General features: G+C 45.6%; 1 protein-coding gene across 3 annotated transcripts; it reads left to right on the forward strand.

Moving 5' to 3' along the window:
• Nucleotides 1-13,114: 13,114 nt before the first annotated feature.
• ZBTB18 (zinc finger and BTB domain containing 18) lies at nt 13,115-22,289 on the forward strand. Of its 3 annotated transcripts, none has more exons than XM_069607964.1 (2): nt 13,115-13,634; nt 18,169-22,289. In XM_069607964.1, the coding sequence occupies exon 2, from the start codon at nt 18,183-18,185 to the stop codon at nt 19,749-19,751; it is 1,569 nt and encodes a 522-aa protein (XP_069464065.1). In that variant the 5' UTR covers nt 13,115-13,634; nt 18,169-18,182; the 3' UTR covers nt 19,752-22,289. The 3 variants fall into 3 exon arrangements, with proteins under 3 accessions (XP_069464065.1, XP_069464064.1, XP_069464066.1); XM_069607963.1 differs by lacking the exon at nt 13,115-13,634 and adding an exon at nt 15,792-16,062; XM_069607965.1 differs by lacking the exon at nt 13,115-13,634 and adding an exon at nt 16,828-17,067.
• The last annotated feature ends 49,800 nt before the right edge of the window (nt 22,290-72,089 follow it).

Consider the following 72,089-nt stretch of genomic DNA (forward strand, 5'->3'; position numbering starts at 1 on the left):
AGGAGTACCTCAAGAAGATGGTGATTGAGTGTTCAATTCAAGAATGACTCTCAGAACAAAGAGGAACATTGCCCCGCCCTGTAGGACCCTTCCGTGAGCTGCACATTGATTATGCATAGATGGGAGAAAGGTGCAACGGAGCTAGATACCCGATTGTAGTGGTTTGTCCGTTCTCGCGCTGGGTGGAGGCAGGTCCCTGCACCCACCCAGACGTGAAATGCGACACCAAGTTCCTTGTCAGGGAAGTGTTCCCACGTTGGGCGATATGTGATGTCATACGATCTGACAGTGGAACACACTTCGTATTTGTAGTTGTATTTATTGTGACAGCATTACTAGGAATAAAACACAAAATGTGTTTGATTTATCATCCACAAGCAAACAGGATTGTGCAGAAAATTAACGGACTCCTTAAAAGTAGATTGTGCCACTCCCGCAAAAAGAACAGGGTATATTGCCGTCCCTTGGCCCTTTTCCAGCTCCGCACCCAGCCCAGCAAGGACCACCACCTGTTCCCCCACGAGACAGTAACTGGCAGACACATGCAAACGCCCTTGTCACCAGTGAGAAGAGTATCTGATGCACACAGAACAGCAACAGTATTAGAAGAATTTAAAGAGTACTTGACCCAGCACAACCGTGCAGTAAGATATAGTGCCAAACAAATGGCCCCGCCTTTCACAAGAAACAGTGAGACAGATACAGCAACAGCAGCGTCCGACAGCCCAGCTCAGCCACTGATGCCCAGAGAGCTATTGCATGTACGAAGTTTTGTAAGAAAGTGGAACTCACTGAGATTCCATGGACCCTACGAGGTGATCTACTGTGCCCCCCCTACCTGTAAAAGTAAAGGGATTAAGGTAATGGATCCACCTCTCGGACGTCCGAATAGTGCATTTCAGTGTAGCACCAGAAACACTGAATAATGATGAGAGCAATGCCTCAATACCTTGAAAGAATTACTGGGTATATGAAACACAAGTCAGACTATGTAAATATAAAGAATAACATGAGGTGCTAAAATATGTATTGTACATATTGAATACTCCATCTTTCTCTCCCTCTCTCTCCTTCTCTTTATTTACCTCTACATCTCACTTTCTCCCACTTTTTATTGCATTTTACGCTTCCCTTTTCTCCCTTATATCTACCGTCTAATATTGTATTAATGCCTGTCCCGTTTTGTCCTTTCTCTATAGGTGCAACAATGTTGGTGCTCACTTCAATAAATAACAGAAATGACAAGCCAGATAGCAGTGGGAATAGTATTAGCGCCACTAGAGCATATAGTATGACTGTGGTATTAATTTCTTTGCAATTGTGTTTACAATAGTGATCATTGTTTTGGGTATATATGGGTCTGCTCCTTTTATCTGAGGGACCCATATAAAAGGGCAGGGGGGAGGGGAGAGGGTAAAACTAACATGGCATAACAAAACTCTCTCGAACATCACAATTCTGCACATAAATATAGTGAGAAGGACCCCAGAGCCTAAAGTATTTGTAAATAATGAAACTGAGAATATATCAAATGCACAAAATGTCATGTTGCCGCCCCCTACCATGTTTACAGTACTGCAAGCTACCTCACAGCTTAATGAAATGTATACCATGTTCCCTACTACCTCCCCTCATATAATACTGAGTTCTTCCCCCGCTAGAACATACTGGCAGCTGGATGTAAACACAGATGATGGCATTTTTTCAATGTACCGTGTAAAACCCATGAATGTTCAGAAACCATTCTGCACCTCAAGTAGGCTGTGTAAAAGGTCAATAGGGAAACGACAAGCTCTCTTGCATAACAGTAGAGGGAAAAGGCAGACACGGCAGTACAAACATGATGCCTATCATGGTTTGAGGTTCGACAAAGTAGAAGACCTCTGTCAGTCTAAAAGTGATACTCAGATATGAATGCCTCAGGGAAGGGAGAGAAACAAATCATAGTTGCTACGTGTGCTCCTTGATACCGCACGCGTCTGGTACGTCCAAGGTCCAAGTGCCCCAAGAAGCCCCTTTAGTAGAAACACAATGCCTCCTTCATCTCACACAATGTAGGGTAAAGAGCACCTTCCAGGCACACACAGTAAGAATTAAGCTACTCCCGCCAGATGAGAAAATTTGTAAAGAAGGATCACAATGTGCAAAATGTTTCAAAGAACCGTTCCTAGCTATAGAGGGAACGAACAACATTCGTGGAAAATAAATGGCGAGACTCGACATACATGTGCAAAGATCAAAGAATGCGTGACTTGCCGGATAAAAGACTAGAATGGATGGAAAGTACATGCACGAAGATATGGACTGAACACATCACAAGACTCACATGGGTCACTGCTCTTGAAAAACCTGTCAAGGTCCAACATGAAGAAAATTACGAACTTTGCTTCTATGAAGGAAAAGTGTCCATGAGTTCTAACACACAGTGCAACAGAACCCGTCTTCCCTGATCTACGAAAAGGCACTGCAACATTGATGGACTACTACTGGGTGTGCAGCAAACAGGCATACTTGTGCCTCCCACCATCCTGGAGGGGCTACTGTGTCTCTGGCAATGCTGCATTCTGCACTGCTAATAATACCGCAAGAGCATGTTAAGGGGGGGAATGATGCCTACAGGACAGCAGCTGGCATCACGGCCGACCGAACCATCACCCCCCATTTTTCGCATACTGTCTGAAGAAGGGCAACAAGATCAGGTATCCAGAAAGAAGCAAGCATCAAATTACCTGCCTCAAGAATCATCGAATGCAAAACTTTTCAACTCAGCAGACGTTTTTTGCATCACTTGTGCCCAGTATCCAGGCAAGAGAAATGCAAAATGGCACCAGATCGTCCGGTGGGAGCTAATCTAGTTGACTAACAACACTGAAACGGGTTTCAACGTCATCAAGGTAGAACTCTGAGCCCTTTGACTCATGACTATGCAGAATATGTGTCGGACCTTCTTACAGCTATGGAGGGCGGTGTTTGCAACAACAAAAAAAAAATCAGGAGTTCATGTTGCACGTTCGTACCTTCTTCTGATGCTGACAATGGGACATAACATCACACGTGATCGCATCAGTGCATGAACTTGGTGTGAAAATGAAAAGAAAAGGAGGTGTGGAAGACTGACTGGTTCAGTATGACAATCAGCTGGGTGCCGTTGTGGCTTGCCACAATAACGAAGATGCTGGTCCCCATCAACGTATTCTTCCTGCTGATCTTCTGTGTGCCAGTTATATGTTCAGTGCTGTGCAAAAGCTGTTCAGGGTTGTGCATTGATGAGGACCATTGGCAATAGAAATATTAACAAGGTGCCTCCTGGGTACAAACTAGCGAAAATGATGAGCCCAAATAACTGTCCTGAATGGAAGATTCCGCTAATTCCCGTTCCTCCCCACTCTCCTCACCTGATTCAAAATCCTCCAGTTGCAGTTGTCGGTGAGATAGATAATCCTTCTCCTTTTTATGTAGAACGTATCTGTCTCGAGAGGAAGCCACAGTGAACGCTAAAGTATAGCAAACCTGAGGCCCCCTTCCCGAGTCCAGACAAAGCGAAGGGAAAAAGCCAATTAAGGCAGAAAAAACCCTTCAAGGAGTGTGGCGGCTGGAGGGGATCCGGAGCCAGCAGTGGTAATGGCGTTCTTGTGGCAGGTAGCTGCTGAAAACAGGTGAAGACGGAGCTCCAACGTAGAGAAGAACCCAGAGTGGAAGGAAGGCACTGGAGAACCAGCCGGGAGAGAAACTCCAACTGTAAACTAAGGCCGCAGATAGAAAGTGCAGCCGAAGGTAAGGCAGAAAGGGCGGAATGGACGCGGAGGACGGCAATCCGAGAGAGAGAAACAAAACAAGAAGGTAGGGAGAGGAGGTAAGGAGAGGCAAGGCAGGGAAGTAGAGAGGCGGAAAGGCAGTCCAAGGCAGGCGGACCGAAGGTAGAGAGAAGAGACCGAATCGGTCGAGGCTGGAAAACTAGCGTGTTAACCCAAAGAAAGCGAGCTAGCGCAATGAAGCGGGGTTGCAACGCGGCGATCGCTGGGAGAGAAGGAAAGAAATACTCGCCAGCGGCGCCATGTTGAAAAACCACTAGACCGCAGGGTGCGTAACAGAAAATCACGTAGCGGAACCTCCGCTCGTCCTACCAGCGCGTAACCGCCAACGCGGATACAAACGCCAAACAGGACGGCGAGTGACAGTATGCCCCCTCCTAGAGCGTAGGACCCCCGGCTTAAAGGGGAAACGGGCATGAAATTGAGCCAACAACCGAGGGGCATGAATGTTGGAAGCTGGTTCCCACGAGTCCTCCGACCTAGGGTAACCCTTCCAGGACACCAAATACTCCAACCGACCACGGTAGTGGCGGGAGTCGCGTAAAGTAGATACTTCATATTCCATGGAGGAATCCACCTGAGGAAAGGGCTGATCGGGAACAGCTCTCTGGTGGACGTCCGGAATGAAAGGTTTGAGAAGAGAGGCATGGAAGACAGGATGAATGCGGTGGAGGTAAGAAGGTAGTTTAAGTCGAAAGGAAACAGGATTTATTTTGGAAAGTATGGGAAAAGGACCCAAAAAGCGAGGAGAGAGTTTGGAAGGGTGAACCCATCGCGGCAAGAACCTGGTGGACAACCAGACCTTGTCCCCTTCCTTCCATTCAGGGCAAGGCCTACGATGTTTGTCCGCTTGGGTTTTGTTGTATTGACGACTCTTTTCCAAACATCTTTTGGCAGTGACGTGTGCATCAGAAATAGACTGCAGTACCTCTTCAGCCGTCGGGGAATTGGTGGGCGACGGAATGTAGGGAAGAAGAGATCTTGGGTGTACTCCATAGGTGCAAAAGAAAGGAGAGAGTCCAATGGCTGTATGAAATGAGTTATTATAAGTAAACTCTGCCGTAGGGAGCAAAGATACCCAATTGTCCTGAAGACGATTGCTGTAGCACCTAAGGTACTGTTCCAATGTGGCGTTAAGACGCTCAGTTTGACCGTTGGTCTGAGGGTGGAACCCAGACGACAGAGCACGTTCCATACCAAGACGAGAACAAAGAGCCTTCCAAAACTTAGAAATGAATTGGCTGCCACGATCCGAGATGATCTTGTCAGGAAGACCATGGAGACGGAAGATATCCTGGGCGAAAACCTCAGCCATCTCGGTAGCGGTGGGAAGACCAGGCAATGGGGAAAAGTGAGCCAATTTAGTCATGGTGTCAACTGTAACCATAATACATGAGCAGGAGTTGGAAACAGGAAGTTCTACAATGAAATCCGTAGAAAGCAAGCACCAAGGGCGAGAGGGTACCTCAGGTTGGGTGAGAAGACCCAAGGGTTTGCCAGTAATGGACTTCGTCATGGCACAAACCGGACAACTGAGTATGTATTCCTCTACATCCTTTTTGAGTTCTGGCCAAAAAAAAGAACGAGCGATAGATTCTGTAGTATTAAGCTTCCCACGATGACCTGCAGTGAGTGAATCATGACACCAGTTTATGATCTTCAGACGTAGTGGACCGGAAGGTATGTATAAGCGGTGGTGGAGGAATAGCAGACCCTCCTTCTTGCTGTAGGATCTCTCTCCTCTGAGTAGTGGAACAGTCCCTTCCGAAGCAACACCAGCACGAACCTCTTCCAAAAAGGTTTTAGCAACTGTTAAGATCCTGTTCCTGTGGAACATCGGCTCTGGGGTATGTCTTTTTTCTTCGCCTATGGGACCCTTCCGAGAGAGAGCATCCGCAAGAGTATTGTTTGAACCAGGCAAGTAGGTAATTTGCAGATCGTATTGAGCAAAGAAATATGCCCAGCGAGCCTGCCTGGAGTTGACACATTCCATATTCTGAAGGACTTTGAGATTCTTATGGTCCGTTCTGATGATAACGGTCTGCCTTGCTCCCATCAATAGATGTCGCCAGGTCTCACAAGCTTGTTTTATAGCCAGCAATTCTTTTTCCAGTACGGAGTAGTTGAGTTGGCTGGGAGTCAACGTCTTGGATAGGTAGCAAATGGGGTGCTCTCGTTCCTCGAAAACTTGTAGCAGCACCGCTCCAATGGCCATGGCCGAGGCATCAGTTTCGACGAGGAACTGTCTATTCTGGTCGGGATGGCGCAAAATGGGAGCAGTACAAAAGAGGTTCTTGAGATTGTGAAAGCTCTGTTCTGCTTCCGAAGTCCAGCTAAAGGGATTGTTGGTCTTCTTGAGTAAAGAAGTAATAGGGAGAACAACTTCAGAAAAGTTTGAGATGAATGAGCGATAGAAATTAGAGAGCCCTAGAAACCTTTGGACCTCCTTGATCGAAGTAGGAGAAGGCCAGTCCAGAATAGCTGATACTTTGCTGGGATCCATAGCGATACCTCTTTCAGAAAGGTGATACCCTAAATAGGGCACTGAGGTAGCCGCAAAAATACACTTCTCTGGTTTGACAAGAAGTTGGTTGTCTTTAAGTCTTCCCAGAACACTTTGTACATGATTTTTGTGATCCTCTAGAGTGCCGGAAAATATCAGAATGTCGTCCAGGTATATGATCATGGAGACAGACAATAAGTCTGAAAACATCCGATCCATAAACCGTTGAAAAACAGCAGGAGCATTAACCAAACCAAAAGGCATGACGCGGTACTCAAATAAGCCAAAAGGAGTGCGAAAAGCGGTCTTCCATTCGTCTCCTTTGGCGATGCGTAACAGATGATAAGCATTTCTGAGGTCTAATTTAGTGAACCAACGTGCACCTTGAACAGCTTCGATGATCTCATGAATTAAAGGCATAGGATACCGATCCCGGATGGTAACTTTGTTGAGACCCCGGTAATCGATACAAGGACGCAAGTCAGTAGAGTCCCTCTTTTTAACAAAGAACAAAGAAGCTCCGGCAGGAGATTTGGAAGATTGAATGAGCCCATTCTGAACATTGGCATCAAGATAATCTCTTAGAACCTTTCTTTCTGCTTGAGTTAAAGAGAACATCCTACAGAAGGGAACCAATGCATTTGGTTCTAAGTCTATGGTACAATCTTCTGGTCTATGGGGAGGTAAAGTCGCTGGTCTTTTCTCGACAAACACCTCCAAGTATGGGGAACAGTACAGAGGTAGAGCATGAACCCCAGACAGCTGTGTGGTAGACCCCGTAACAACCTGAGGAAGACCGTCGTCAGAAAAACAGTTGAGTTTGCAATAGGAGGAACAAAACTGTAGTTGGTTATCCGCCCAATTGACATGGGGATTATGCTTCCTGAGCCATGTGATGCCAAGAATAACCGGAAAATGGGCAGCTCGAATAATGTCGAACCGGATAGTCTCGGTATGTTGAAAAATGGTCACCGATAGATCTTCAGTGGTGTGAGTTATGGGACCTGAAGAAAGAGGAGAACCATCGACCCCTTCAACTTTTTGATCTTCTTTACGAGGTAAGGTGCGAAGACCCATTCTTTTTGTCCAGATGACGTCGACAAAATTTCCGGCGGCCCCGCAGTCCAAAAGTGCAAGGCACTCAACCGCTCTGCCGTTGAACTTGATAGTAACGGGTAGAACCATAAGCCTGGAATCCTCGGGGATGTAAGGAGCCGAAATTGAGAGAGAAACATAGGGACTGGTGAATGAGTCCGAAGCCCCTCGGAACCAGGTCCCTACTGGCGCCGAGGGAAACCGTTTCCCTGTCGTTTCTGAGGAAGAACAGAACATTCCTTCAGGAGATGTTGATCCGACCCACAATAGGCACATAGACCCTTTTCCTTCCTTCTTCTTCTTTCTGCAGTGGAAAGAGGTCCTCTTGTAGATCCAATCTGCATGGGTTCATCTGAGGTATGGGAAGGAGAGGAGGAGATAGAGGATGGGGCGGAATCGGAAAAATGAACAGTAGTTCGTTGTTTACGGCGTTCTGACCGTCGCTCCTGCAGTCTATATTCAATCTGTAAGGCTGCGGAAAGTAAATCAGAAAAAGAAGGTTGTCTGGAAGATCTGGCGAGTTCGTCTTTGATTTCTTCCTTGAGGCCTCGCCGGAATATGGCAAATTGTGCCTGTTCAGACCACCCAGCACCCGAAGCCAATCTCTTGAATTCTGAAATGTACGATAGAACATCCGATGACACTTGACGGATATCCAGCAGGTCTTCGCAGGCAGTGTAAGTCAGTTCGGGTCTCTCAAAGGTTTGCTGTAACAGGGTCTGAAAACCCGCAAAATCATGTAGGATGGGATTAGATCCGGTAACCAGCGGAGTAACCCATGCCAGGGCATTGCCGGTCATGTTAGATATCATGAACCCGATCTTAGTCTGGTCGGTAGCAAAAAGCCGGGGCCTGAAAGTGAAATATACTAAACAGGCCTCCAAAAATTCTTTTAATTTTTTAGGAGTTCCATCGAACTTCCCAGCCGAAAGAGCCATAACAGGGAGTTCTGGGGATTGAGGTTCACGGGCAGTAATCATCTGTTTCAAGACCACATTCTCTGCCTTCACATTTTGTAACTCTTGGGATAATCCCTGGATAGCCTTCCATAGTTCTTGTATTTGATCTTCTGCCGACATTTCTTCTGGTTGGCGTTGCAATCTGTCCTGAATGGAAGATTCCGCTAATTCCCGTTCCTCCCCACTCTCCTCACCTGATTCAAAATCCTCCAGTTGCAGTTGTCGGTGAGATAGATAATCCTTCTCCTTTTTATGTAGAACGTATCTGTCTCGAGAGGAAGCCACAGTGAACGCTAAAGTATAGCAAACCTGAGGCCCCCTTCCCGAGTCCAGACAAAGCGAAGGGAAAAAGCCAATTAAGGCAGAAAAAACCCTTCAAGGAGTGTGGCGGCTGGAGGGGATCCGGAGCCAGCAGTGGTAATGGCGTTCTTGTGGCAGGTAGCTGCTGAAAACAGGTGAAGACGGAGCTCCAACGTAGAGAAGAACCCAGAGTGGAAGGAAGGCACTGGAGAACCAGCCGGGAGAGAAACTCCAACTGTAAACTAAGGCCGCAGATAGAAAGTGCAGCCGAAGGTAAGGCAGAAAGGGCGGAATGGACGCGGAGGACGGCAATCCGAGAGAGAGAAACAAAACAAGAAGGTAGGGAGAGGAGGTAAGGAGAGGCAAGGCAGGGAAGTAGAGAGGCGGAAAGGCAGTCCAAGGCAGGCGGACCGAAGGTAGAGAGAAGAGACCGAAGCGGTCGAGGCTGGAAAACTAGCGTGTTAACCCAAAGAAAGCGAGCTAGCGCAATGAAGCGGGGTTGCAACGCGGCGATCGCTGGGAGAGAAGGAAAGAAATACTCGCCAGCGGCGCCATGTTGAAAAACCACTAGACCGCAGGGTGCGTAACAGAAAATCACGTAGCGGAACCTCCGCTCGTCCTACCAGCGCGTAACCGCCAACGCGGATACAAACGCCAAACAGGACGGCGAGTGACAATAACGCATGGTCACTATATACCATACAGGGGATGAGGTAGATAACTATTACCACATGACTCAAACTGCCAAGATCTTGAAACTGTACAGAGAGATGTGGGTTGACCTGGCTGGGGATGGGGGATGTATTTACATGACATGTACTCCTGAAGAATACACACTCAGTGGGGGAAAGTCTTGAGAAGTGTGTGCAGAGCATGGATGCCCATAAAAGGTACCTCTGGCTGGGACAAAGCAGTAACGAGAGCTGAGGAAGGGAGACTCACTGGGGAAGGGTATTCATTACTTTAGGAGAAACGAAAGGGGGGAAATGTTGGGTCGGGGGGAGTGGCCCCTCACCACTCCCACTGTGAATAGATCACGTGTAGGCCAAGGGGTGTCAGGGGGGACATCCCACGGCACACTGTTTTATAACAGATTTACACACGTAATGCAGCCACAACCCCACTGATAGACACCATTTTGTGTTAAAACAGATGCCATCTTTTACTAGGCCCATAAACCATCCCTCTGCAAACTCAGTTCTCACCTCCCCAGCACCTCGCACAGAGCACCCTGGACATCGCCTCCCCCTGCCAGCTCCACGCGAGCCTTGTTCTCACGGAAGTCCAGCCATTTATTGTTGCAATTGTTTAGTATCATTTCCGCAGAATGTGCTCTCTGCTGAGCGTGAGACCAGGGCAGACCCCAATACAAGTGCCCATCCATCTCCACTAAACTGCCCGTGACCTCTCAACCCCCTCCCTGCCAAGGCCCACCAGTCCTCGACCCCTCAACCTCTTTCATGGCACTACCCATCTGACCCCCTTGCATTGACCATTCCAGAACATCCACCTTCAACTCAATCCCTTGCAGCAGTAGATTTGTCCCAATCACAACACTGTATCATGAGGCACAAGGGAACATAAATAGATCAAACCCCTAGGAGAGGACACCTGGAAGTGGGACCCTGGTAGCAATAAAGCTCTAAATGTAGCGGTTGGAATGCCAATATATTAACCCACCTTCTCTAAATACCCCCCTTGAAGCAATATTTGTATGTCGGCCATTATTCTCATTATCAGTTCCTGTTGTTTAGCTTAGACAGCTAGGAGTATGTTAGCTTGACCTAACCTTCACTGCTGAGATGAGCCCAGCTGACGCATGTGCCGCAAGATCGATTGGGAGGTGGCAGCCAATTGCAGCCTGGCATCCCCTATAGAGCAGGCTGGGCCATACGGGTCCACCAATCTGTGCTGTTAATTTGTACCATATAATATGACATCACTAATGACGATAACACGTGTTAAAATGTGCTGCCTTGTATTGTTTGGCAGAGCGCTCTCGGGCAGCAGAGTTCTTTGCTTGCTAACTTTATTTTACATAAAGTTTGTTGTCCTTGCAATTCATCTCTTGGTCTCATTCCCCGACGGGGTGTGTTATTATTTTGGTCTAACGTGGATTTATGTGTTTGGGTGCCCGCCTTCAGTATCCATTGTTAAACAGTGACCAGGAGCTAGTCCGTAGCTTTGAACAAGTCTAACTTAAGCATAAGATGCAGACATATCATTATGTCCATTCTTTATGAACTCTTATGCTTTAAATGTCGCATAGATGTGTCATAATGTGTACTTAAATAGTTGTAAAAGCACAAATTCCATTTGCATAGGCGTGTTTGTTAAGCATTGGTTGGCTTGGGGATCCCAAATGTAGCTCCTGCTAGCTGTTGGCATCAAGCGAACCAGGTTCTTCTAGGCTACAAACAGCTAAACGGCTCCCAGCTGCCCTTAATTTTTAACCCTGAACCATTTTATCACCGGATTCTAATGCGGAGGCTGCCCAAATCCGTATATATGGCTCAAAGTTACAAAACATTTTAATGTTGGGGTGACTGCTGGAGAAAATTAAATCATTACTAAGCCAAGTGCATTATGCACCTAGTTATTCAAGCATACAACCCTTTTATCCCACACCTAGTTGTCAAACAATAGATTTTGGTCGTTCTTACATTACCAAAACACTCCAATTAGACCCTCACTTGTGTTATTCGGCCCATTTCTCTTCATCAAAAGGAATATGCGAGACTGTCCATCTCAGAACGATAACCTATCAGAGACTAATTTACATGGTTACTTAGAAAACAAGTTCTTATTAGGACTAGGTGCAATTAAATAATGTACTTTTTTGTGGTGTTAGCCAACATGCACTGGACAAAGCAACTCTGAAAGAGACAGAGTTGTGTAGTAATGAAGACCTCAGGTGACCTCACACCCACTGCTACTCTGTAAGCCAGATTACTACAAATTGCTAAATTGGGAGTATATTAAATCAGGTAGAGCTAGCAAAGCGTACTGCACTATGCAGTTCTTTCTATGTACCCCTTGGCATAAATATCACACAATCCCAACTCAATTATATAACACATGCAGTGTTTGCATGTACTCCATTCCGTAAGTATACGGCGCAACCCCAATTCAGTTATGTGGCATTAAAAAAATATTTAAATACCAGGTTTTACATTTACCACCATATTCATGCGGCACTTAAAGTAATGGAAGGTGCAATTTTCATAACCCAGGAAGTGTTCCATTAATACTTTTACAGAGCAATAAAACGAGTAAGTAAATACGTTCACACTTTACTAACGTTACGCAGTTACTGCCTTATGTTTCTCATTGTTAGGAGCAAATTGTTGTAACCAGTCACATGCACTGTAAAAATAAAACTATGATTTACTTTGTTGTGACGTGGTGTGAGGACACGTGTGAAAATACCAATAACTTTACGTGCACGTTTCTCTTATCAATTAGGGGGCCGCTCTTCTGCTTTTGGGTAGAGATAAATACGGAAATACTTAAGCTTCAGTTTATTTGTATGGTGTGAATAATTGTCTGAAAGCCACGTAGTAAGAGTTATACGAATCCGTTACCCAAGTGTGCCCCTCAAAAGTTGTTACCCAGTTTGCGAACTGCAGAACCATGCACCAGGATAGCTCGCTTGCACCCCCTCCCTGGATTGAGTGGAATAAATGTTAACGGAGACCTGCAAGTCACGCGCGGATGTCGAACTATGGCAGCATTAACCCGCAACGTATTGTGAGCAAAAAGATTGAACGGGTTGAATGGGTGGGTTGTACGAGAAGTCTTCAACGACACTATTGACGATAAGGGGCAGCGCTTCTGACTCTAGGGCAGCTTTCATGAACACCCTCATGGAGAACCGCTGTGTTAGTCACACGTTTTGCCCAACAAAAGCTGCCAACACATTCATGAGTATGGCTCATTAGCGTAAGCTAAGTGTCTAAAAAACGATGGCCTGTGGTTCTATACTTTCTCTGCCGTGTCCTAAAAAGGGCACCGTAGCAACGAATAGGTTATGTCCTCAGCACGCAGTGCCATTGGAAAACATTCCCGGGCTGTGCCGGTAAAACCAGTAGCCATGCGCCAGATCAAGCAGGTGGAGAGGCGGGAAGACGACGCATTGCTCTCATCCATCTCATCCGCGTAGAACCGGTGGAAACGACCAACAATCCTCTACAACTTAGAAACACACGAAAGGAAACCAGCCACGCCACGCAGCCTATGTGCCCGAAGTCTATCTACCCGCTGAACAGTCGCTCCGCCCTCCTGGTCTCCCCATTGGACGATAGGGCGACTTGAATTTGCCCGTTGCGTCCCTGTCTATTCAAACCTGCTGATGATTGGGTCGCCCCTGCTGTCCTTCACACTCGTGGCTGGGCGCCTTCCGTGTTTGGGGGAGGCGGGAGGCCGGAGAGCGTGCGCTCTTGTTAAGCTTCCTGCTGCGGTTGTAACACTAGGGACGCCGGTAGGAAGGGAGCGAGGGAGGGGTGGGAAGGAGCGGCAGCCATGAGCCAGTCAGTTGGTCGGGTCCGGAGCCTTCCTGGAGACCAGGGGGAGGGGCCGCGATTGTGGGGGAGAAGTAAATAAACATCTGTCTGCCGCAGCCAACGGGCGTCTGACCCGCCCCTCCCCCGCTTGCCCTGAACCGGTCACTGGCGTCCCAGCCAGGCGCGTGCCCCAGTCAGCTGCTCTGCAGCGCGCGCGCGCTTGGGATGGCCCGTCTGTGTGGCGCGCGCCCCCCGTCGCTGGCGCCCGCCGCTGCCATGGAGAGCGGCAGGAGGGAAGGCGGGGTAGAGGGGGCAGAGGCTGGAGCAGTGCGGCCCTGACCCGCTCGGGTTTCCAGTGGCCGGGACCCCTGCACCACGGAGAAGAAGCAGTCGCCGGAGGGACGGCGGAGATTACCTTCTCTTTACCCCATGGGGTGACCGCACCCGAGTGACCCTATCCCAGGTGTGTACCGACGATTAACCCGTTTCCCCCCCCCATACAGGAAACGCCCGACCCGCAGCATGTATGTAACGAAGGGATTAATAGAAGTATCACTAGTTATCTGAACAAGAGCACCTTTACTGAAGGACTGTGAGTGGGTCAGTAATACTCTTCCAGCGCGGGACTGGCGCGCACCCTCGTGCCCCACTTCTCTTGCGTCGACTCTTGTTTGGTTTCTGTTTTGTTACACCGCGGCCTTCTTTGTGCCTTCTGTTCCACCTGCCCCAGCACGCGCAGGTGCTGCTCCGCCTGCACACACTGTGAAGTTGTCTGTTGTCGGGATAGTTGCATCTGTTCCTTTTCTGTAGGACAAACCCTGGACGCTCGTATGTCCGGGGCCCTCAGTTCTCAAGGTTTAAGAGCCCAGGATTTCACCCAAAGTGTAATATCGGCAGGTGTAAACAGCACTCTACAGTAAACGAATAGGCACTGCTCAAAAAAGTTGACGTGCCTCATCGCGGTGCTCGCTCTAGACCCAACCTGTAACTTTCAGGCATGATGCACGCACATTGTACAACAGAAAGCAGGTGTCTGTCATTGCGCTGTACTGAGTGTGCACACTCCAGCAGTTGGGAGGGCGGAGTATACACTTCCTACTGCATCGCAGCAGGCCTTTGCCTGTACTGCGAGTCTGGTGTACACCTATATCGTGAGCTTGCAGGGCTCTTTCGTCAGCCACCCAGAAGACAATCTGCACATGAAGATAGCATGCAAAGGTCTCCTGTCCCTGAGGAGTTCGCTGAGACCGGAGAGAGGCAGTTGCACCGTGCATGGGGGGTTTAGCACATACAGAGAACTCGAATCCAAGGGTGTGTACTGCGTTTAAACGGAAGATAAACATTCCATAGCACCAGCCACTAAAACATGACTTCATATGTTCCCCATAAAGGAAGTTATAGCCATGTAATTCCCATACGCCCTATGCATTAATTGGTATGCTGGAACGGTGGCTCAACATAATTGAGAAGGCTGGGCTTCAGGCCCGCACCCCAACAAGAGCAGTGGCAGGTCAGAACAGGACACATGTTAAACGTCGCCTTGGCCTTGCTGTGCACAAAGGTCCGGCAATTACTAACGTAAAGCATTTCATTGTTAGCCCCTGCATTCATATGCATCCTTTTTTTAGGCAATTGAAATTGCACTGTGGGTTTAGTAGATGCATGCCATGGTAGAGAGGGGGACAGGAGACTACTCGGTTTCACAGCAGTGTTTAAGTGGGTGCTTTCAGACTTAAGCAGAGAGGTAACTGCTTGTAACATTGAAGCTGCACTAGAATAGTCTCATTAGAATGCGTAAAGAAGTTGGATGCCCCCAACATAATTAAGTTTGCTCCTCCCCCACTGTCTCTGACCCATCATTTGAAGGTTAGCCCCTCCAAAAATGTAGGTTTCGTTGCACCCATGTGCAGGATCTGCACTCTGCAATCTTCATTTACCTTTGAATGTGCAAATGTGGGCATGGCACCAAAGGCTTTAAAAGGTCAGAAACCAGATTTATATATGTATGGAGGGTGAGCAGTACAATGCTTGCTGGTGCAACTCGCTCATTTCCAGCTCCTGCCCCGCATTTCATTTTCTGCAAATGCCCCACAGCAGCCTCCCGCTTGTAAAACATCTTCCTAAGCAGGGGCTAGCAGCAAAAGGCTAATGTTGTGGATTAGATACACCGTTCGCAGCTGGGTCACCATAAGTCAATTAGACAGACGGTTGTTTAAGAGAACAGTAGACGACCAGGAAGAAAATCGAGCTTTACGAGATAAACTCATGTCGTGGCTGCTGTAATTTGGGTCGCACCCACATAGATTGAGACGGGGTTGCCCGAGAAGCCCACGCTTGACCTGTCCACTTTAGTCTATGCTCATTGGCCGAGCGTTTCACTTGTGTCGTGCAGAGCAGATAACTCGACTCGGCCAGCACCGATCCATGTGACATTCTACGATCAGTTAACTGTTAAGATGCTTAGTTAAGAACACAACCTTTGTAATATGTTGAGATGGTTCCTAAAGAAAAAGTTTGAAATGGGGGGACACTTTGAAGAATTGTGTTTATACTGACAAAAGTTCTGCTAAGAAAGAACTGGTGGCAGGCGCGTCGAGAAGCAGCATATGGCAGTAAAAGGAGCACAGCTGGAGGTAGCATTTCCATCTGAACATGATGTCAGAGCAGCTGACAGCCTGCCATCCCTCAGCCTTTTATTCTAACGCACAGACAGGGAGTTAGTGTGTGCGGATCTGTGTGGGGAGAAGATATCTTATTCCCCTCGAACATCGTCTCCACTTTGCATCTGTCTCGCTTAGTCCGATTTTTTTTTTTTTTTTTTACCGATTTAACAGACCTGGAGCCAGCAAGACTCCGAGGAGAGGACTTAATCAGGTTTATGTATACTAAAGGTAGGACTAGCGGGAGATGCAGTTTATTCTTGTCTTGTTTGTTTATTGAATTCAGTTGCAATTGCATTACTTTTAATTCGGTTTAAATGGTAATCTTAATTTCTGACAACTAATGTAAATCGACAGATCTGTTTAAAGCAGTTGAACGGCAACTAATGTAGTTTACGTTTAGCAGTTTTGTACTAGTCAAATACTTTACAGCTTGAAACATTTCCCCGCACTCACAAATATATATATGAACTGAGATATTCAGTGAATAGAACATTGTTTTCATGTTTTTGATTATAAAAGCATTCGAATTCTGTTTATTGTGAAAATTATTCCCCCTTCGGTTAAAACGTTGGCTGACAATTGACAGGATTTTATCACTTTGCTGTTTGGGACTCTTGTTAGGACCCAAGCATGCATCTGTCGCTCTTTTAGAAAGCAGTTTGCTAGTTTTGTTGGGACCCACGGTTCTTTTTTTTTTTTTTTTTTTTTTTTTTTTTCCCTATCTCGCATTGAGTTATTTCGCTTTGGTATAACAAGTGATTATTTGAAGGAGTTTTTGTGTAAGTGACTAATTTAGGACTTGTAGCTTCGAGCTGCCTGAATTGGCCAGACAGCTGTAATCGCACTCCTCTATTCTTAATCTCTTTATCTGGGCAGCAGCTGCCATATGGCCACAGTCAGCTGGATCAGATGTTTATAAGCTTCCTTCTTCGTCCCTCTGTCCTTTCAGCCTCCTAATTTGATCACAGCTACCTTGCGAGCTGCCCTCCAATCTTTATTTTTAGCCCTCTTAGGGATTAGGATTGATGTGGGCTTTGGGGCACTTAAAGTGATTGTGTTGTAAATCTTACAGCTTTTATTTGAACAGTAGTTGCTTTTTTGTCGACTTTATTACGTGGGGCAGCAAAGTTTCAGCTTGGCCACAGAAAACCGCAGCTGAAATCTTATTTTAAGCAGCCACTGAAACATTCACGTTTTGCATTAATTGACTGGCAGGAGATGAACTTTTAGTCAGTGAGTATAATCTTGTTGAGTGATGTGAACCAATCGGTTTCCCGTTAACTTCTTTGCATCCTCTATGGTGGTGTCTGTATGTCATCCCTCGGTTGGGTGGGGTATTTTTTGCCAAACAAGGGGCTAGGATATGCACGTGCTTGTTTCAATTGCGATTGTTGGTGTCCGCGGTACGAACACTTTCTTCGTGGTTTCCAGAGTGCCTTTGTTTGACACATTAAAGACATTTCTGGGTAATTACTGCTTCAGGTTTCTGAAACTGCCGATTTACGCCTGCCTTGTTTTACGTTCAACTGTTGCTTTAGTTTCTATGCTCCATTTGTTGTAAAAATAGATATTTCAAAAGATCGCCAGGTAGTCCCTTTACCCAGTAGACTGACTTGTGCTAAACTAAATCTCCAGCTTACTCTTCCATTTACAGGCAGATTCTTTCTTTTTTTGCATATCGGACCATGATAGTCAGTAGTTGTGTTCATAATACAGATTTCACACTTATTTCCGAATACAGCTCTTTATGTTCATAGCACATTAGCTGTGCGTTCTAGGAGAGTACAGAATATATAAAGCGACTTTGACACCAATTTCTAACTTTCTTTTTGTTGGCTGGATTTGCTTGTGTGTCCTGTAAAGTGAAAATATATTTCTGCCAGACAATTCAATTGGACTCTAAACTCAACATGCATTAAATGGCAGGTGCATGTATTGCTTAAAAATTGCTTTCTTTAAGTGTGAAATCTTTTTCAAATATAGCTGTAGTGGTTTTAGGTTATTACAGTAAACCTAATTAAAGTCTTCGATTGTTTTTTGGTTTCACTCAAGAAGTAGGTATTTAATGACGACAAACATGCGATTGTACTTTTTTGGAAAAGAACGTTGTGAAACAACTACTTGGAAGTGGAGGTGTGTTTCTTTTTAACATTACTATTCTGGGGGTGAGATTGAAGTGTTTTGGGTTATATAGTGTTCTGGTGGTTTTTGTGCATGTAAACGTGATTAGAATCAGGAAAATGCACTCGGATGTCAGAGAAAATGTGTATTCTTCAGCAAAAGCTTGTAAAAAGTTTACTTTCAAATTTTAATAGTATACGTTTCTGTTTGCAGGTTATGAAGACAGCATGGAGTTTCCAGACCACAGCAGACATTTGCTACACTGTCTGAGTGAGCAAAGACTTCAGGGCTTTCTTTGTGACTCCACTGTTCTGGTAGGAGATGCCCATTTTCGAGCACACAGAGCTGTGCTTGCCTCATGCAGCATGTATTTTCATCTCTTTTATAAGGACCAACTAGACAAAAGGGACATTGTTCATCTGAACAGTGACATTGTTACAGCCCCAGCCTTTGCACTTCTCCTTGAATTCATGTATGCAGGAAAGCTCCACTTCAAAGACCTACCCATTGAGGACGTCCTAGCAGCTGCCAGTTATCTCCACATGTATGACATTGTCAAAGTCTGTAAAAAGAAGCTGAAGGAGAAAGCAACCACTGAGGCAGACAGCACAAAAAAGGAAGAAGACACCTCAAGTTGTTCCGACAAAGTGGAGAGCTTCTCAGATGGTAGTAGCCACATGGCAGGCGAGCTACCCAGTGATGAAGACGAAGTAGAGGATGAAAAATTGGTTACTCTTCCTATCAAAAGGGACTTGGCAGCAGAGGCTGGGAACATGTGGATGAGATTGCCTTTGGACTCAGCCAGCATTCCCCTGTCTAGTGGAGAGGTTGACGCGCACTCAACAGCAGCTGGAAAAACAGTAGCTAGTCCCTGCAGCTCAACAGGGTCTTTGTCCCACAGGTCTGTCACCTCTGCGCGGGATGCAGCAGATGTAGACTGTGTGCTAGACCTATCTGTCAAGTCCAGCCTTTCAGGGCACGAATCCCTGAACAGCTCTTACTTCTCTTCACAGGACATGGTGAGAAGCAACCTGCTGCATGTGAAGATGGAGAAAGAGAATTCTTGTGAAGGAAGTGAAATTGGTAGTAATGACTATGACATGGAACATAGTACTGTGAAAGAGAATGTGACTCTAAATAATCGAGTACTGTACGAAGCTGCCCATCTGGCTCCCATCAGGGAAGATTCAGTTTTAAGGGAGCTTGATCGGGAAGACAAAACAAGTGATGATGAAATGATCACGCCAGAAAATGAGAGAATTCAGGTTGACGGTGGTATGGACAGTGCTCTGCTACCTTATGTCTCGAACATCCTTAGTCCTGCTGGCCAAATTTTCATGTGTCCCCTTTGCAACAAAGTTTTTCCTAGCCCTCACATCCTGCAAATCCATTTAAGCACGCACTTCCGAGAGCAGGATGGGATCCGCAGCAAGCCCGCAAATGATGTCAATGTTCCGACCTGCTCTTTGTGTGGTAAGACTTTTTCTTGCATGTACACACTGAAACGCCATGAGCGGACTCATTCAGGTGAAAAACCCTACACGTGTACTCAATGCGGGAAGAGCTTCCAATACTCTCACAACCTGAGCCGCCATGCAGTGGTTCACACACGCGAGAAGCCTCATGCCTGTAAATGGTGCGAGCGCAGGTTCACACAGTCAGGAGACCTTTACAGGCACATCCGGAAGTTCCACTGTGAGTTGGTGAACTCTCTTTCTGTCAAAAGTGAAGCACTGAATTTACCCACTGTCAGAGACTGGGCCTTGGAAGATAGTTCTCAAGAACTTTGGAAATGAAACATTGTATATATGTATAAAATAATATCTATATATCTATACGTATATATAAATTATATGTATTTGTGGTATGGTCTAAAAGCAGTCCAGTTTCCTTGAACCGAAAGTTTGGGTATTTACTTTTTTGCACTTTAGGGCTGCATGATCATTTAATTTAATTAAAAGTGCTGAATCGGTGAAATTATGACAGCGGAAGGGAACAACGTGGATGAGCTGCTTTTGGACAAACCATGCATATGATTCACACAACACTTTACTTTAAACACATTTTTCCCCCAGACCCTTTGCATGGCTATTAGGTTTTGGCAATCGCATCCTTCTCCTTAAAGTTAACGCCCCGTGTCTGCACAAACCTTGTTTGCATTCTGAGCACTTCAAGTCGACCTAGTTCTTTAAAGAAGCATTCCCATGCAATTTGTAATACGTAGCTGGGATGCAAGGTTTTTCATGTGGGAAAACTGTGCACAAGCCAGTAACTGAAGGACCACAAGCAGAATAATTTCAGCAGGTTACAGTTGTGTGAACGGTAGCAAACATCGTATTTGTTTTTTTCTAAAATCTAGTGTTTTACGTCCTCGACAATGTAATGACCTGCTAAGACAGTACTTGAAATCAACCAGTTGGTCAAGATCAAAACTGAACGCTGCACCTCAACTGAAAATAGATTTGGGTTTGGGGAAAAATGAACAGGTTTTTTTTTCTTCTTCTTAAATAACACATGTGCAAGTCTGCGTCAGGAAGATGGTGGTGTCATAACATAACAAACCAAGCCTGAATATCCCCAACATTGTTCTGTTTGCCGTCTAATAGAAAACTAGCCTGGTGGTGGCTGACATTTTCTTTTGGCATTTTTCACAACTGTTTAAGTCCTTATTGGCTATTGGAAACCTGAATGCTTTTAGACCAAAACGAAAAAAAAAATGTTGGATCATCACTTTTTAACAAGCAGTTAATTTAAAATGAGTCCATGGCACTGGTAATACATGTCTGGAAGATTCCTACTGGAAAACCTCTGCACGCACACTGGGGTTCTTTGAGAGTTTGTCATGTGAAGGTCCTGCTTGGACAGGATAGCGCCACTCCAGCAGTGCTAAACTGTTTTTTTTTTCTTTTTTTTAAAATGTGAATCATTTTTCTTGTACACTGTAATTGGTTCTTTGGGGAGGGATGAGCAAGAAATTTATCTTGATGCTCTTAGTCGTACCTATCAACGCTACAGGCATGCACGAGTTATCAATATATTTTTTGTTATTGTTTGGATTGTATACATTTAAATACGTGAGTTGAAACTTATTTAATTTGCTGAACTAAAATCCTAAAAACACTGTTCGATATGGTGTTATGAAGAATGATCTAAATGCACTGCTTTTATTTAAGTTGTTTTTGGTTTTGATATGTTAATCTACTTTCCTGCTGTCCATAAATTCAAGCTGTTGTGTTTTTGTTTTGTTTGTTTAATTAGTTTGTTTTGCTGAACGAACATTTTTATATTTTAAGCTACACATTTTAATTGGTTGCACACGACAAGAGAAATGTAACTGTTTACACACTGGCTTAAAAATGTGCATTATGCATTTTTTTTTTTTTATTTAAGAAACTCGAAACAATAATTGTACAAAAAAGCACCCGCTTAAACTCTAGGCGTGCATTTGTACTTTGGCTGGACATTTTTGAGAAATGCTACTGCACCAGTTGACAATGGGTTGTTCCTCTTCTCTCCCCATTGAAAAGATTCTCTGAAGCGAATAAGCCCAGGGCGAATGGCTGGAAAACTTTGGGCATGGGGAGGGGCAGGGTGGAATAGAGGAGGGGGAAGGTTGGGAGTAGGTTTACTGCACTCCATGAATGGGAGGCTCACACAAGTGTGCTTCTCATAACCCGCGCACAGGGCAACGCAGTTCTGCAGTGTTTCATGTCCCCGCCTTGCACTTACAAATAAGGTCTACAAGAGTAGCATGGTCAATTTCAGCATGTATTGTTCTGTTCTACTCTTGTTTAAGATTTGATCGCCTTAACTACTGTAACCGCCACCTATTTCTGAGCTCAAGATACTGAATGGAAAATCCATTGTGTGCTGCTGGACCGTTTTTGGACTGATTGGTCAAATGCTGGGTGAATTTGGCTCTAATGGCATTCAAAACAATAAAAAGCTGTGAAACTGGCCTTTGGAGCTTTCTTTTAGTTACTTGAAGAGTTTTTCAATCGTTTTATTAAGATTTATGTTGAAATGTACCTTTTAAAAAAATAAAAAAAAGAATGAAAAAAATCTAGAAAAGACAATCCGTGTCAGAAAATAGCAAAACTTTTTTCAACTTGTTGTGGTCCCTGAGAGAAAATGCAAGGTATCTCATTAGTTTCACTTTCTTCCATTGTTTTAAGATTTAAACTGACATGTAGCTTTGACAATCATAGTATGTTTTATTTTCCCGAGGAGGGGAATAACTTATAATGCTGTTTAGTTTTGTACCTTTTTGGTGTGTTCTTGGTGAATTTAAAAACTGTGTGCTAACTGCAATAAATTATATGACCTGAAAATAACCACTGCCGTTTTTATTGCATTATTGTATATTACACATTGGGAATTATTTGGGGGTATGGAATTGAAATACAAATCGTGTTCCACGCATGTGATGTATGGCTAGTGGGCATCACCTTTGTTTGTGACCTCAAAGGTCAAACCATAATGATTTGCTCTTTATACATGTTTTGAGTTATCACATATCTTATATTAACAATACATTTCAAGCGTGAGTACTTTGCTGAAAGAATAAGGTAAGCCATTCGGACGAAATGAAGGCAAACTAATACAGTGCAGAATACATCTTTTTCTAGATTTCAATGCATTGTTGCCACATTTAGACTTGATGCATCCTCATTATTTGCTGTGATACGTTTTCAGTTGTAGAAGCGGGTGAATTGTCAATTGCTTGTAGTGGCACAGGAAATGTCTACTCGCATTGTTCAAGGCGAGTGTGAGTCTTAGACCAGATTGACTCAGAAACTCTGAATCAGCGTTTTGAATAATCTTTTTCTAACATTGATTCGCGTTTCTTGATCTGGTTTCCTGTTTCAATTTCACTTTACACAAGTTGATAATAGGTTATTTACAACGCGCTTAAACCCAGAGGTTTTTAAGTGCAGACCCGGGTTTCCAATCTGTGTTACTCCATGTCGTCTTGCTTCCAAGGCGAGCACGTTGCCATCGAGCTGCCCTCCCAAGACCAGTTCAGCATTGAATAGCTCCTTTAAACAAATAAGCCATATTTCTATGTATGTAGTGGAAGTAAGTATGTGCTTCTGTTTCCTGTTATACATTGACTTTCAGCTAAAACTTTATAATTCTTCTATTTTATTGGTCTAGGCACTATATTCACTTGCTGAATAAAGAATTTAAAATATACACATATCAAATGTCAACAAGGTAGTACATAGAAAGCAACATGTGCAAGGTTCATAACCCTTTCTCTTTACCTCTATGCACTTAAATCTGATGGAAAGTGGAGCATAAGCTAACCCTCCCATCTACTTCCTCCCCCACTGCACCTGTTGTGGAAGTTAAACATGTACTCCTCTTTAGGGGATATATAGCAGTCCCAGGTGCCAAAATCTATATGAACAGGTTTTGGTCTATATTGACAGGTTTTGGGACATCTTTTCTTAAGCTTTTGTCACAGTGACTGAGGTGATGTTTCACACAATGATGGGAGCATCGCTTACTTCACCTCCCATGACATTGAGTAATAAGCACAATAGCGTTTCTTGGGAAGGTGCTCACGTTGTACTTTCTTTTGCTCGTGCCCTCCTTTCTTAGTTGGTAGAACTAATGATTGTGAAACCATATATACAGCACACTTTTAACTAAGGATATGAGCATTTAATGAACACCAAATAGGATACTTTGCTACACTAGCCACCTTTCAATGACCCATGTGCATCCCCCATGGTGATCTGAAGTGCTCGTACCGCGTTGTACAATACTTAACCAAAAAGCAGCTTTTTCGTGACGTCCAGTAAAACAGCCAGACTTCATCTTCCTCCAGTGCCAGTTGTGTCGATATTGCATGTCCTGTGCAACCAACACTATAGCAATATCCCGGACTTAATAGTTTGAATAAATTACATTTAATTGTATACCCACAGCATTACTGTAGTGCACAGCTTTTAATGTTGCATTGACGTTTAAGCATTGAGGCACACTTGTATATTACAAAAGTAAGTACAGTGCATTATTAAAAATACTCCGAGCAAAAGTCGTCAAAGTATTAACCTTATTTTTCTATGTACTGTTATATTCGTAGTTGTGAAGTTCTGCAGTTTAGTTTTAACTAATGCAAGCCCAAGAGTTAAACTCCGTTTTTGTGAAGCAAACTTTTGTACAGTGAATGGACTGTGTTGTTGTGGCTCTGAAACCAATAAGAAGTACTGTTTCTATTAGAAACCAAGCATGCAGAGTACTTTAACTCTTGTTTACCTTAAATGATCAATATCCAATGTGTTGTTCAGGAAGATTTTGTGCACAATAATTCGCTTCCTTTATTTACAGTTAGTGCACTTTTGAACACATGGTTCATTCAAACCCCTAATAGTGGACCTTCCTGATATAGACATCTTTCTAATTTCTTGCTTGTGTTTGCAAAGTTAATTTGCGGATCCCTCAACAGGTTAATTGTTTTTGAGGTCCATACTTCAGCTCCTTAAAAAACGGATGGAACTAAAATCGAGAAACATTTATATTTATCTGGCATCCTCTCAATTCCAATGCCTTTTGTTTTCAGTTCAATCTAGTTAATTCATTTGAACTGTCCTTGCAGTATCTACTGCAGAGTTCCAGGCAAATGTTTGGCACAGGTAATAGTGCACACGATGGATACCTTTCCTTACATGCTCTTGTCCATCTCACCTTTGCTACAACAGAGGTGATGGCTGTAAGGTTTAGAATGAATCTTAAACCCCTGGCAATTGCTCTGGGCAACTCCCCAGACCATCTCACTGTTGCAGCCTTTTCAGAAGATCTTAGAAAAAGTTCAATAGTCCATTCTTTGGATACTTCACTGTACAATGCTCAGTTCAAATACACAGCATGTGGCGGTTATGTTCTTTTAAGGGGGCCGGGGTCACTACACAGCATGCAACATTCGCCTCTTGCAAAGGAGGGTGGTAAAGGGAAGTTTAAAAATGTCTTGCGCCAGCAGTGTTCTTAAATATTTGTTTGTTTTGCTTTGCCGTCCGAGCTAGCTTTAGAAACATTTTCAGAAATACCAAGAGATGCAGGGTGTTGGGCATGGGTGGGGCAGGACCTCCACCACCCATATCGGATGCAAGACACGTACTACACATTTGTAATATTGTCTTCATCTCCTCCAATTCCTTTCGACCATGGTTCTTTACTGAAACCTTTCAATGATAGTGCTTAATCGAATCTACTGAAATTGCAGCCCTTTTTTCTTTTGGCAGCCATTACTCACTAGTATTCATTCCTTTACAAAAAGTTATCGCTCCTTGACTTTCAGCGGCCCTTGGCTTTTTTTTTTGTGGTCACTAGTTTTTAATTGTCTCCCACTAATCCATTCATTTAGCATCAACAAATGTCTGTCATAGAGCGTTCTGGTTTACATGGGCTGCTTGTCTCTCCCTGTAGGGTGCTGCTGTTCTTTGGTTTTTTTTTTGGAGGGATTGGGGGTTTTTTACATAAATAATTCCAGCAAACTCGCTGCCATTTGAGCAATTACTTGTACGCTCCCAATACTGTATTAACTAGATGGCTCATAAGCCAATATTCTTTGAAGAGCCTTTTAAATGGTACATTTTCGGGGAAGGCTGCATGCTTAAAAAAGTATTTACAGCCGGTTTCAGCTGAGTAATTTTCTCTTGGATTCCAAGGCCTTTTTTAAAAACTCTTGCATCATATTACTTTTCTGTCTGCCAAACCTTTAACCAAACAGATCCCTATGCAGCAAGAATTGATGTTTATTATTTTTTGAACCATTAACCAGAATATGTGACTACAAACGTCCAGAAAACCTATGAATCAGTTTGCATGTTTTTTGGCAGTTCACGCCTTGCTTGTGAATAAGCTTATTGTTCTAGCTGGTACGAACACAGCTTGCACCAAAGCTGTTAATGCTTGATGGCATTGCTGCTTCTCGAGTTGTGGCAATACAGCCTTTATCTGTGTTTTGTTCAGATATTACTGAACCAATTGTTTCAAGGGTTAATCGAAAGTAATCGTTTATGGACAATTAATGAGACCAGTTGTTTTTTGCCTACATAGGATATCAAAGCAGCAGTGTGGCTGGGCTCTTGCTTCATGACAGCGCTGATAACAGGAAAATATCTGCTATGCAATTTCAGCAACTGTTGTCTCCTTCCAAGAGGACATGTATGCGCACAGTGCAAAACACACGAAATAGTGCAAATCCCACTAATATAAACATCTCAGAACAAGAATTGGCAGTTTTAAAAAAAGATCACATTTAGATTTACGTAATTTGATTTCTATACATGGCAACTGATGGCAGTGCTGTTTAAAACATTGAAATGTACCTATTTAGACCTGAGGGATTTGAGAATTCGTCCAACTATTGCTTTAGATTATGCATTGTTCACTTTAAAGGCGGCTGATGCTGTAGTCTGGATCACTTTGTATTTAACGTGTTGCAAATGTATAGCACACCTGCAGCAGCTGGCTGCTTATAGACAACCTAATTTTTATTTTTTATTTTTAACAATAAATTTCTCTGATGTCAGTCATTGTGTTCCGATGGTCGATCTGATTAAGGGTGCATTAAATAAGGGGCTATGTTTTTAAATGTATGCATCACTGCTTGGTATTCGAGTAAAAAGTCATCTTTATATCGTGTTGTAGTATATATGGCGCCTTTTTCCATTTGTATGGCCTCAAAGCGCTTGGTGGTTGGAACGCCCTCGGGAACCGAAGTCCAGGTATAGGAAGGTTCCCAGAGGAGGTTTAAGATGCATGTGTGCATTTGGCCAAGATTAGGACTTAGGAGGGCTGGCTTGGCTTCAGTAAGTATCCCAAGATGACAACGGGCATGTATACTGGTGCTGAGGAAGGTCACGACAGATGGCTAGTGCTAGTGCAGGAGACTCGCTATGTACCCAGCTAGACCGACATTTGTCATAGGTTGTCTCTGTATTCTAATGGCAGAGGTGTTGAGGCAAGTCTGGTGTTTCAGTGCAAAGCAGTTATGTGAGCAGCTAGACTGAAATGGCTCTAGTCGTAGCTGCATTCTAAAGTGCGTGGATGGATAGCTGTGCCTGCGAACGATGTCCACTAAAGGGGTGCGTCTATACATACCTTAAGTTCAGATGGAGCTTATCTTTGCTGGTCCAATAGTCTGTGGGCACACAAAGCTGTCTACCTTCGTAGACATTTCTAGGCACTATGGACCAACCATTCTCAAGTCTACCAAGTGCACTAGACTGGCTTTCCTAGGGTATCTTCTAGGCGGACAGGCAGGCTACCATAAACCCTAGGATAATGGGATTCCCTAAGCTTAATAGACAGGTTACCTTCTCACTACATATCTTCCAAGTTCTATAAACATTAACCAAAAGAGCCTACTAAGTGCAATATCAAGGATTCCTGCACATAACCACCGTGCTTTACAATGGCTAACTTAAGCATTTATAAGTGCAATGGAGGCTTATCAACATATATCTTTGAGCGTCATGGGTGGGCTACACATTCTAAGGTGTAAATGCTCCAAGTGTAACACAAGTGTTCACCTGCATGTGGTTTCTTCTGCCAGGTTGCCGGCATATGGAGGTACAACCCCACGGCTGTCCTTTACAGGTATTGTAAGTGTATAAGTGGACTAATATCAAGAAACTGTCGGGTCCAGTACCAAGACCATGCATATCTAGGTACAACTCCATGGCTGTCCTAACCCCCTTAAATCCATCCCTGCACATCACATTTCCTGACCCCCCAAAGCCATCTGTCATGTTTCCTGCCCCCAAATCCATCTGTGCGTCACGTTCCCTTCCCCCAATATCCATCTGTGCGTCACGTTTACTGCCCCCCAAATCCATCTTTGTGCGTCACATTTCCCTGAAACTTTACTTGGCTACCATCAGACTTGTCAGGTGTTGTATACCCTTAGCCTGAGCATGCCAGTCAGAGCCAAGGAGGCCCGGGGGCTGATGTGTGATTGTGTGCAAAGAGTGGTCTGGGGTTGTTAGCAGGGCAGGCTGCCCCAACTACAATTGGCATCTGCTGCAAACTTGAAATGTTGGTATTTTGATGAGTAAGGCTGGTGCTTGTGATCGAGGCCACAGTGATGGAAATAAGGTAGGGAAGGGGATTTCAGGTTCTAGTAGGGGAATAACCAAGTTTTGCGGGCCTTTCTGAAAGGCGGGTGGTTATCTATGCGGCGTATGTGGAGTGGAAGTGAGTTCCAGATGGCAGGGGCTTGGATGGTGAAAGAGGCCCCCCACCCAATCTGGTGGATTTGTAATGGGGCATAATGAGAAGAGCAGAGCCAGATCTGAGGTTCCCGGTGGGTTGATAGCATATTAGTTTATCCTGATGGAATTTGGATCCGATGTTGTGGAGGGCATGGTGAGTGATGCTCATATGGCTTTAAAGTTAGCCCATCGATGATGGAGAGCCAGTGTAGGATTCTGGGGTTAATATGTTCTCTAGGTGAAGGGCGAATGAGGAGTCGGGCAGCAGTGTTTTTTATTTTTTTTTTATTTTCCTGAGCTGGAATGCCGGGGTGCCTAGATACAGGCAGTGTGCATTATCTATGCGAGAGAGGGTGATTGCAAGGATAGCAGAGATTCGGTTTGGGTAGGTGAGGTACGAGAAGATATGCCAGAGGATGCATAGGTGGAAAAAGTAGGTGCTGGATACAGAGTTATTGTGTTGGGAGAGGGATCGATTAAAGTCCAGAGTGCCTCTGAGTTTTCTTTATAGAAGTGGATGTTTTGCCGGGGTTGAGGAAGAGGAGGAGGAGGTGGTTGATAGAATGTGATCACTGCGCCGCCAATAATGTTGACAATTGAATTTTCAACACCTTTTACGGCGCAGTGTTCACATGGATCACTGTGCCCTTCAACCGCATCCCCCTACCCACTTACCTTTTTGGTGGCACACCATGAAGTGTGCCGCCGTCTCTCCCCTTACCCTGCAGTGTCAGTTCTCTCCGGCCTAAACTGGTGTCGCAGGGTCCTTTTATTGTCCCCCGCAACCCTTGACACTCTCCCCCACCACATCGACAAAAGGGAGCAGTGGACACCCCCGCATCCCCAGTTCCCATTAGTCAGTGTAGTGGTAATGAAAAGGTTGCAATTTTGGGGCCGACATTTTGGTACTGTTCTGATTGATTGGCAGCCAGTGGCCGATACCAGTAAGGCAGGAGGAAAGGTCTGGGTGGGCGGAGGCTGGTTATTAGATCTTGAGGAGGATCTGGTTGTCATCTGTGTAGTTGTAACAGATGACATTATGAGATCGATGAGTGCAGGGAGAGGTCTAAGGTAGATATTGAAGAGGAGGGTAGACTGGGAAGCTCCCTGCGGAACACCTTTCGGCACTGGGCGAGAGTGGGAAGAGGAGCATGATTTGCGAGCGTTTCGAGATGGAGGAGATCCATGTTAGAGCAGAGTCATTTATTCCTAACGAGTTTACCCTGTCTGTGATGGTGTGGTCAATGGTATCGAATTTGGCAGATAGGTTGAGAAGGATGAATGCTGCACATCCTTCTGCGTCCGCTGTTCAAGTCATCCCAGACTGACACAAGGTAGGACACAGTGCCTCAGCGGTCTGAAGCCTGTTTGGGCTGGCTCAGGAAGGTTGTTGGATTCTGTGAAGAGGCATAGCTGTTTTTATGCTGTGTGGTCCAGGTGTTTGTCAACGGAGCAGGTGTTGGAAATCGGCCGAAAGTTCTGTGAAATTAGTGGGTTGAGCGCAGGTTTTTTGAGTAGAGGTTTGATCTATGAGGTTTTGAAGGCTTTCTTGAAGATTCGTGAGGAGAGGGACTGGTTGAGGATTGACTGTACAATGCTGCCTGCCCATGTTGGTAGGATGTCTTGAGAAGAGTGGAGGGGCAGGGGTCTTCCAGAGAGCCTGACCGACGGCTTTGGCTAGGAGGGTGAAGAACTCCTGGTGTGAGATCGAGGAGAAGACTGGCATAGTGAGGAAGGTGGGTCTGGTGGAGAGCGTGGACGGGGAAGGGGCAGCAGTGCTATTTTAGCAAGAATGGCACAGTGTCTATCAATAGCAATATTGTGAAAGTGTTTTCGGACAGGGCGTTAGAGATAGGGAGTTGGGGGAGTGAGCAAGCTGACATCTTGAATTCTGTGATGATTCTGTACGGTTCCTTGCTTTGGTTTCGGGAGTTGTGGATTCAGTTCTGTAGGAGATTTTGTTTTATTGGGGTAAATTCGGGATTTGGTGGTATTTTCTTACCGTAAAAATATTGGCGGTAATTTGGCAGTAAATTAGTCTTCAATTTAGAGTGGGCTTGGTATCACACTATTGTAGTGACCATACCTTGTTAGCTGGTATTGGTGGTAATTTTAGTGGTGTTTTGTTTTGTGGTATTTTATTCCTGTGGTATAGTGGTGAGCTTGGTTTCTTTCTTATACTATAACCCCATCATGAAATAAACCTTTACTTTCTATTAGAACACCTCCTAGTTGTCTGTAAAGAGCCCCAGACTGCTACACTTTAGTAGAACCCAATGATTTTATTCATAGCATCACCTACAGTTTGTGGCTGGTATTACTGGCTTATGTACATCCAGTAATCTTTGTGCCATTAGGCATTACTGGTTTATGTACATCCAGTAATCTATGTATCAGATTAGACACCTTCCCATCAGCATGCAAGGAAGGAAACATTCATCACACGGCACACAAACCTCTGCTTTATAGCTGTTTATTACTAGCTTTCTCTTGTTTGCTGTTTTACTCACAGTGGTAAATTGGTAAATGCACCATTGCACTGATATGAGCCTCCCATTTATACTTCACTTATGTAAATAATTCACAGATGCAAGAATGACACAAAGATCCCATTTGTTTTTATATACACTTTCTGTATTGTATATCATTTACAAGTCACAATATTTTACCATGTTATTATTTACAGCCTCATCTGCAATGTAAAATAAAAAAAACAGAACAAGCAAGTATTTTTGAAAACATGAATCAATGTTCCACATTTTAAATATAGAGAAAAATAAACATGCAATGATTTCCTAACTTCCCTACACTGCAATAAATCTTAGTCACACATACAACATTTTATTTGGTCCTCACTTGCACTTATTTTTCCAAGGTTGGTATTTCTTTAAAGTCCCCCGCATAACCTCGTTGTGTTTGCAGATGCAGACCCAGTGTCAGCGCGAAACTCTTCTGTAAGCTTGTGTGGGGGGAGCGCCAGCTGATTATATTCCAAAGCTAGCGCTCTACCCCTTGAAACCTCCATCTGTCTCCTCAGCCCAGCCTGAACTAACTGCTCTCCTCACTCCAATAAAACTTTTACCCATCCCTCTATTGACGTGGCTTGTCTGCCTTCATCTTTCTCCAAATCAGGTTAAAAAGAATGTTCTGTGCCACCCTTCGTTTTCAAACAATGACGGCTTCATGTCCAAAGTTACTGTTTCACTTTGCTTCCTGCAGCTTGAGTTTTTTTCTGTTCTCCACAAGCTGAAGAAAAACACCAGTGTGCATTTAAAAATGAATCTCAGCCGTGCCACCAAAACATGGATTTCACCTCATTTTGCATAGAAGACTGCGTTTTAATGTTAGAGAAGTTCTAATTAGTATTTTAGTAATGTTAGTCGGTTGTGTATTATAATGTACTCTCCATACATGAAGCATCCAAAATACATGGTGCACTTCATTATTTGAAGCTGGCAGCACACTAAGTTTTTTTCTGTGTGCTCTGAATATCTGCAATTTCAAGTTGGGCTTGGCTGTGTTTTAAATCCTGTACTTTTTATGCCACCAACAACGCTACATATCACACTGGTAAAAATGCCATATTACATACTGGCAAAAAATAAATGTCATATTTTGGCAAAATGCTATACATGCCCTTACAGTTCCCATAGATGTTTCTTTTTTTGGCTTTCTTAATTTCTGACCTTTAGGCCCTTGTGAATCTTGCAAGAGAGGATTGGTTAGGGAGAGTGGGGTTGATTCTCCAAGTCTCCTCCAGTTGCTGCTTGAGAGTTTTGATAGATTTCAGGTGGATTGTGTACTGTTTGGGGGCAGGGGCCTGGTCTCTGAGAGCTAAGTTTCCTTGGAGTGAGGGTGATGAGGGTAATGATCAAAGAGTTCAATGTGGAGAGGACCCTTCTGGAGTGAGTGAGTTGGCTAGATCTGGGTTAATGGTGACTTATTCCAGAGAGGGTGTGTGGGAGGGAGTGGCTGGTGAGCTGGGAGATCGGGCGGAAGAAGATTGCAGTGTGATCTGTCCAGGTTAGGGGATGGTGGAGGTTTGTGATGCGGAATACCGCAACAAGGATGTGACCTGTGGTGTGGGTGGGAAGGGATATGAGTTGCAAAGTTGAGGGCTTCTAGGTTATCTGTGAGAGAGCGGGTCATGGGGTTAGAAGGTGTACCAGACCAGATGTTGGAAGTATCCTAGTATGGTGAGAGAAGGATACTGATTTAAGGTAGTCGATAGTGCGTCGCTGAGGAAGTCTGCAAAATTTGAGTTGTGGCTGGGGTATCTGTATTGGAGGAGAAAGCTATGGGAGATATCAGAGGAGAGTTGGAATTTTAAAAGCAACGATTCACACTAAGTGCTGCAGGCTGGGGTACCTTAAGTAGGACTGAGATCTAGTGTTTATGTAGGATTGCCAGCCCTCCTCCTCTTCTGGGTCTTCTGTGAGCAATCTGGTTGTACCCAGGGAGGTGAGCAGGGCTTGTGTGCAATAGGTTTGTACGTAATCGTCTGCAAACCAGACCTCTGGTGTCCAGGTTTTGTCTGAGATAGTCAAAGATGTTCACTTTGTTTTGGGGACAGACTTGGCGTTGTTGAGAAGGCAAGAGTGCTGGTTTAATTTCTGGGGAGCGGGGTAGGGAAAAGGGGGGTGTATTACTGGTAAAGGCAGGGGTTTGATCGTGCGAGTGTTGCAGGAGCGGGGAGGTGGCAGAGGAATAGATGTGTTCAGAGGAGGGCATGGGAGTGGTAGGTGGGCAAATGGGGTTTGGGGAGGAGAATAGAGCTAGGACAGGGTTGGGAGATTTGGGTGAATTAGAGAGGGGGCAAGGATTGGGATCTAGGATGGTGCTGCGGAGAAGAGTGGGGGCCATGAGGTGGATGAGACCATAGCTCTTTTGTGGTGTATGTGCGGCCAGAGTGGTGTGGATGGGGCTGCTGTTATTGGTGTGTTGGCCTGGGCGCCCCTTGCTGCATTTAGTGATTGGAAGTGCAAGTGGGTGGGGTGAGGGGAAGTAAAATAGTAGGGTATGTGTGTGTAGGGATGAGTGGTTGGGTGTGAGGGGCTGGAGAGGTGGGAGTGAGGCTAGGAGGGGTTGATGTTTTTCTTTCTAGCTCGACAGCATACATCTCTGATTTGAGAGAGATCTGCATCGAGGTTGGAAGGGTGGGTAGTGGGGGTGGTTGGTTTTGGGGGTAGGGTACTGTTTACTGTGTGTGGTGAAGGGGGTAGAAGGGTGGGCTGGTCGCCGAAGAGGGGGCGGTTGGCTGAGTAGGTCATTGGTGACGTTTCTGGAGTGCCAGCATTCTACTCTGATCTGGGCGGTGTGAGGCATGGTGTCTAGAGTTGGAAAAGATGCACCCAGATTCAAAACTCATGGTAGTGATGAACATGCACCTAGATCTGAAAATGCACAGCAGTGTTAAGATGCACCTAGATTTAAAACTTTGAAATGAACGCAATGCAAATGCTTACACAAAGCCCATCTCTAAGTGCAGTGATAAACTAGTTAGAGTGCAACTTTGGCAAAGCAATGAGAATCACATGGATTCAACTTTGGCAGTATAATGAAAAACCACTCTGACCTTTTCCTCTTTCTATTGCATATCGGGATTTCTCTGTCGGGCTTGGATTCCCCTTTTTGTACAATGTTTGCAGCATATTTTTATTGGGTAACTCACAGTCCACCCTGGATCCCCCTCAGCTCGCCCCGTATACCTTTTTAATACACAAGTGATCTCCAACAGTAGGGCTCAGATCTTAAATCAACCTCAGCCAGGCTCAGGTCAGGGATCCCCCTCAGTTGGGCTCAGATCACAGATCTCACTCAGTCGGGCTCAGATACAGATTCTTCTCTCCTGTTCCCACAAGTTCCCCTCATTCGGGCTCAAACTTGTTCACCTCTCGCTCAAGTGGGGAAGTCCCTTCCCCTATGATTCTTCTAGCTTTCTTTGGGGTATCAATAAGTTCAAAGACTTTCGACTGTGCAAAGGGATTTTACTGTGACCTTTGCATGACCACTTCAAACTCTTTTCTCTTTTGCTTTTCTCAGAGATGCCTTCTTTTTACACAATTGAAAAGTCCATCTCACACTCTGGCATTTACTTATGTTTCTCAATTAGAAAGTTCAAATGAATTTTTCACTTTGCAACACTCTTGCCGCTCACAGCCTTCACTTCCAACGCAAACCGGTGTCTCACAGTGGTTTTCAACTCACCAGTTGCGTGAAGTTTTTCATCAGCGGTTTTTGTTCTTGGAGCCAAAGACGATGCTTCAGCGGCCACAGCTCTTCCCTGCTTTGTTCAGACATGCAGGAGAGCTTTGACCAGGTTTAACCTGCCGGCCAGCTGTTCGCCGTCACTCTCACTGGGACTCACGTCTGGCTCCCCGCCTTGTTCAAAGGGTCTCCCTCTGCCGGGCATGGACCCTTCTTCAAGTACTTCTTATCTTCAATTGGTAAAATAAAATGTCTTTGGATTTCGAGTCCCAGAATGCACCTTGTTATTTTTTCTCCCACTTCACAACTCTCTGGCTTTTAGTACTGCAGGAGTTAAAAGGGGATGTTGAAGTGAGGTCATGGTCTCGCCAACCTACCCCTCAAAGAACTGGGCTCGCCTGCGTGTCCCAGGGAAGGAGCTCTGCTGTGGCACCGACAGGAGACCCCAGCTGCTCCTGATTTTGCATCCTGGGGGTACAGGTTCCTCTCCACGCTGCAGCCTCTCCTGTATTCAAAGCTCCAGTGTCTCTGTTGTTTCCTCCTCTTCCAGGTCTCCCAGTGTCTCTGCAGCTCACTTGGTCTACCTCTGGCTTCTCGGCACCTTCGAACATCCCCAGGTTGCTCATGGTGTGCTCTTCTGCTCCGCCTTTTAACAGAGTCATGTATTCACTATTGTCAATTTAGGCCCCACTTTTGGCAAAAATGTCAGTCATAATTCTTTTCACTTGTACAAGGCGCAAAAATATTTCTAATATACCACAAATGCAAAACACACCATCACCTCAACACATCACATTGCTCTCTTTCAGGCTACCCTCGAATCCCATCTCCTCCTTGCTCATCCCTGACTGTCTATCCGTAATTCAGGCATGGTGTGCCTCAACGATCTCTGCCTTAACGCCAGTAAGACTGAGAGCCTTCTGTTTAGGAACCCTGCTCCCGCTTTTCCTCTCTCACACTGCCTGCCATACTTTGGCCCTCTGCCCTCATACTCTTGTGTGGCAAAAAACCTTGGGTCATCTTTGACTCCACTCTTCTTTTTTCCACACATCACAGACCGTGCCAAGAAGGCCCATTTCCAGTCCTCGTCCTCAGAGGTATTGTCCCCTTTCTCACCTTCCCCCAGAACCCAATTGTCTCCAGAGCCCTCGTTCTCTCTAGGCTGGACTACTGCAACAGCCTCTTTCCCAATCAGCCTATCTCTACTCTTTGCTCTCTTCAACTCATCCAGAACAGGACCGCAAAACTTATCGTTGGCCTCAAGCCCAGGGACTGCATCTCTCTGACCCTGAAATCTCCCCGATGGCTTCTGGTGGCTGCAAGGATCAAGTTTAAGACCCTCTGCATTGTCCACAAGGCTTTCTGTGGCTGTGGCCCGCACTACCTTCAACTCTCTCTTCCAAGTACCTTCCTCCTAGAGCCCTTCGCTCATTTACTTCTAACTCTCTGTGGGTGAGTCACTTCTCCAAGCAGAGCATGATCTCTCTCCTCTTCAGGTGCCTCCCTCTGGAATGGCCTCCCTGCCTCTCTCCGCCTTGAGCTGGATCTCCTTCAGTTCCGGTAGCTCGTCAAGAAATACATTTTCTCCTCTTGCTCCCTCTCCCCTGCTAACATTCCCTTGCTCTGGCTCTCTGTGCTGACTGGCTGCTCAGTGTCCTCTGAGTCTTACAGGATACCAGCATGCCCCTAACCCCCAGACCAGTCCCCCTGGCCCAACTTGTACTGCCGCCTGGCTAACCCTGCACTACCAAGCTGGGATTACCCCTCTCCCCCCTGTAGTCCCAGCTTTCCTTGCACTTAACTCCGGCAACTACTGCTCTGGGCCCTGCTGCTCCGGGCGCACTTCTCCTAGTACTCTCCCCGCTGTACTTCTTGTTGTGCACTTGCATGATCTCAATGACACAAGGCCTAGTAAGATCGTTGTCTTGTCCTCCGTTTGGTCCCCCTCCATTGCCTTGTTGCACCTTGAAACACTAATGTGTCATTGCATAATAAATATCAAAATCAATCAATTTCTTACTCTCCCATCTCCACACCTCTCAACTAATCCATACCATCCTCTCATACACAACCCTATATCCACACGTTTAACCACAATATGCTCCTTCTGCAAATGCTACTCACATACACTTCAATACTATATACAGGTTTTGGCCCGCACTCATCGGGCCGACACAATATCTCTACATCTATGCAGCTCTCTCCTTCCTCTACCGAGGAGATCCCTTTTGACTTCTACACAGCATACAGCCTTTTCTCTCTCTTGAAGATTCCACAACACTTGAACTACAAATGACATACCTTTCCTCAATCAAAAAAAGCAAGACTAAGAGATCCTTTGCTACTATCATGTTCATATCACTAATACAAATAAAAAATAATTAAAGCAATGCCACCTTTGCCTATGTGGAGATCCCTTGCAACACTACTATGGCATCAGGTCTTCTAATAAATCCAAAATTCCATCAACCTCAATACAACAACATATCATTTAAATAAACGCGAACACGCCGTCAAGGTATTCATGCACTCTAGGACATCCGAATACTCTCAGCGCTGAGTCTCTCCTCACCGGTCTGCACTTCCTTCAGTCGCAGCAGGCTCCCTGGGATCAGGCAGACAATTCGTGAACTCTCGTCTGCTGGACCTCCTCGTGAGCACACTTTATCTGGTCTTGACGGGTTGCACCGCCCCTCCACAGAGTGCGGCAGAGAGCACTCAGCCCTACGGTGAAGACCTGTTATCTCACTGGGGACACCAAATGTAGACCAGGGGTCTTCAGGGGCAATCCAAGGAAAGAATACAAAAAGTAATTGAAAAGCAGTATACTCTGTGCAAGAAAAAACCCAGCTTTATTGAACGGTCGACTGGAAGAACAAACAGCAATATGGACCTGAACTGTAATACATTCTCAACTCCACCCAGAAGCACTAAAGTATTTATACACTCAAATCAGCATCCTTTGTCAATCATTACAATTTTGGGGATGTGCTAAAATATAATTGGTGGGTTATCACAGAACCCCTGTACATTCTTATACATTACATGCTTTGATTGGATAAAAAAAAATCATGGAACACCACCCTGAAACACCTCTTCATAATGTCAAGACCCTCAAGAGTTACCTCAATTACATCTTTATCTGCTGACCTGCATAAACTCTGGCTTGTCGTTGGTTGACAAATTCGTCAATGAGGATTGGACCCCTTTGGTGGAGAAAGCAAGAAAGCATGAGCCACATCATCCCACCAAACCTATCCAATAGAGAGTGAACAGCACCAAGGTCAGGGGCATTGTTACAGCTTCTGAAACACCATATTCCAGGTCTCTGACTGATTCCCCTCTTCCCTCACCCCACCTGCACCTGTTTGGTCCCTGTCTCCTCTCTTGGATCGTGCCAGCTCTTAGGTAAAATAAACAGTGCAGGACACGGTTGGAGAAACCCCATTTCTCCTATCTCTTTTGTTTTATGATTGTGTTATAGCTTACAAAAATAAGCCTTTCACAACAAAATCATGCACAAGACAATGACATGAAAATGTCACTTACTTAAAGCTGTCTGCTAAATACATTTGATTTGAATACAAAAAAAGATTTCTTTTCACATTAGAATTCATCTAACTTCTTTAAAAATACACATAAAAAAACATGGAAAGCCAGGATCACTTTCACCGTGTTGCCCCACATCAGCCTAACCCAAAATATTTCAGACAAAGTTGATGCATCAGGGTAGCGATCTCTTTCCTCCCCAAAGGCCGTACAATGCAGAACAATATGTTTTAGCGTTTCCTCTGACTTCTCCAAACATAACCAGCAATCGCTACTCTTCACTGACTCATCCCATTTGCTCTTCCGCTCAAGAGTTGCGAATTGATCTCGGCAAACGCGTAGACAAACCCCCACACATTTTTGGGCAGGGAAACGTACATCAGAATGTCCACTCTTCTTCTCCTAAATTTTGCATATTCTCTATAGAGAGAAAGAGTAGATAGCAAATCCAGGTTTTCGGTCCAATCAGCTGTAAACAATTTCCTCTTAACCACCGCAGGAGTGACTTTTAGTTAATCTTCTGATGAGCCTATCCAGTGCAGAATTCTGCATATGTTAGCCTTAAATTCATTTAGTGTGGTCGCTGTCTGTAGGCTTGACAGGTCACCCAGACATTGGTAAAGAGAGTTGTGAGGGGGATTTAGGAACTCAGCATATTCGGCAAGCTTCAACAGCCCTTGCTGCCAAAGAGATAAGACCCAACTCGTGTCTCACCACCGAGTTAGGTACAGAATTGTTCAGGCCCAAAGTTATTTTCTAAAGCCGACTCTGGATTATGTTAAGGGATGTCCCCATATCAAACAGTACAATGTTGAGGCCATTTTAAAGTGTTGGTTCGACCTTCTGTGTATAAAGTTTGATCAAGGAGTACTGGCATAACTGAGAGTACATTTCATTTTTGCTAAGCTAAGAGGGGCAGAAAACCTCCCATGAAGAGAGCATTCCAAGCCCCCACAGACAGTCATATTATAGCCTAGATATCACATAGACATTACCTCTTCAGGGGGTTGTTCCCCCACTTTCCACACAAAGGATTTGGGCCGTTTCTAGTCGAAAAGAAAACCACTTTGGATTTTTACCCATTAATATTTAGGCTGTTTTGGGCAGGATAGTGATGTAAAAGGGGTAGCTTTGGATGGAGTCCATTCGGGGTCTTATCGAAAAGGATAATGTCATCTGCAAAGGCTAGCCAGTCCAGAATCAGTGTCCCCATTTTTACAGGGTTTGTAACTCCCGTCTCCCATACCAAGGCCAGATCCGACCATAGAGGTTGAAAAGGGTGCGGACCGCTACACATCCCTAAGTCCCACAAAGTTGGGGACAGGTGCCAAGATGGCCCCCTCCCTGATCAACCTAACCCTCAAAGAGGAGTTGCTATGCAACAAGGTAACAATCTGCACCTTTCTCACAGGGACATTTCCTCTCAGAAGTTTCTTCCATAAGGTAGCCCGTCTCACTGTGTCAAAGGCATTAGACATATCTATAGATGCCCATCACTCCTCTTTTTACTGCTGCCGATATGTCGGAAATTATTGTGGCATTTAGGGAAGTCCCCATTCCCGAATGAAACCCCACCTGATACCTAAAGAGTAGATTCAATGATTTTATCTTCTGTGAGAGATCTCTAAGTAGCAAAAAAGCAAACATTTTGCTTGGTGCGTCCAGAAGAGCAATTGGCCTAAAATTCTTTGGGTCAGCTTTGTCGCCCTGTTTATAGATTGGTATAATAACTGATTGCTGCCAGGTGCTGGGGACCCTACCAGTTTGGTAAATGCTCTCAAATTAGGTCAGTAGAGGCTTCAACCCTACCTCCAGATCTTGCTTTAGGAGCATCTGGGGAATTCCATCAGTGCCTGGAGCTCTGGAGGATTTGGCTTTCCCTATGGCTCACAGTATATCTTCTCCCCCCCAAGGACACGCGCCACAGTCCCTCTGACCCATTTCAAGAGAAGGGCACTCAACATCCCCCACAGGCAAAGCAAATTTCTCACTCAGGTATGCCAGCCATGGTATTTGGTATCTCACAACCCATGTGACTAGGGGAGCCATCCACGGTTTCCCTAACGGTCGTCCAAATGTTTGCGTGATTGTTTCCCACCAGTGTTTGGAGTATCGCTAGGTTAGAAGCAATATGAGCCTCTCGCTTGATTGATCTAACAAATTCCTTGTAGCAGGCTTGAATTTTGGTTTTTCCTGTGATATACTCGGGGGATGTTTGCATGATCGATCTCAGTTTTTTCAAGTCCTGCCTTTTTTGTGTTTTGGCCCAAGCTCCTATTTAATTCTCTTTTGCTGTTGTACTTGCTGCCGGGGGCCTTGGTTCCCAGTCTGATGTCCTTCAAATGATCGTGTGGGTCTGCATCTGGCATTCGGCAGCAGTTCTCTTCCCATGAGAAACCTTTCCTTATGCAACAATTAATTAGATACTGTGGGCTTTTTGGTGTCTCACCCTTGGTGAGATGATCTAGCATTTCTGTGAGTGCCAGCAGAACTTCAATTCTAATGTGAGCTGTGGCCTTTCAAACAACTAAAAAATTACGTCTGTCTAGTCTGCCCTGGGCCTACTAAACTATGGCCAAACTGTTATTCATTAATATACCTAACCCTAAAACTAATTACACTTCTAAGTTATGTTTAAAAAGATATACAAATAGAGGGCGCTAGAGGGCCAACCAAGATGGCCGCTTCCTAGTGAGCTCCCACACAGCCTAAAATTAACCCAGCTCAATCATCCGTAAATTTCGGTTAAACCTACTCGGACTGTCGACCAACCGTGCCATCAGACCCTGCTCTACCACCCCGTGTGGTTTGGGGCAAAAAAGGAGGTCCGGAGGAACAAAACTCAGCCTCCCCCCTGCACCCGTACCCGGAAGAAACACACAGGCCTGCGGGGAACCCCCTGCGAGCACAGACCACCAGGACCACGGCTGCAGCTGAGTGAGGGAGACCTGCCTATCCCTCGCATGAACCGCGGGAGACAGAGTTGAGAAGAACACCTGCAAACTCCGGGCTGAGGTCGGAGTGGACCTCCCCTCTCCCCCGACCACTCTAACCTGCCTGCCGAGGCAACAGCGGCCCAGACCGGGGGCGAACATCCAGGGCCCGCGCAGACCCATAAGAGAGCCCAGTGATCGTCTGCTCACCCGTGCAGGGAAGCCTCGAGACAAGGAGCTGATCCACGCCGCCTCCCGGCTCCCCCTCCCCTTTCGCCGGCTCTGGCCGATGCAGCGCGGGGCACCTGGGAGCCGGACCAAAGACCACAGAACAGGAGCAGAGTACGGAGGTTCCGTTCCCCTCCCCTCTCCTCTCCCCTCCCCGCACAGCGAAGACCCGGCACAGCGAGAACGAAGCGGATTTGAATGAGAAAGTGTGCCCAGCAGACACACGCTGGCAACAGGTACGGAGCGCGCTGGGGGGAAAGCCTGTTGTACTCTCTGCAGCCCTGCACAAGCTCCCCCCAGCGCAATCAAGCCTGGCCTGGCCCAGCCCTAAACCAAGGCACTAAGAAACATATCCCCCCTCTGTGGCCCTACCTCCCCCAAAGCCTGTGGCCAGCACATATGCTGCATTAAACCCGGCGGAGACAACCACGCAGACCCAGAGACCGCTGATGAGCTTCAGAGAGCCGCACCTATCCTAGCTCCACTCCAGGCGGCGGCTGGGGCAGAGGAAACAAACATAGCTACCCACTCATCCATGCCACCCACCCAGCCCTGCACAGCGCAGAAATTACGGCAAGTGCCTTAGGGCAGCAGAGCACCAGAGAGGATCCAGTGAGGCAGAGAGAGAGAGCAGAAACTGACGCCCTGCGGCCCACCTCAACCCTAAGGTGGGGAGCAGACTGAAGGAGACCACCCTAAATCCCCATATTCCCTCAAGGAATCCTCTCCTCATCTGCGCCACTCTTCCCCCCCCCCTTTCTGTATAGCCACCTCTACCAGCTGGACTATTATATCCATCCAAACCCTCTACGCTGAACATACCCCCCTCCAGAGGGCACCCACGACCCAGTGCCTTTGGCCCGAATCTCCTGGCGACTCTCCACCACCAGAGAGACGCGTATCTACATCACCCCCACCAGACTCCTACCCGGCAGGGATACCAAAATCGAGGAGCACAACTGAGGACAAAGGCTCAGATCTCCTCTCCTAGCCCTCCAAGCACGAGTGTCTCTGCGAGCCACTTCAGCCTGCTGCAGTGGCGCTTCAAACCTGGATCCCTACAAGACCAAGTGTTTACATCCGTACTCCGTGAGGAAATATCAACCTTTTTAGACATAAACCTGGGCACGGGAATGTCTCCAAGCACAATCTGGGAAACGCTGAAATGTTTTGTGAGAGGAGTTTGCCTTGCCAAGGAGAACGGTATCATTAAGCTGATCCGGCAGGTACTCACCACTAGTGAAGAAAAATTGAAACAACTTGAACTCAAACTCTCCAACAAGAGTGACCCATGCACCCAAGCAGCACTCGAGGAAGAGCTACAAATCTTCAAGACCACCACGGAACGAGAACTGAAATTTTTAGGTCGTAACAGCCAAGTCCGCCAATACGGCGAAGGCCAGAGGCCTGGAGCGCTCCTCGCAAGATTGATTAGAGCCGACAGGAAACCAACGATGGTCGAGAGGATACACTCTAAACATGGCACAATGGTGCACACAGATGAAGAAACTGCTGAGGAATTCCAAACCTTCTATCAAGACCTATACTCCTCTAAATACACCTCAGATTCAGACGTACTACATAGGTACCTCGAAGACGCTGAACTTTATTGGGTAGAAAGAGAGCTGCGGGAACCCCTTAATGAACTCATTACACCAGAGGAAATCGTAGAAGTCATTAAAACCCTCCCAAACACCAAAGCCCCAGGACCCGATGGTCTAACCGGGGAATTTTATAAAGCCTTTGTGGAAACTATAGCCCCTTTACTCGCAGAGGTATACTCCGAAGCGCTAGAAACAGGCTCCTTGCCACAATCATCCCGCGAGGCCAACATCATCCTTTTACATAAGGCAGGCAAACCCCCAGAAGAGTGCGCATCCTATAGACCCATCTCCCCATGCTCGCGGACCAGGCAGGATTTGTGCCCGGGCGCTGCACGACGTTCGGCATCAGGAGGCTGTTTGGTATCACCAAGGCCCTTGACCCCACCTGCCAGGCTGTTGCGGTCCTACTTGATGCCGAAAAGGCATTCGACTCTGTAGAATGGCCCTTCCTGTTCGCCATACTTACTCAGATGGGCCGGGGCGCCCGATTCATTAAACTCGTTTCCCTACTATACAGCGACCCCCAGGCTACCATACTGGTGGGATCGGCAAGATCCTCCCCCATTAAGTTACAACGAGGCACTAGACAAGGTTGCCTGCTCTCTGCATTAATTTTTGCCTTAATAATGGACCCACTAGCGTCAAATCTTCAATCCCAACAACTGCACAAGGGCCTCACCGTTGGCCCACACATGCTGATTATTTCTTTATATGCTGATGATGTGGCGCTATTTGTACGAGATCCCGAAGAGAATCCTAACCCAATTATGAGTGAAGTAATCAAGTTTGGAGCAATATCGGGTTTAAAAATTAACCATACAAAATCAATTATATTCCCACTCACTCCAAGTACCAAACCATTCACTGACGATTACAACTTTGCATGGGAGACATCAAAGGTGCGATACCTGTGAATACTGATGTCGCTAAACTACCACAAGGTTTTCCAAGACAACTATGAAGCGGTAGCAAAAACTGCAAGAAACAATAAAACACTGGAAATCACTCCCACTGACATGGGGGAGAGCCTCCCTAGTCAAGATGGTGATATTGCCAAAATGACTATACCTATTCTCCAATATCCCAATTTTGATCCCACAATCCTTTCTAAAAAAAATTCAAAGCCTAGTTCTCGACCTACTATGGGCGGGCAAACCAGCCAGAGTCACCCACTCAACGCTGATTCTCCCAGTGTCTAGTGGTGGACTGGCTCTCCCTGATTTAGGAAAATATTTCTGGGCGGCCGAGGCGTAATTCCTCAGCTTTTGGTATGCCACACAGTTTATCAGACCACACATGCAGATAGAACGGGCATTGGCAATGCCCAATCTATTAAGGGCCGTGATCATTAGTCAGCTCCCAGTGCCTATTAACACGATGAACGTGGCTCTAGCGACATACGGGGTATGGAAAAAACTTGCATGCAAATACAATGTTCAGGTGAGATATTCTCCCCTCCTTCCAATCAAATTTATTCCAGGGATTCCCTTAACTTCTGAAAAGGTCTTCCATCAATGGGTTGAAAAGCTACAGATAAAATCACTTGGTGACCTGTTCAGTGAAGGCTCCTTTATCACACCCCAAAAAGCAACTGAAAGAGGAGGGAACACACCCCTAGATACGTTCATCTACATTAGAACCAGATATACTGTACAGGCCTTATTTCCTACATTCCCGCAACAACCTCGAACTTGGCAGTTGCTACACAACATGATCAAGGCTCAGGGTGAGGGCAGACTAGTGTCACAGATCTATAAATCCATCATATCAGACACGGTTTCCATCGATACTCGCACAAAAACGAGATGGGAGAGGTCCCTACAGCTAACAATACCAGACGAGGAATGGACATACATATTAAAACAAACCCAAAAAATAGCCGTTCATTCTCGCCTAAAGCAAATACACTTTAACTATCTACATCAGATGTATTTCACCCCCCCCAAAAAAGAACAAAAAACAATCAGACCAATCAGCAAAATGTGAAAAGTGCGGATATGCATCTGCAGACTTGGTCCACCTTGCCTGGGACTGCCCCACACTTACCCCATTCTGGACACAAATCCTCCAGACCACATCAGAAATAATAGGAGAGGAAGTATAACCCATCCCAATGGTGGCCTTGCTCGGGATGACGAAACAACTCTCACCTGGAATAAGGAAACTGGCAGGGCTACTACTGACCCTGGCGCGGAGGAGAGTAGCCATGTTGTGGGGCAGAGGATGTTAAGTGACTCCAATCAAGCACTCCCACTAAGTCAGTGCCTTGTCTGGGATTGCTCAAGGGAAGCCCTTATTTATATATTTTTATAGCAAGTTATACCCTGGATGATAAACCCTTGTATAACACCCCTATCTATGAATCCCCCTGATCTCACTGAGCCAAGAAGTAGGTTTGTTTTGCAATTTAAAAGGTTTATTGAGAAAGTAAACAAGATATATATATCACACTTTTATGAATAAATTAATAATTGATAGCACACTTATGAATATAATGTTGATCAACAATAGATATTCTGACACTAGCACACTTCTTTGCAATCAATGAGGAGTTAGTATAGGAATGATAAGGTAGCAGAAAATACTTTTATGGATTCAAGGAAAAGCAATGAGGGAAAAAATGCAGCACAGAAATAAACTTGATATGATTTCAACAAAAGATAATATGATCACTTTTTCTTTGACTATTCCCTGCCCCCCTATGCAAGATAAGGAGATGGAAGGAGAGCACACAATTCTCAGGAATACAAAATGCAATACAAATTTCCAGTTCCCCCCCAGCAAGCTTAGAGGAAAACAGGTATGATTTTAAAGCAGGCAAGATCCTTTTAAATGTGGTGGCAATGAAGTGAAAAATATGCTGAAAATGCTTTTAATTCCCTCTAGAGGTTCAGGGTGAGTGAGAGATACTTTAAATCAGTTCAGGTCAGCCCTACCAATGATTCAGGGATGGTTATCAGGTTGAAAACGGGATTCAGTAATGGAAGCAAAAGACAGATATTTTTACATGTGGTTGAAATGAAGCAAACTGTCAATTCGCGGCACTTTTTTCCGAGTGCGTCAATCGCGATTATGGAGGAACTATAAAGAGTAGCAAGTCGGTTTCAGGCTTGTTGGAAAGCTTAGAATCTTAGATTTAAGATGAAAGTTAAACCTCGTTCCTAGCACATGCGGTCCAAAAGATACGGACAATTTAATGGAGGTAGAATCTCAAAATAAAAGTAAAGCTCAAAATGACAGATGACAGTTTTGCAGAATGGACACACGATTTCTTACGATGCAGTTCTAAATAGGTTAAATAGTTTGAATTAGATTATTTTAAACTAAGAGATTGGTTTTGCACAGTTCTGGCTGAGTACTCACACTATAAATTTGAAATAGGCCGTCAGGGTCTGGTCAGCAGGTTTGGACTGGACTCTGGGCGGGTGGTTCTGAAGTCACAGCTCTCTGGGTCAGCTCTGCTCTGCACTTCACAGCGGTCTGGTCTGGGTCTCTCTGGTTCTGGTCTCTCTGGATACAGCACCGCTTTCTGGGTCTGCTACTGGTTCTGGCAAAAGTTCTTGGCAAAGAATCCAACAGCTCGCCCGGCTGTAGAATAGTTTGGTTGGATTGCTGGATTCTGAAGGCCTGCTGAGAAGAGTTCTCAGCTTGTGGGTTAGGCCTTTGCTTTAAGTTCTGTAGTCTATCTGGAGTCTAAGTTCTGAATGTTCCTTCTAGATGTTGTGTGGTCCGGCAAAATGCTCCGCAAGAAAATGGAAAATGAATGTCTTGCCTGCCCAAGCAGTCTCTTTTTATGTGTTTTGAAAATGGGTGTGTGCGTGAGCATAACTAAGCCTGCCCCTCACAACTTATCATTGGCCAAGCTCTCCTCTCTCCCTTTATTGGGGGAAGGAATGGTGTGTCATCAGGCATTAATTTTATTGCATACAGAAAGAACACTCCCCTTGTCAATTTGTACCCAAATCTATTTTTGATCCAAATACATATTTATCTATGTACCATTTTTCTAATATTATATGTCTAGTTAACATATTTTCTTTAGCACCAAACCATCCAATCCCTGTCTTTGTAAGATGTCGTGTCTACTTATGACAGAATTCTGCCCTTTTCATCAAGAACACAACCTCTAAACTTTTCCAGAATTTACACAAACATGCACAAGGAATATGGGCATCAGATGATAAAGTGTTAGATTTTTAACGTACAGACATTCGGAGCAATACCTTATTTTCCGCTACTACCCCCCAGAACATACCACAGAGTCCTAACACTTCTTAAAATGTGCACAGAAAAATCACAAGAATAATGATATTAATTATATAATTTTGACAAGTCCGTACTATGAATTATCCATCTTTTTAAAATTATGCTCTGGCCCAGAGGGGTGTGGTTTCCCAAAGCACATGGTGGAATTTCTGGTTTGTCCACTTCCTCCAACTCAAGTTGCTCACAGAGGCACTGCCCCTCCCAGTTTCTCTCAAGAGGACGCCATTTACGACCCCCCCTAATGTAACATTTGCCTGAGCCAAGGAAGGCTCATTGTTCTCTTTCCCTGCTCCCAGGTGCTCCTCCCCTGATTCAATCAGGGAGGTGTCATCTCCTTTTGGTGGGAACAGCAGAAGGCAGCCAGGCCTGGAATGCAGTTGCAGGGCAAGTTTCAACTCCTGTCGGGGGTAGTTGCCAGGCAGAATTCAATCTCTTCACTCCCGGCTTCAGCTAAATGTCACTTTTGTTCCAGTTTTCTTCATTCAAATCAAACTTACAATTTTTACACATGCAGTTAGAACGCTGATTCTAACTTCAAAACTATGACCTTTAAACAGTTGGAACCTATATGACACTCAAAAGTAGGTCACTCATTTATTTTAAACATTTCAATTTTAGTGGTTTTAAATCCAATTTCAGTTAAGCTGCTGACATCCACAGCTCAGCCAGTTTTGTTATAAACATTGTTTTGGGCTCTTTATTTATTTATTTATTTAATTAATGTGATACAGTCTATTTAATAAACTTTACACATATTGATAACTAAACACATATATAAACTAAGCTTCAAATGAGCAGAATAATAACAATATAGCAATATGATAAATAATAAGCCATATACACATATAAAAACAATCTAAAAGGTCAAGTAGCATGTAAAAAGAAAAAAAAAGTAGAAAGAAAGAGACAGTACAAATTTACACAATAACACCCACAATGTCCACTATGATATTTTATGGTTTTGGGCTCTTCATCTTTCCAGATTTTGTATGCACACAAGACTACATTCTGCCAAATGTCTGCTGGTGTTCAGTGAGATTTTTGAATATCTTGCAATGTTTAAAATAGGCATTTGTAGCTTGCATTTCAGAGAAACAAAGGTGATTTCAAAGCGCTTTTTGAGCTAACCGGCACTGCTGTTTTTCATTTGGCACCACGTTTCACGCATGGCGCTTCAGGCCCACCACGCTCGCACTGGTAGGTGGCAGGTTAGGCGACCATTTTGGTGTGCGCAAACTGCGCGGTTTTCCTGGATTCTGGCGCAAATGTGGGCTTTTCCGCCATCTTGGATTTTCTGAGCCCACAGCACCAAATGTTGCAGCATAATAACTCGAACGTGGGTCAATAGACCCGACAAAGCCCCCCCGCCCGACTGCGCTTTTATTTTGAGTCGAGGGGGAGTCGGGTGCAAAGGATGTTTTGATCCACGAGCTGGGATGTCCGCATCATCTTCTTCCGATTCCGCAGATGACAAAGTTCAGCATCTTTTCCTCCATCAGGGTGGATCGATCGGTTCTCCTCGCCGGTCCTGATGGGAGTATTGGGCGGTACCCCGGGCCCCTCGGATCTTTGCTCCCGGTCCCCGGGTCATCCTCCTTGGTCAGTCTCCATGGTTTCATCTCTCCTAGGATGACAAAGCAAAGCGGCAATACCTATTCGTAGACATTTCTCCCCCACTATTGATATAGTGGGGCGGCATATAGATTTTATAAATCAAAAGACATGAACATATACATTTTTTTTTAAATCAGGAGACAAGAACATATACATTTTTTTAATCAGGAGACAATTTGCATTCAAGAATCATAGAATTGTATAGGCTATATGTGGAATATTTTAGGGTTGGAACTGAATTACTCTGGAGCGGCCGCCTCTGGTATTGCAGAGGACTCCTCCAGTTGCTGCAGAGTGTGCCTGGGATGGCTACACTTTAGCTGATTAATATGGACCCACTTCTCTTCCCCTTCCGCCAAACTACCTTTAGGGATGCGGATCTTGTAAGCGACTGGGGAGATCTTGTCTACAATTTCAAACGGTCCCTTCCAGGTAGGCAACATTTTTTGCTGTTTGGCCTGGTTCCTTTGGAAATTGTATAGATAGACCCGGTCTCCCACATTATATACTTTCCTGGAAGTTTTCAAATCGTAATGGGTCTTCATGCTATCAGCTGATCTTTCTAGATTTCGCTGAGCATAGGCAAAAGCATGTTGGAGGTGTTTCCTTAAATTCTCCACATACTCAGGAGTTGTGGAAGCATTTATCAACGTTTGCTCTTGGGTTCTGTAGAGCATATGCTGGGGAAGCACTATCTTGCGTCCAGTCATCAGCTCAAATGGTGACATTTTAGTTGCAGATGAAGGGGTAGATCTGATGGCCATTAGGACAAGAGGTAATCGGATATCCCAACTTGGCCCAGAATCTGCCACAAACTTTTTTATATGCTCACAATGGTCCGGTTGTAGCGTTCTACTGCCCCAGAAGAAGCTGGCCGGTAAGCAATATGTAGCTTCCTTTTGACCCCCAGTATCTCCCATATCTTTGTCATTACCTCGCTGGTGAAATGGCTACCTCTGTCTGACTCAATCCTTTGAGGCAGACCAAAACGGGAAAAGATGTGGTTAATCATCAGGGCAGCTGCTGTTTCTGCCTTGCAGTATGGGCCGGGAGACATTCCACCCACCTGGTAAACAAGCATGTCACCGTTAACATGTACTTATTCCCCCTAGCGGAGCGAATTACGGGGCCTATAATGTCGGCTTGTAAATCTGACCATGGCAGTGTCATTCCCCTCTTCTGGAGAGGCGCACGATGTGTGAGGGATGTTGGCTGAAATTGTGCACACACAAGACACCCCTTCAAGTATTGGTCGAGGTCCTGCCCCATGTGTGGCCAGTATGCAACCTCTCTTAAGATTTCAAGTGTTGTATGAAACCCCCTATGCCCGGCGGTGCCCGCATCATGTGCGTGACTTAAGATCAGGCTTCGGAATGAGGTAGGAACCACCCACTGATCATGGCCAGCTTGGGATTTCCTTACCAAAAAACCGTCTTGGATTCGGAACATCTTTGGACATTTCATCAACACTCTAAGGTCCTTTTTCCCAATGTAATCGGTATCCGTCAGGGGAAAGTTCTCAGGGTCCTGAATGTGTTGGTAAAACTTACCAATTATTGGATCCCCCTTTTGAGCCGTAATCAAATCAGCATCTGGGGTCTCCTTACTCCATTGTGCAGTTGAAAGATCATTGTGAGCATTTGTCTGGGACCTAGTGATAGCAGTGACCTGGATTTCCCCCAACAGGAACTCAATCTCTATTAGATTTCCTTGGATGGCCCCGGTTCTGGCCAGCTGATCAACTAAGTCATTTCCAGTTTTGTCTGGTCCCTCTACTTTGGAATGACCCTTGATCTTCTTCCAATAGATGGTCATCCCATGATCCCAGATCATCAATATTTTGGATTAACTTCCCATGTTTCAAGGGTTTGTTATTAGCACATAACATGCCTCTGGTTTTCCAGTTAACCAGGTGCTCCACAAACCCGTTCCGTACATAATCTGAATCTGTGATTATGACCAGTTTGTGGAGTTGATGTTGGAGAGCAGTGAGGATGGCCTGATGCACAGCCATCAATTCTGCCACCTGACTACTTCGGGGACCAATTTTGTACCCAGCGGTGGGTTCTGGGGACTCATTCACCCATGCATTCCCTACGCCGGCCACCAGTTCTTTCTCCTCATTGTTGTCAGCATGGTAAGAGCATCCATCCACATAGATAGTGGGCATTCCCTCACACTTGTCTTCTTCAAATACTTTGTGTGGGGAATTAAGGTATGCCTCCATGTTGTCCTTGATTTTCAGACTTTCGTCCTCGAGACAGTTTTCTCTGGCACAATCATGCAAGTCAGCCAGACCTTGCGCGAGGAGACTCTTCTTGTTTTGGCCATATCTGACCTCCACAGGAAAGCCTTGCATTGGCAGAATCCAGGAAGTAATTCAGGAATTACGCACATTTCCAGCTCAGATTCTGTCACTTTGGAGATATTGCAGAGGCTGGTGTGGAGTCTCCACTATGATGTGTTCCCCCTGGATGAACGGGTGGTAATTCTTAAATGCCCACACCGTTGCCAGGAGTGCTTTCTCACAATCGTTGAATTTTTCCTCCACAGAGGGTAAAAGTTTGCTCGCATAAGAGATTATTTTATTGACCTTGTCATGCTTTTGGTATAATACTGCCATCAAGCACATATTAGAGAACCCTGTCTCCAGGAAAAACTCCTTGTTTCTGACAGGGTAAGCTAGGCAGGGCGCTTGTGAGAGGCTTCTTTTGTGCTGCCTTACTGCCTTGGCTTGTTCTGGACCCCATTCCCACTTGACCCCCCCTTCAAGAGATGAATCAGGGGTCTGGTGATCTCTGCATAGCCTTCAATGAACTTTCTGCTGTAATTAGTCAGTCCAAGGAGGCTCCTTAGTTCCCGCAGAGTTGTGGGATCCTTCAATTTTTGGAGTGCTTCCACTTTCTTTTCCTGGGGACAGAGACCCTGAGGAGTAATCTTGTGCCCCAAGAAATTAACACGGGTTCTACACCACTGTGCTTTCTGAAATGAAAATTTTGCTCCGGCGACCCTCAACTGTGTCAGAACAGGACGGATCTCCGCTATGTGTTCCTCCACAGATGAACTTTTGATGAGGACATCATCTACATAAGCCAAGTTACCCTTCGCACCCAGGTCGGGCATGGCCTTGTGTAGGAAAATGTTGAACTCATTGCCAGAGTTGAGGTATCCGAAGGGAGTCCAGGTCCATGTGTACTGCTGGCCCCCAAAGGTAAAAGCCAGTTTGTATTGGTCCTCCCTACTGACAGGAACGGTCCAGTATCCATTGGTCAGGTCTATTGCAGTGAATACCTGTGACCCCTGAATCTGGGCCAGCCCTTGGTCAATGTAGGGCAGAGGCCATCGGGAAGTATGGACCCATTTGTTGAGCTCCCTAAGGTCGGCGCAGAGTCTCCACTGGCCGTTTGGCTTCAATATACCCAGCACCGGATTATTGAAGGTGCTGTGGACTGGACGGATTATTCCCCGGGACTCAAGGTTCTTAATTATTTCAGTAAGGGACTCCATGGATGCGAGAGGCAAGCGATATTGCTTCACAAACACTGGAGTCATACCAGGGTCCGTGGGAATTGTTGTTGTGTGGATGTCGGTGCGACCACAGTCATATGAGTCTACCGCAAAGAGATCTTGGAAATCCAAGAAAACTTGTTTCAACTTTTGCTTCTGTTCCAGAGTCACACAGGCATCAGCTAGGTTGACTCTCTCTTCCACCATCTGCCTGAAGCCTGGGAAGACTTCTGGTTTTGCTATCTCAACGGCCTCCTCCAGCTGGGTGGAGAAGTCCCTGCTCAGAGTTCTGATTTGGACTGGAGGCTTCAGGTGGGAAAGGCAGCCCTCATGGACCTGGAAAATCACCTCTTCCCTCCTAAAGTCACAAGTCACATCTTCCTTACCATAAGGGCAGGAAGTGTACACCAGGAAGTCGTCCCCCCCATGCCAGGTAAAGACCCTGTCTGGTGTTGTATTGTCATCGCTGTCACTGTCAAAAAAGTCCCTGGGGATTGGTCCTAACAGTTCATTTCCTAAATCAATGGAAAAATGTCAGTCATCAACCGCCATTCCAATAATGGTGCCTGCGGCTAGAGTGATACTCTTTAAGTGGCTGTTATCCTCCTCTATTGGAATGGTGTCATGTTCTATGTTGACTAATGGTGTTGGGTTTACCCCCAACCCTTGCTGTTGGAGAGAAGCATTTAGATGAATTTAAGCATCAGGGTTTTTCAATGTTTGTCCTCTTTTAACTTTCACTTCCAGGGAGAATTGTCGGGTCCTTTCTGGGATGGTGACTTCCTCTTTAACCTGAATTGCAACTGCATAAGGTAGCAATTGAGCTGACCTAAATGCTTTTTCTGGATCATCAAAGCCCATGGGATTATCCGCTAATCGGGACCAAGCTTTGAAGTTTATTAGGTCCAAACTAATGGCAAAGCGATTGAGAATATCACTGCCTAAGTAAAAGGCGGCAGTGACGTCTCGCACGACCCAACAATTATGGACTATGCTCTTGTTGCCAATGGAGATTTTGAGCATACACCTGCTTGGCAGGAGATGTTTGGAATTGGATATTTCCAGATCCATTTCCCATTTGTTTGAATGTGGGAATGGCTGGATCTTTTGAGAGTAGACGGAACATGGCTTTGCTGATGAAGCTCTTACCGTTGTTCACACACACTCGGGCGAGAACAGAGTCCTTCCCATCATTTAACTGAACAGGGATGAACAACTGTTCTCCAATTTGCTGAACATCAGCCAGGCGCACATCTTTCTGGACTATAGGAGTGGGAGTTTCTGATTGTGGATTAGTAAAGAATTTCAGCGTGTTTCCTTCCAGTGTGGAATACCACCGTAAACTGGAAGGAAGGTTGATTTTCAGAAATAGAGAGGACCCCCCATCACCAGTCTGTTGCCCTACTGCTACTACTGTCACATCTGGAATTTGGTTGTTCTGGAAGTGAAATTCTACTTGGTCAGATTTTTGTTCAACCATGTGGCAGGTGCCGTTTAAACTAACATGGTTGACGCTCTGTTTTAATTTTATTGGTCGGCTAGTCTGGGTCCAGAGAACCTTGTTTACGCAATCTATTAGGGGTGACAACCTTCTCAGGAGGTCATTCCCTAGTAAACAAGGGGTGCCCTCTGGAGTCACTACTATGACCGGGTGTTTCACCTTGTGTCGCCCAATTTTGATGTCCAAATCCGTAGTCCCGTCAACGGGAATTTCCTTCCCGTCAAAGTTCTGAAGTTGTCCAGGAAGCGAGGTGAGAGGAATTTGGTAATTCTCCCCCCTTCCTAAATTTAGCTCATCAAAGGCCCTTTTGGACAGAAGGGTAGCTTGGGATCCCGTGTCCACCAGTGCCAAAATTGTATCCTGCCCCTGTACTTGAACCGGGGCATAGTGTCGTCCCTCCTTCTCTGTAAGGGGGCACAGATAATGCACATTTTTGGACAACTGGGGGGCTAATTTTCTGGTTTTGGACATTGAGAGAGAAGAGATTTGGGCAAAATTCTGTGGAGAGTCTCGGGAATCTGAAAGAAAAAGTTGGCAACCGGATATGGTTTTGGGTTCCCCTGGTTCCGGTTCTGGGCCGCCCCCCCTTTTTGGAGGCAGTCACCAGGATGGGTTTGGACCAGGGGTTTTTGGTATTGTTGGTTTTGGGATAGGATGATGGGCGGCGACAGCTCGATCCCCACATCTACGCAGTCTATTGATTCGATTTTAGGTTCCCCTGGTTCCGGTTCTGGGCCGCCCCCCCCTTTTTGGAGTCAGTCACCAGGATGGGCTTGAACCAGGGGTTTTCGGTATTGTTGGTTCTGGGATGGGATGATGGGCGGCGACAGCTCAATCCCCACATCTACCCAGTCTGGATTGGAATCCCTTGGGACCCATTTTTCCTTGGGAGGAGTTCCCCCATCTCTGAAGGAGAAGATCCTTTTCCCAGGATCCTCTGAGGATCACTCTCCCTCAAATTGGAAGACCTGTACCTCCTCCACAATATGGGTCTGTTTGGGTCCTTTGTTTCTCCTACCTCCTCTCTACTTCTTGGGTGGCAGACTTTCAGGGGTAGGAGGTTTTGTTTCCGGTTCCTGGGATTCCAGGGGCTGTTTACAAGTGGGGAAGGAAGCTTCCTCCAAGGCTTTACACCCCCCTTCCCCTTGTGCCTCCTCCCTGGGAACCGGTGGGTTATCGGGGTGCTGCCCCCGTCATTGTTCTGGAGCACCAGTCCCAGAGTTTGGTGCATTCTCTGCCGGCATGCCCATCTGAGGGTTCTGCTGAGCCCTTAGCACGCGACCCAGCTCCTGTGCCATATTTTGGACCTGGCGCTCAAGTTGGGAAACCCGCTCAGGCTGATACGGGGTTCTATTTTCTGCCCTGGGCTGATCCCGGGAAGGGTAGCTATCCCTTCTCTGGTAGTACCCCGGGTTGGGAAGATTTGGGCACCCCTCCACCCTTGGCCTCCCCTCTCCCGGAATAGGTGGTCTGGGCTCAGGGAAGTGGGGAAAAGAAGGATGGATGATTTTGGGGCTGGAAATTGGGTGGATACCTGGGGAACACGTTCTGCCCAGGATTTGGGGAATTTCTGCCCTCCTGTGGGAAGTTAGGAGGGAAGTTCCCTGGGTCAGGTGCTTGGCTGGATCCCCCCCTTGGGCTGGAAGAGTCCACACGTAACCCAGGATGGGTCTGTTTACCTTGTAGCGGGGACTTAAATAGTCAGGGGAGCGAGGGACCCCATATGTGGGATTACCTCCTTGAATCCCTGTCTGTGACTGGACCGAGGGCCTTCTGGGCTGTGAATTATTCGGTGCAGGCAGGTTTTTAGGCCCCCCCATCTTCAAATCTAAAACGGGGGCAACCTTTACCTCTGCCACCTTGGCAGCAGCAGGGGTGCTGTTGGTTTTGGGGTTTTTGGGCTGATTCTTATTTTCCACCGGTTTCTGACCTCATAGATGCGGGTGGCTTGCTCAATGACCCAGTCTAAAGATCTTTTCTCATGAAAGTCTCTCATGAGCTGGGTCATTATGTATTTGGGTAAGGCATGGAAAAACGTATTAACAAATTCTTTACTGTCCGTGCGTACCCTTTTTGTAGTCTACGCAAAAGCACGCTTTAACTCCTGCACAAATTCTTATGGGGCCTGATCCTCCCCACATTGCAAATTGTAGGCTGCCTTGCAAGCCTCTTGGGGATTTCTGTTAACAGAAAAATGTTTCAAGATGGCTGCCCTGTAGGTGGACCATCTTGAATGATTTTGGTCCTCCAGCCCCGCAAAGAAACTGGAGTATTCTGGGGAGAATGTCCATTTGACATACTGAATGCAGCTACTGCTGTCCTTCAAATGGAAAGTCTCCATCATTTGCTCATAAAGCTCCAAGTGTTCCCAAACAGAATACTTGGCGTTCTTGTGGTAAGGCGTGATGACACTCCTTATTGCCTTGATCTGCTTTAAGGGGTCCTTAAGCAAGGCCCTTTTTTGCCTTATTGGCCTTTTTGGTTCGAGTAACCCTGGTCCACTCATCCTCTGACTCAGAGGCACTGCTCCCAGAGGTGCCCGTCTGATCTTCCAGGTTTTCCTGGATTCTGCTAGCTTGGGAATGGCTGGCAGAATGTGGGGACCTAGTCTCCTGTGTCCTGGGCCGCTCAGCGGAGTCTTCAGATCCCTCCTTGCTGCCAGGATTTGATGGGAACCCCCCCACTGACCTAACTGGGCAGAGGATTTTAGGATGCCCTTAGTGGGCCTACTCTCCTGGGGTTCCCCACTAAATTGCACTGTGCTTGGGTGCCCATACCCGGATGCCCGCCCATCCATTCCTGGGAGGTACTGGCCTAACCCCATACTTTTGGCTGGATAGTAATCTGCCATCCCCGTGGCCCTGGGCTCATGTGCACAATGGGACATGGGGGTGGCAGAGTCCAATGACTGGGAGAGATGAAGGCCTCTGGTGCTAGGGCTCCTGAGGTTATGCTCAGGTGTTTCCCTTTCCCAGTGAACTTCATCTCTGTCAGCCCCTGCTCCCTGTTGCAATGCAAGAGCCTGCGCTTTCAGTTCCTCAGTTAAGGCCTTACTAGACTCTATCAGTCTCTCCTGCATGGATACCTGTTGCTGGAGCCTATCATTGTGCTAACAGAGTGCCTCATTCTCTCTCTGTGCCTCCTGGTTGGTCCTGGAATACTGGGCCAGTCTTTGCTGCAGGAGGGTTACCTCCTGAGTCCCATCCCTACTGGCCTGTTCCTTTCTTGCCAGAGCATCTCCCACCCTCCTGGTGTGCTCTAGCAAGTCCTGATGCTCTTTTTGGAGGTCACCCAGCCCCTGGAGGGCCAGGTGATTTTCTTCATTTTTTTCTTTTAATTGTCAGAGTTCTGGGCCTAAGGTGTCCCTTTCCTGACTAAGAGCCTGCATCTGTGCCGCCAGGTCGTCCCTCTGCCTTTTAAGGGCCCCAGCTTTCTGGCGTTCTTGATCAAACTCTGCCTAGGTATCCAGGTCTTTCAAAATCAATTTATTGCTTTCCTCTTTCTCTCTGTCTAGTCGGATTTGCAGAGTGGCTACCTGCTCTGTGCATGCCCTGTTGAAGTCCAGTTGTTGCTCCAGCTTTTTCTGGCTCTGCAGTAGGGAGTCCAAACCTTCTTGGTACTCCTTCTGCAAGGCCAGAAATCTGGTATCCTGGTCAGCTTTTCCTGTTGCAGGATATCCATATCCTCCTTTATTTTAATGATGTACTGTCTACTCTCATTTTCTGACTCCTGGCTCCTCTGCAGCCTCCGCTCAGAAGAGGCCAGGTCAGATTGGGCCTTCTCTAATGTCCTCAGTTGCCTATTTGCCAGATCTTGGCCTTCAGCACATTTGTCCTGTATAGCTTCCATATATAAATATAAATATGCTGCTACCCTGGCAATCTTGTTGTGCTCATCCTTGGCCTTAGGGGCCATATATAGTTCACTGAGGGCCACATGTAAGGGACCCTGATCTCTCCATATATCTGACTCTGTTTCAGTGATCTGGGGTGCGATTACCTGCAACCAGAACGCCTGGTCCTGATGAGCCCACTCACCTCTCACAAATAGCTTATGTAAGAGGTGTTCTCTGGCTATTTTGATATCTACCAAGGTCGTCATTCTGGAAATTGATTTCCTTCCTGACTTACAGAAGTTTTTATTTTATTTTGCAAAACAGACCGTTCCCTTAGAGCGTTCCTATGAGGGGTGTTTTTACAGTGTAACACGGCGTGGTGATCCAACAGGATTATGTATCCTGTCAGTTAGCACACCGTATTAATCTGCACAAGTGATAGATCTAATCCAGAATCCCCGGATCGAGCCCCCAATCTGTTAAGTGACTCCAATCAAGCACTCCCACTAAGTCAGTGCCTTGTCTGGGATTGCTCAAGGGAAGCCCTTATTTATATATTTTTATAGCAAGTTATACCCTGGATGATAAACCCTTGTATAACACCCCTCTCTATGAATCCCCCTGATCTCACTGAGCCAAGAAGTAGGTTTGTTTTGCAATTTAAAAGGTTTATTGAGAAAGTAAACAAGATATATATATCACACTTTTATGAATAAATTAATAATTGATAGCACACTTATGAATATAATGTTGATCAACAATAGATAATCTGACACTAGCACACTTCTTTACAATCAATGAGGAGTTAGTATAGGAAGGATAAGGTAGCAGAAAATACTTTTATGGATTCAAGGAAAAGCAATGAAGGAAAAATGCAGCACAGAAGTAAACTTGATATGATTTCAACAAAAGATAATATGATCACTTTTTCTTTGACTATTCCCTCCCCCCCTATGCAAGATAAGGAGATGGAAGGAGAGCACACAATTCTCAGGAATACAAAATGCAATACAAATTTCCAGTTCTCCCCAGCGAGCTTAGAGGAAACAGGTATGATTTTAAAGCAGGCAAGATCCTTTTAAATGTGGTGGCAATGAAGTGAAAAATATGCTGGAAATGCTTTTAATTCCCTCTAGAGGTTCAGGGTGAGTGAGAGATACTTTAAATCAGTTCAGGTCAGCCCTACCAATGATTCAAGGATGGTTATCAGGTTGAAAACGGGATTCAGTAATGGAAGCAAAAGACAGATATTTTTACACGTGGTTGAAATGAAGCAAACTGTCAATTCGCGGCACTTTTCTCCAAGTGCGTTAATCGCGATTACGGAGGAACTATAAGGAGTAGCAAGTCGGTTTTAGGCTTGTTGGAAAGCTTAGAATCTTAGCTTTAAGATGAAAGTTAAACCACGCGGTTCAAAAGATACGGACGATTTAATGGAGGTAGATTCTCAAAGTAAAGCTCAGAATGACAGATGGCAGTTTTGCAGAATGGACACACGATTTTTTATGATGCAGTTCTAAATAGGTTAAAATAGTTTGAATTAGATTATTTTAAACTAAGAGTTCTGGCTGAGTACTCACACTATAAATTTGAAATAGGCCGTCAGGGTCTGGTCAGCAGGTTTGGACTGGACTCCGGGCGGGTGTTTCTGAAGTCACAGCTCTCTGGGTCAGCTCTGCTCTGCACTTCACAGCGGTCTGGTCTGGGTCTCTCTGGTTCTGGTCTCTCTGGATACAGCACTGCTTTCTGGGTCTGCTACCGGTTCTGGCAAAAGTTCTTGGCAAAGATCCAACAGCTCGCCCGGCTGTAGAATAGTTTGGTTGTATTGCTGGATTCTGAAGGCCTGCTGAGAAGAGTTCTCAGCTTGTGGGTTAGGCCTTTGCTTTAAGTTCTGTAGTCTATCTGGAGTCTAAGTTCTGTATGTTCCTTCTAGATGTTGTGTGGTCCGGCAAAATGCTCCGCAAGAAAATGGAAAATGAATGTCTTTCCTGTCCAAGCAGTCTCTTTTTATGTGTTTTGAAAATGGGTGTGTGCATGGGCATAACTAAGCCTGCCCCTCACAACTTATCATTGGCCAAGCTCTCCTCTCTCCCTTGATTGGGGGAAGGAATGGAGTGTCATCAGGCATTAATTTTATGGCATACAGAAAGAACACTCCCCTTGTCAATTTGTACCCAAATCTATTTTTGATCCAAATACATATTTATCTATGTACCATTTTTCTAATATTATATGTCCAGTTAACATATTTTCTGTAGCACCAAACCATCCGATCCCTGTCTTTGTAAGATGTCATGTCCATTTATTCAGAATTCTGCCCTTTTCATCAAGAACACAACCTCTAAACTTTTCCAGAATTTACACAAACATGCACAAGGAATATGGGCATCAGATGATAAAGTGTCAGATTTTTAACGTATAGACATTCGGAGTAATACCTTATTTTCCGCTACTACCCCCCAGAACATACCACAGAGTCCTAACACCTCTTAAAATGTGCACAGAAAAATCACAAGAATAATGATATTAATTATATAATTTTGACAAGTCCGTACTATGAATTATCCATCTTTTTAAAATTATGCTCTGGCCCAGAGGGGTGTGGTTTCCCAAAGCACATGGTGGAATTTCTGGTTTGTCCACTTCCTCCAACTCAAGTTGCTCACAGAGGCACTGCCCCTCTCAGTTTCTCTCAAGAGGAAGCCATTTACGACCCCCCCCTAATTTAACATTTGCCTGAGCCAAGGAAGGCTCATTGTTCTCTTTCCCTGCTTCCAGGTGCTCCTCCCCTGATTCAATCAGGGAGGTGTCATCTCCTTTTGGTGGGAACAGCAGAAGGCAGCCAGGCCTGGAATGCAGTTGCAGGGCAAGTGTCAACTCCTGTTGGGGGTAGTTGCCAGGCAGAATTCAATCTCTTCACGCCCGGCTTCAGCTAAATGTCACTTTTGTTCCAGTCCTCTTCATTCAAATCAAACTTACAATTTTTACACATGCAGCTAGAACACTGATTCTAACTTCAAAACTATGACCTTTAATCAGTTGCAACCTATGTGACACTCAAAAGTAGGTCACTCATTTATTTTAAACATTTCAATTTTAGTGGTTTTAAATCCAATTTCAGTGAAGCTGTTGACATCCACAGCTCAGCCAATTTTGTTATAAACATTGTTTTGGGCTCTTCATCTTTCCAGATTTTGTATGCACACAAGACTACATTCTGCCAAATGTCTGTTGGTGTTCAGTGAGATTTTTGAATATCTTGCAATGTTTAAAATAGGCATTTCTAGCTTGCATTTCAGAGAAACAAAGGTGATTTCAAAGCGCTTTTTGAGCTAACCGGCACTGCTGTTTTTCCTTTGGCACCACGTTTCACTCATGGCGCTTCTGGCCCACCCCGCTCGCACTGGTGGGTGGCAGGTTAGGCGACCATTTTGGTGTGCGCAAACTGCACGGTTTTCCTGGATTCTGGCGCAAATGTGGGCTTTTCGGCCATCTTGTTTTTTCTGAGCCCACAGCACCAAATGTTGCAGCATAATAACTCCAACGTGGGTCAATACACCCGACAAGGACCAGCTCCATCGGTGGCACACTGGCGTAAAGACATCCTGTACTGTCAAGACGTTGAGTCTGAATTTATCAGAACACTTCCCCAACACGCACTCCCCCCCCCGACATTTGGGGCCCACTAGTGTCCTTTTTGATTAACGAAACAGACGAGAACTCCTCCACGGCTTTTGTCAGGGAGACACAGTCCCTAATACTCTGCTCCTAACGCCACAGCGGTACAGAAACTGGCGGCTGTCCAGCCAACTCGCTGGAGGATAGCATTACAACATTGACTTTGGCGGTCTAGGGGAAGGGGTGGGGGGGCTTAGGGAAGGCACTGGGGTTACGCACCCTTGATAGGGGTGTAATGTTCTGTAACTGTTCGTTTTATTGTAAAATCTCCAAAAATAAAGTTCTTAAAAAAAAAATACAAATATTACTATTGCTGCACGTAGACTTACCATTGTGGCAGCCGCACTTACCTATTCCTAGTGACTTGCTAGTTAGAAATACATATACGTTCTGTGCTTTTGCAACATGTACTTCCCTGCACAGCACCCTACTCCCCGATTTGTGGCACACTAGGTGTAATGTAGGTATGTTGTGCATTGTGACATCACCCTTTATGTTACTTTTGACGTTACTGCATTAATTTTTTTACTTGTATGTGCGCCTACCCTTGTGAGCGCTGCTTCTGCATATTCGCAGCATAGTCAACGCTGAGCTATCATGGGAGTTGTAGTACAAAACATCTGGAGAGCCACAGATTGCCGACCCCTGTTTTATAGGCACAAATGGCAGTCTTAAATGTCACTAGTGCCCATAGTATAAGGGTGGGGGGCACTGAATTATACATGTTTATCTTATTCCAACTGACAAGACAGGTTTCTGGGAGATCGCTGGTGCACCAAGTCTGGTTGGAGTTGATGGTTGGGGTTTGACAATGGTGTGGTTCGACAAGTGGCAATGGCTTCAGGCCTGAAGAATCTTGGGACATGCAGGTGGTGTTTGAGTCACCATAGCTCAAAGGTGTTTAGTTGCGAAGAAAGCAGAGATTAGTCTTCAGCTGTGAACCGGATCCAACAAAGCAGTTCGGCACGACAAACCGCATTGGCTTGTGGCTCAAAGATACTTGGGACAGACAGGTCATATTCAGAGTCAGGCTCGGCTGAAAGCTCTCAAAGTTGAGAGAGTGTCAAAGGCAGTTCTTTTGGGTCTTTATTTATTTTGACATTTGTATAGCGCACCAAACCCGTAGGCATCTAGGCACTTTTTGCATAAAATGGTTGGTTACAAGAGTTGCTTACATAGGTTACACACTTTAGTTACAGTATTTACATCTTGCATTAGGTTACTTTCTTACATAGTAGGTTACAGTGGTTGCATCTTGCAATAGGTTTCGGTAGTTATACATTACATCAGGTTACTATCTGCTGGAGAAGTACTGTATTGAATACAGTTAGGTTAGGACATAGTTGATACAGCACTAGGAGGGTCACTTCTATGTATCTTGGGAAAAGAGCCAGGTTTTGAGGTTTGTGCGGAAGGACCAAAGGGAAGAGGCTGATCTCAGGGGCAGAGGCATGGATTTCCATTGTTTTACTGCAATCACAGGGAAGATGCATCCTCTGGCTTTTTGCCGTCTAAATATTGGGATGGCCAGGTGGCAGGAGTAGGCTGATCGGGTGGGTTTGTTAGACTGGGCTTTGGAGATTTGTCTGGCGAGAGAGATCGGAGCGCTATTGGACAGGCATTTGTGAGTTAGTGATAATGTTTAAAGGTGATGCGATCCCGAACTGGCAACCAGTGGATATTACGTCTGGCTGAGGATAAGTGTTCTTTTTTTGGGATGTTCAGTGCAGCTCTTACTGCATTATTCTGGACTATTAGTAGTTTATTGATGTTTTTGGCATTGCAGCCTGCAAAGAGGGAGTTGCAGTAATCAATCCTTGACATAATTAGGGCTCTAGTGAGGGCAATACAGTTGTCAGTGGTCAAGAAGGGTCTGCTGGCATTGATTTGTTTGGCAGTGTAGGCAGCTGCCATCGCAATTGCTTTGACATGTCTTGTTAGGGAGAGCGAGGAGTCCAGGTACACTCCTAATGTTTTTACCTCTTTTGCCATCTTGATAATGTGGCTGTCAATGGTGAAGGAATTGTAGGATTGAGGTTGATTATTAAGTTTAGGTTTACTACCAATGATGAGTATTTCAGTTTTCTCGTCATTAAGACAGAGCTTGTGTTGTGCCATCCACGCTTGAATGGTAAGGTACATTTAGTAAACTGGAGTCGGTGTCATGGTTGCCTGTGATGGGTAGGAGTATTTGGGTGTCGTCCGCATAATTGATATACGTGACTCCCGATTTGTCTAGGAGGTCAAAAAGTGGCTTGGTGAACACATTATACAATGTTGGCGAGACAGAGGAGCCTTGGGGAACTCCACAGGGGACTGGAGCTGGAGGTAGGGGGAGCAGGGAGCCGCAGATGTAGAGAAGACTCTCATGGTTCAGATGGATAGGAAGGATGCAATCCATTTTATGGTGTTGGCATAGAAGTTGGCATCTAGGGCAAGGTATTGGCAAAGTATCTTGTGGTTTACCAGGTCAAAGACTGTGGACAGGTCAAGTAGGAGGAGAACGGCCAGGTCGCCCCTGTCCTTAATCTGGTCCATTTGGATTTTGAGGTCTGAGAGGGCAGTTTCCGTTCCGTGACCGGGAGGATGCCTGATTGGCAGAGGCCCAGGAGGTTGTGGGTTTCCAGATATTTCCAGATTCCAGATATTTTTTAATTTGCACATAGGCGACTCTGTCAAGTATTTTCAGGAGTAAGGGTACCATTGTGATAGGGTGGTAGTTGGTGGGGACATTCAGGTCCAGTGTAGGTTTTTTGAGCAGTGGGAGTATCCAGGCTTCTTTCAAGTTTTCTGGAACAATACTGAATGAGAAGGAGTTGTTGATCAAGGCTATGATGAACAGAGAAAGCTCGTCAGCACAGTCTTTGATGAGAGAAGCTGGGCAGATATCTCCTTGACATCTTGTGGGCTTCAGGCCTTTGATGATTTTAGTAGTTTCGGCATGGCGATAGGGGTGAATTTGAATCTACAAGAGGACGTGTGTGGTGTAGGGGTCTAGGGTTTGGGCAGCTTGGCTGAGTTTGGATTTTTTAGTGTTGATTTTGTTTTGGAGTAGGGCAATTATGCCGATGAGGGCATTTTGAATGTCCAGGCACCAGGGTTGATCTTTGATGCAGTGGTAAGGAGATGGGGCTGGTGATTCAAGCTCACTTACTATGGTGAATAGCTCTATTGTGCCTGAGTTAGCATTTTCTATTCTCACATTGTATGAGTTGCCATTCGATTTTTGTAGTTCGCAGATCTTTGAGGCTAGTAGTGTACCAGGAGTTTAAGTGGACTAAAGGTTTAGCTTTGCGGATGCCTACCGGAGCAACTTCATTGGTCGCTGCCTGGAGGGTTTGGTTGTAGAGTGTCACCATGGAGGTAAAATCCAAGCTGGTATTAAGGTGGTGGGCAGTGAGCAGTAGTAGCCTAGGGAGCATATCGTCTGGGGTGATGTTCCAAGAGTATCTTGAGAGTGTTGCTTTAGTGAGTTGCAGTGGGATGTTTGGGTGGACTGCATCGCTGATGGAGAATACTATGACGTTGTGGTCATGTGTGGGGTTGGTGATTCATTGGGTGAAGCCTTGAGCTTCAATTGTGTTTGCAAGGGGAGAGTGCCTGGGAATCTGATGAGTCATTAAGAAAAAGGTTGAACAAGATGATGATTTTTAATAGGGTCTTGGTTGCAAGGAGTTGAGCTATGTCTTCCTCGAATGATTTCAGAGGGCCTGGGGGTCTGTTGATTAGGTGGAGAGTAATGGTGGTTGTGGCAGATAGGGAGATTTTCAGTGAGATGAGTTCTCCCGATGGGAAGGCTTGAATCATGGGTTCTCTCAATCTGAGGTTATTTTTGGAGATAATTGTAACTCTGCCTCTTTTGGGTACCAATCTGTCTTTCCTAAGGATGGTATAACCCTATGGGATGGCCATGGAGAGGGCAGGGCCGGCTGCTGGGTGCAACCATGTTTCTGTCATGGCAAGGAAGTCTAGGTTGTTAGTGGTGATAAGGTCAGCGATATCTAAGGCATGTGCCAAGAAGGATTTGGCATTGAAAAGGGCTCCCTTGAGGTGGGTTGTGGTGTCTGTTTTCAGATTGTCTGAGGTGTCGATTTTCGTGGAATTAGGTTTCAATAGGGTTTTGATTTCCGGTTTGGGTTCTATGGCTGAGCGGGTTTTGCCTTTTGTTGCCTTGTGTAGTTGTATGTAGGGGGTTGTCACCGCTGATGGGCTACTGTGGGTGATAAAGTTGGGAGGTGAGCTAGTACTTGTCAGTGTGTGTTGATTTCTAGTCGCTGAGAGGGTCTTTGTTCTGGAGTTCAGTAGTTTGTTTCACCGGCCAAATGGTGGGGTGGTAGTTAGTGTTTTTTTTTTGGCAAGTGAGTAGGCGAGAAGCTAGGCGTTTGTTCCTATACTCCCAGGGGTAGGGACTTTTCAGATATACAGTGGTCTTGGGAGCCATAGTTTGCGAGTTTGTAGGCAGGGGGGCGGGACATGCCTTGGGGAGGAAAGTGGATGGCGGAATGACTTGTGGGTTTCGGGAGGGCATGCGCCATTTGCAACTGGCGTAGGTATTTCCGTTGGGTGATGGGGTGGGGATGCTAATTAGGAGATCTTGTATTCAGGCTTGGGTCTCTGAAGCTTGGTGCTCCCGGTCGGGAGAAATACTGGTCATTGTGGGTGGGCTTTTGTCTGTGTGTCGGGGTGGTTGTGGGCTGGTGTGATAGAGATCCTCTCTGGGTGTGGGGGGCAGACAGGGAGTTTGCCAAACAAATAAAATCACACCTAGATTTGAGGTAGGGCCAAAGGGCTTGTAATACATATAAAACACACCTAGATTTGAGTTAGGGCCAAATGACCTGTAATACATTAAAATCACACATAGATTTGAGGTAGGGCCAAAGGGCTTGCAATACATATAAAAATACACCTAGATTTGAGTGGTGGAAAGGGGTTTGCAACACATATAAAAGCACACCTAGATTGGAGGCAGGGCCAAAGGACCTGCAATACATGTAAAATCACACCTAGATTTTCAGTAGGGACAAAGGGCTTGCAATACATATAAAATCACACCTAGATTTTAATGGTGGCCAGGGGTCTGCAATACATATAAAAACACACCTAGATTTGAGGCAGGCCCAAAGGGCCTGTAATATATGTAAAATCACACCTAGATTTGTGGTAGGGCCAAAGGGCTTGCAATACATGTAAAAATCACACCTAGATTTGAATGGTGGCCAGGGACCTGCACTACATGTAAAATCACACCTAGATTTGAGGCAGGGCCAAAGGGCCTGCAATACACATAGGATCACACCAAGGCGAGCCCACCTAAATAGTTGGAGGTCGCAGTAGTCACTATGTGCGGCGCACTTATGCCTTCTTTTAGGCCATGATTGGTGGAGGGAGTAGGTGGGGCATAATGAGGCACCAGCCGTGGCTGTGAGTGGGAGCTAGTTGGTGGTACTGGTGCTGCATGTGTGACTTATACAGTAGGTTGTCTTACTTTTATTAAGTATGGATAGGTTTAGGTCATAGGGGCGGCTTGCTGGGGACTACAGGAGGAAGGTCAGTGGGGTAACGGCGAGGTGAAGTAAGCAGCTGTGATAGCAGTCTCTCATGGCTCATGCTCCTCCATGCTCTGACAGGCTCAGACAGGAGCATTAGGAGTGGGGCCTTGGAGAGAAGGCCAGCGTTCACCTGCCGGCTTATTCCATTTGCCAGTTAAAGGTGACTCCCGAAAATAAATGCAGCATTAAGCTGCCTTCGATGTGGGTGTGCTGCTCCTCGATCGGGCAGCCATTTTGGAGGGTCTTATTCATAGTACGTGAAGAAGGCAGAATATGCAAAGGAACAGAATAAATGCACTGTACACTCACTATATTAAGCTAGATGGTGAGCAATGCTAGTTGTGATGCAATCTCTTGCTGTCATGAATTTTGAGCCGCACAATAGATATTGTGGTCAGTGCGGCATACCTGCAGTAAGAAATGGTGCCTTGCGAGGTACATTGCTCCATGGCCCCGTGGTGCAGGAGAGGCTATCTGCATCCTGTGGAGAATGTCAATCCGGCTTCTTCAGTGTGGGTGTGCTGCTCCTCGATCAGGCGGCCATTATGGAGGTTCTCATTCATAGTACGTGAAGAAGACAGAATATGGAAAGGAACAGAATAAAAGCACTGCCCACTCACTGTACTCACTTTGCAGTGACTTGAAAGAATTTGCAGTGCTCAAAGCAGTTTGCAATTACAGATAGCGAAAGTCTGCTTTCTTTGGTCCTTGGAGTGCTTTGGGGCTTGTGAGGAACCTGAGGGCCCCCTCACTCCTTTTTCCACGGAACCCTCTGCGCAGGTGGCTAGGGAAAGGCCCTCACTTTTAGATCCCAACCCGGGGGGTGGATACGTGAATGAGGATCACTTGGGAGGGAACCTGGGAAGTGGGGATAGGACGTCCTTGGGAGAAATGGTATTCCCCATTCCCTTTTTACAATTAAACTTCTGTTCCAACAGCCTTTATAGGTTACTGTCAACCTTTCCCCTTTTCTTCCTTTCAAAGTGGCCCTCAGAAATGCCATTGTTGAACTGGGACGAGGAAGAGATCATCTAGGAGGATACATCCTCATTTTGGTGGGATAAACACCAATCAGCCTTCTCTTGAAAATACCGATAAAAATCAGCTCAGTACCAAAACGAGAAGGAAACAACCGGGAGTTATGCACACTTCCATTCATTCACACCACATTGGTACTGAGACGAGGAGGCGTTCCGTTGTAATAGCCAGGCCTGTCCAGCTAATAGGTTTCTCCAGTGTCAGGGAATTAAAATGAAGGACTCGCACCGGCAGACATTTAACAAACCCCAGGTGTATAAGAAGGGTGATAGCCCAGCAGAGGGAGAGAGATGGCCTGGAGAGAAGGATGAGGCTCATAGAAGTGGAGCGTGCTGGAGTGGAACCGGCTAGAGGGAAGCCGTGCTGAGCATGAGTGCAAGAGAGACGCCTGGGCCAGAACTGGCTATGAGAGAGTCAGAAAGCCTGCTGTCCTCCCTCCCCTGTGTCTACAGCAGGAGCTGTGGGACACCGAAGCTTCCCGAGCGCCGCAGATCGCTGCAAGAGTGAGAAGTGCTCTCAGTGGCTTCAGCTGTGGAAGAGCGGAGCTGCTTGTTGCACAGGATGGTCATTGTGGCTCCTGTGAAGCAAAGGCAAAGCGAATAGAAGCCGGCAAGCAGAAGCGAAAAGCCAGAAGGAGCGCCCGCATATCGGTGAGTGAAAAGAAGGGAACACTTGTACCGGGGCACCCGGGGGCTGCAAACAAGCATGTCAGAAATCTGAACAAACTGAAAACTATTTCAAGGGCAATGGGAGGCCAAACCAAGTGATTTTAAATGCTGAACAAGTTGCAAGATATTGCAAGTACTTTTGTTATTGAATGCCTAACAAGACACAATGGGCCTCATCACGACTTTGGCGGTAACCGTTAAATCTGGCGGTAGTGCTATTACCGCCGGATTTAAGGGTCCCCCAAATCAGGACTTCGGCGGATTTCACCCCAGCTCTGAGCTGGGGTGAAATCCGCCGAAAATTTGCACTCATACCGCCGGCGGGAAATCCGCCAGCGGTATTAACGCAATATTTCCCCATTGAGCCCAATGGGGAATGGGGCATTCCCGAATGGGCTCAATGGGGAATGGGGATTAACATTACCGCCGAACTTGTGATCCGGCGCTATTAGCGCAGGGGAGTTCGGCGGTAGGGCAGATAGCGCCGGCGCTAATAGCGCCAGCATTACTGCCCAAGTTGTGATGAGGCCCAATGTATTAGAAGTAATTTTGAAAATTGCAACAAGCATTACTGAAGACCAAGCTGAAAGAGATGATGAACATATGTGAATACAACAGAAGACAAGAGAAAATGGTGAACATTTATGAATGAAGTGAAAGCAAAGTGGTGGAAGTGGTTAAACACCACAGAGTGGGTTGTGTGAGACTCAAGTTGTGGCAAAGCCAAAAATATTGCTAGGAAGAATGTCTAATAATTATTGGCCAACGACACAGGAGCCCAGGGAACTGCAGGTTAGGAGAGAAAACCCGTGTTGGCAAAAGCCTGTAGAATACAGAAGCATAACAAAGTGCATAGCATTATCCGTTGCGTAACCTGTAATTGGTAGACCAGGTGGACCGCATGGTCCGACAACTGCGCCTAGAATGAGTGAACCCCACCTTGGAAATAGTCAAGAACATTTTTTTTAAAGAAGCTTGTATATTGCAACAGTAGCTAAAATGAGTGGTAAATCCTGAAACAGAGCAACCTATGTGAACCATTCAAACGCCTGATTATCAAAGATTTGAACTGGTACTGTTTTGAAAGTTAGAAGATGTGAACTGATTTTGGTTTTAGAACATGGAAGAGCTGAATTCTTGGTGAAGGGAACCCCAAGACTGTGTGCACTATATTGAATTCTTGGAGAAGAGAACCCCCCACGTCCTTTTGGAACCGTTAACTGGTATTTGTTCCTTACCTTGTTTTTGGAAGCTGGAAATTTGAACTCTTGGGAGGGGGATCCCGAGAACTCAAATAGAGACAAGCCTGGATGACCCAGAAGGTTTTGAATTTGTACTGGTTTTGAAATTGGAACTAGAAGAACTGATTTACTATTGTCCTTTTTGCAAGTTGAAAGATTTGTGCTCTTGGGGAAGGGAACCCCAAGACTTTTGTGAACTGGATTGAACTCTTGGGGAAGGGAACCTTGAGACTTTGTGAACTGTGTTGAACTCTTGGGGAAGGGAACTCTGAGGACTTTTGGAACTGTTATGAACTTGTGGAAGGGGAAGCCGAGTATGAGCCAAGAGCTGGAAGAAGCTCAGAACTTTATTTTTGAACACTATTGCTTTTGCTGCTGACATTCCTACACATTGCATATACTTAGTTGTGAGGGCAAGTAAAGGTTTTGGACACAGACAGATGTTTGATTTGAACTTACTGACACCGAATAGCCTCAGTTTCTTTATGTAGGGAAATACCACCTTAGCATAGGGCAAGTTAGGGCTTACTCCATACTAATATTTAAGAAAAATAAAGCTTTTACTTATAAAGTTGAATCTGTTGTCTGTGTTGAAGTAAGCCTCATGATGCCTTCACAGGCTCTTCACTGGGCCCCTGAGGAAAGGCGGGTCTGTCTTAAGGTTGATATTGTAAATGTGATTATAAAAGCAGCCATATTGGCTCACAGAGAATGAGCAAAGGCTTATCTGCATCATTTCTTGCAAGAAAACGGGCAGCATCCCATCCTACCCCTGCAGACAATGCCTGCCATAATAAAAGGAAGATGGGTATAAACAAGGAGGTCATAATTTAAGGTTGATCAGATACTTCTTGATTAACTGCATAAATAATATCCCCTCGAGTCAACAGCGTGGCTGTGATTAACTGCACAAAATATCCCCTGGAGTGAACAGCGTGGCCGTACGGTGAGATATCTCAAAGGACCTCTTCTGTTTGTTAAACATGACCTCTATCGCCTGTAAACATTGTTGTATATCAGCTATCTTCCTAAAATCAGACTCCACACTTTCTATCTTTTCAACCCTTCTAAGTACTAATTTAGGTCATTCCTTCAAAAATTCAACATTAAGTTCACCTGATTTCTTCTCCACTGTTGTTCAAAACACATAAAATGGACTGGGTTCTTTGCAGGCTATAAAATGATCATCTGCCACTGGTGCTACAACGTTTATCTTTCCCTTGAAACAGCCTTCTGCCTGTCCATGTAAACCCAGATGCTTCCCCTTCCCAACATATTGGATTCCCTACCAGCAATATTGGACCCTGTTCTAGCTTATTTAAACATTGCAGCTGGGATGGCTGCAAGGGCCACAGTTTCTAAGTCGAACCAATTCCAAACCACAAAAGGGGGTTTATTCCTGGGGCAGACGTGTGGTACACGGCAGCACTACCAGGTGGTTTTACTTCTCATACTTCTTGATGTGTCAACCAGTCCAAATTGCATCCTGCCCACGGTCAGGGACAGGGTAGTATCCTGCTGGCTCGAGCCCACAGGCATTTGGGCCCTGTGGCGGGTCAGAAGAGCAACACAGACTGATTTGCCATTTTAGTGTAGTGGTTTATTAAAAGAAAGGGGAAAACATCTGACTTTCCCTATACTACAGGTGTTCTCTACCTGCCAAACTAACTAAGGTGCTCATCAGTGAAAGTACCAAATTAGATTCAGTCCACTGTCCAACACTAATCTATCCTAACTCTGCCACTATTAGAACAACTAAGGCACAGCAGAATGGCTACCTTCTCCTATAAGATGGGTTTCCCCAAGTTTAGTTCAATATAGGATTTGTAAATATCTTTTAGCAACCACTTTCATCAAATCATACAGTTCAGAAGCTGGATTCATCTAGGTCCCAATGGTTTCCTTCACTTGCATTCTCCTTTTCCTCTCTTTATTTTCTTCTCCTTTCAATACTTTATCTTGACTGGGATAAATATGAGCATTCTAGTAGCGATTCTCCCTCGCTTCGGTATCCCTCCTGGGCCAGCCGCATGACTCTCTGTACCAGCTGTAGTAATGCACTTTGACTCAGGTTACTGAGGGTACTGTGATGAATCAAAGGTATTTGTTCCTTCTCTGCAAGGGGGACCCTCCACCTTTGACACTAGAGAGGTTAGCCTGCTCTGCAAGTCCTTCCCTAAGGGTCTGGATGAGTGGGAAAGGGAACAAGACATCCCATTCCTATGAGGAACTACCTTAGCCACACAGCCTAGTAGCATACATGGGAATACTTGCTATAAAGACTACTCTACCATATACTTTTTTGGCTGAAGGTAATGCTGGAACCTACCACCATGAAGAAGGAAATGAGAATATCTCTTTAAGAGAATCTGCATACTAGACTGGGATGAGTGGAGGACGCTGGAGAGGCAGAGAGTATCCTACGCAGGGGAAGCCCCCTGACGTGAGCATGCCTGAAGGAGGCGGACAAGAGAACAGTTGCAGAGC

This window comes from Ambystoma mexicanum, chromosome 4q, assembly GCF_040938575.1.
Source record: "Ambystoma mexicanum isolate Mex_15411 chromosome 4q, UKY_AmexF1_1, whole genome shotgun sequence".
Lineage (NCBI taxonomy): Eukaryota > Metazoa > Chordata > Amphibia > Caudata > Ambystomatidae > Ambystoma > Ambystoma mexicanum.